Source organism: Ictidomys tridecemlineatus, chromosome 10 (genome assembly GCF_052094955.1).
Source record: "Ictidomys tridecemlineatus isolate mIctTri1 chromosome 10, mIctTri1.hap1, whole genome shotgun sequence".
Lineage (NCBI taxonomy): Eukaryota > Metazoa > Chordata > Mammalia > Rodentia > Sciuridae > Ictidomys > Ictidomys tridecemlineatus.
In genome coordinates, this window is record NC_135486.1 from 91,039,605 (window position 1) to 91,111,693 (window position 72,089).

Sequence of the window (72,089 nt, forward strand, 5' to 3'; positions counted from 1 at the left end):
GGGAGCTAGCACAGTTTGTTCTTTGCTTTGAAAGCAAAGCCAAAAAAGATATGTGGATATCATTAATAGAGGGCAGAAAGCTGAATATCTGCAGTCTTCTATCTAATATTGTAATTGCACAAAATGTGTGAACAGAAATATGATGGTGTTGTCAAAGTGATGAGTTCATGTGTGTGAAGTTGGAGAAATAATGTGCATTCACCCATCTAAACGAAGAGAGCCCCCCAATCCACTTCTAGTTCATGTTCTTGCTTCCAAGAGTTGGAAAACAGCCTCAGTTTTCACTCCCATGCTGGCAGCGGCCCAGAGAGAGATGCTGATATTCAAAGCTGTGATTGCTGAGTCTTTTAGCATCCCTTGGTACAACTGATTAAAGCGATTGATCAATACCGAGCTTTGAGAAAAACTAGTGTGGGTATGTTACAGACGACATCCCATGAATAAATAACTCGGATAATGGCATTTGTCTTACTATCAAGCTCATCTATAATTTAGCAAGTATAATGCCCATTAAAAGAATACCTAGAATGATCCCTGCCAAAATAAAGAGTTAATTGGTTTCTATCTTCTGGGAAGTCTCTCAATAAAGATGGGGAGGGAAAAGTGGCTACCTGCTGTAAGAATGAGTATAAGGAAACTCCTAAGCCCTATCACTCTCCACAGTGAGCCTCTTCTTCAGTGGCACTGAGGTCAGGAGGAAGAGATAAGGTAGGCAGATAGGGAAATGGCTCCCTGACTACTTCCTGGGCAGAACATAAACAGTAGCTGCAGGTTTTTGCTGAGAAACTTACAAAGAGATTATTTTTAAATCAGGACCTACGTGACCTGGAGTCCATAGGAACTGGGGACATACGTGACCTGGAGTCCACAGCCTCTCCAAAGAATGAAAATGCCTGATCAATACTTTGATTGGAAGAAAGCCTACACGAATACCTCATGAACACAGAGTACTTTACCCAGGATTAGGCAGGGGGCTGACATCCTGCAGATCCATCTGAACCCCTGACCCAAAACCATTCACTGGAAACCCTCTCAGTTCCCTCCCAGATGTGGGAACTTTGCTTCACTTTGCTTTAATAAACTCTTATACTTGGCTTTCACCTGATGCCACCGTGAATCTCCTTCTTTGAATTTGCAAGCCAAAGAACCCACCAAACTCCACATTCTGTGTTACAGCACATCAAGGAGCATTTTTGGGTGCAACACCTATCACTCAATGGAAGCTTTAGGAGAATTTTTTTTTTTTTTTTTTGCATGTAGGGATCAAATCTGTCTCATGAAAAAACATAATTTACTGCCTTAAATTAATTAACTGAGCACGAAGCATAGGGAGTAAAAATAAATTTCTCCTTGGATTGAAATGTTTTGTAATATAAGTGAAGCATTCTACTCACAAGGGACTCCTTTCCATTCTGGCTGGCAAACGCTTCAGTTAGAAAGGGATAATGTCTCAGTCCCATAGCTATAAGACTTCTGGGTGGTCAAATGAGCAAGAGAAATGATGACATAGTCTAGTGAGAGAATAGGGACAAGTCTGTACCAGGAAAGGCAGGCGAATAGAAATGATGTGGGCTGGGGGTATAGCTCAATGCAGGGCACATGCTTAGCATGAGGCCCTGCATTGAATCCCTAGTACTTCCCACCGCCACCACTGCCCCCAAGAAAAAATGGAAAGGAGAGAAGTGATGTGATTAATGCTCAAACTACCCTTGATGAAGGTATTTCGGCTTTGTAGCCTAAGAAGATAGGCACAAGGAAATAAAAAAGATTTAAGCAAAGTTCACATTAGGATACCATTTAGTAAGTTTACAATGAGATGACTTAATAGTTTCTAAATTTTGAAGGGATAATACTAGTCATAGAACATGCATTTGAGGTTGAGAAGCTTATTACAGGATTTAAAAATGACAACCTCATCAGAGTATCAACCCACATCAGCTTCTGCCTGGCTACTTGATCTGTCATCGGATTTCTTTGAGCACTTTGGAGTCACATGGCTAAGGTCAGGGTGTGTGAAAATCAATGTTGAACATCATCATCTACAAAGACTTATTTGGGGAGAAATAATGTCTTTCAAATAAAGTCCTTGCTTATACCGAATGTGTAATTGCTGTATAAAATAAACTTGAGTATGCTCCTAATGTCCTCTAGAGATGCTATAAGAACCGTTTGCTAGTATTTATGGTCTGCAATCAAACAGGAGTCAAGGCCATAAATCATTACCCTGAATATAATATTTTTGTTTCATGAAAGTCTGAGCTTTCAACCCCAAAGCAACAAATCAGTCCACTCCTTATTGAGCCTGTCACAGCCCCATCCTTGAGTATGACCACATTTATTACCATTGTCAGCTGCCTCGTGTGAAAGTACAGGAAGGAGGGAAGGAGGGTATAAATATAAATTGAAAAGCAGTGCTTTGGGGGGCTGGCCTGGCTGAAGGGAGGTAACACAACATGGAGACTTTCACCCCAGGGTCACATATTTGATGGCCCATGTACTGATGTGGTGATCAAGTTTCCACATCACCAAGAATCCGGCTGTTAACTGTCACCATAGCTGAGAGGCTGGACACAAGGGCAAAGTGCTCAGAGGGGCTGGAGGCTGAACTTTCAGCCTTTCTCCTGACCCCTGAAGCACTTTGGGCTTCTCTGAGGACAAGTCTGTTTCTCTAGGAACTGCATTATATTATCTTCTAAGGGAAGTTTGAGATAGCAGAGAAGGGGAGATATTAGCTTGCTCGTTGCGGAGGAAGGATTTCACCTCCAGGGCTTTGTCTTTGACAGATTTGATGAAACCCTAAAAATGCCTCTTCTAAAATAAGAAACTGCTGCTTTCACCCTCACAGAGAGCACCACCAGGGCACATCCTTCAGGGAGCAATGCCATCAAAAGAAGAGGAGCAGCTGGATTTCCAAAGGCAAAAGTGAAGTCTGTAACCAAGACAACGATGAGATGATGGTAAACAATATTTAAAAAGAAACATTGCAGAGACCTAGAAGAAAGCCAGTCCAAGCGAAGATCTTTTCTTTGAAGTCTTAATGAAACATTGTCTTTTGGGGTGTCTTCACATTTAGAATGCTGACAAGACTAGGAAAAAGGCCCAAGCCTCTGCTGATACCTTAGATGTGGCCAAAATGGAATACCTTTTATTTTCATCTTGTTCCTTCAAAAGTAAACTCTAATGTGAACATAGGGTTTTACTAGGCAAACTACCCAAAAGTGGATGTTATATACCAACAGGGACAGCACTGGAGTGCAGAAGACAGACAAAAATGTGTCATTAGGAATTGCAATGCAGAGAGAAATTTCCAGAATCTTTTACTCAACTCACTTTTGGTCCTTCTTTACTCAGCCTAAATGGTCCTTGGTATAACATGGATAAGCAGTTAATTTCCTTTATTTTAAGTTGTTTTGATGGTACTAGTTTAAAAGTCCCAAATGAACCAGAAAACAGTCCTCACCAAAAACTTGAACTGAGAAGTTTTCCTTGCAAAATACCATTTGTACTTTACTCTTGCCCTAATGTGGTTCTAATCATTACACTGTAGCACTCTGCCTGAGGCTGATTTAGCCTTAGCGATATAAAAATTCAAACACCATTTATGTACTTATACAACAAAAAGCCAGCATCTTACTCATTCTAATCTTCCAAAGAGCATGTTTCCTCAAGAAAATTAGTAGAGACAGAGCTTTGGTGTTTAATAAGAATTGAATTGGAGAAGGGAATGCTAAATTGCTGCTGAGTTTGTGTGATGTCAGTGCAAAGCGTTTATCTTCTCTCCATGCCTCAGCTTCTTCATCCAAAATAGAAGGCAAGCTATTTTATAAGAATATGTTAGTGATTAAAACATAGGTATATGACATGCAAGAAGCACATGCTAATCCCTCTCTTTAACTCAGCTTCAGACAGGCCCTTATTAGGGAGCCGTGTTTTGCTTAGAGCTAAACTAAAATGAGTTATGGAGAATTTGGACATGATTCAGAAAGAACAGTGAAGATGATTCAGTGCCTTAGAAATGAGCTCCATGAGAAAAGACTAAAGAGAGTGGGAGGCTTTGGGTGATAGAAAGATGATTGTGAAGGCTAAGGCATGACCTGGTCGGGAAGCAGCATTCACACACAGAATAATGTCACACAGAGAAATTCAACATGCATAATTGCTCACTGGTAAAGGAACCTTCAGAAATTGTCAGATGATTCTCAGAATCTGATTACAATTGAACAAACAGGGATTTGAGAGATTTCAATAAGTGTTTCCATGTTCACAAAGCTAGTTAAATGGCAGAGCTAAGACATGAATGCAAGCTCTGCCTAACCTCAAAAAAAGCCATGCTCTATGGTGAGGATGAATTGAGACACAATTTGTAATGCACTTTCTGCAGCATCTGAGGCACAGCACTCAATAGGTGACAATTATAATGATTATGCTTCAGAAGGCCACCATTGATTAACTCCTTCAGTTTGACATTGTTTCTGATGTATGTCTGTCCATTTGAGCTTAAAGAAAATAGTAGTTACAAAAGCCAACAAATTAGAAACAGATAGTTACCATATAGTATTGTGGACACAGCTTGCTGCAAAACTTTACAGGTCAGACTGTTCTGTTTGGCTAAGCTGATATTGGTGCTGCTGCTGCTTCAGTTTTTGGTGGTGGTGATGGTAGTGTGTTTTACGATTCTTTTTACTTCTTCAAGTTACTGCCCTAAATGCAACAGTCTTTTTGAATACTCTACTACGAATATTATCAGATAATGTACACTTTTTATTCAAGGTAATTTTTGTAAGATTGTGTGTATACATCTATTCATATACACACATATATACATAATTATAATGCGTATATTTGATATTTTCAGGAATATTTCTCAGGACATAGAGACAAGAGTGCTCTAATTATAAATTACAAAATAAACCAAACACCATCTATGTGAATAAAATGTAAGATCTTTAAAGGGCTGAGTCCCTGTGTCTTCTCTTTATTCTGTCATTATGTTTTGAGCACAGGATTAGATTTCCGTGAATCCGAAGAGGAATTCAAATAGCAAGAGTAATTGTTCTCAACTTTAAGACTGTTTAGGAAGCAAAGAGAAGACAGCTTCCTAGTTAACCAAGATCCAGGCAACTAAGAGTCTTCCAGATTCAAATTGCAATACCCAGTAAGCCTGAGAGAGCCAAAGAGAAGATGCTGAAAGATCAGGAGAGTCTACGATTCCAAGACTGCCAGCAATAAAGAAGCAGAGCCAAAGCCATCTAGAGGAGCTTGTCAGTGGAGGGTTGACTGTGTTCCTCCTAAATTCAACACTCCTACAACTCCATTTTAAGTCCATTTTAGTAGATCAGTCTTTCCTTAGAGGACTGCCAATATATCCAAAAATATATCAGCAACAAATGTGGAGAATTGCAAAGAGAATAACACGACCCTCGGCTACTCTAGATTTCTGCTGCTTCTCCTCATGTCTGCTCCCCAGCTAAGTGTCCACTTCTGTATCTATGTGGTGACTAAGTCTGCAAGGTGACAACACAATAGATCAATTTGTTCAATCAATTTAGTCAATCAACTTGGGAGTTCAATGGGAACTGACACATTAATTGAATTCACCTGTAAATCAAGTCAAAATGTTCAAACGTGTATGTATTCTGTTGAGGCTCTGAGTCTAACAGACCAATGTCAAGGCTGGATTCTAATTTTAGTTTGCTTCTAAATGAAGGTTTGTGCTCTTTGAACACTAAGTGATAATAATTTTTGAGATTGCTGTAATTATGATTTGCACAGCTTATGAGAATATCATTTTATTTGCTAAATAGTGTTGTTTTATTCTGCATGTTTACATTTACCAGAGCCAATACATAGAGCTTTAAAGGTACCTGATATCTCTTGGGATGCCCATGGAAAACGAGGTGCTGTGTCTCAAAAGACATTCTTGGCAAATGCAAGATGTAAACCAAAAAAAAAAAAAAAGAATCCATATGGTGCACAACATCTCTCAAATGAAAAATAAAGCTTCTCAGGGAAGGAGCCTTGGGGAATTCTGAAGTCAAATTGCAAGGAACAAATGTGCTATTTTAATTTTGGCCTTAAAACTTCCTCTTCTGGAATGGTCTCAATATCACAATCTCTGCTCAACAGCATACTCTAAGCTAGAAACTCCTGTTGTTTTCTGGTTTGCTTTTTAAAAATCATCAAAGCTCTACATGAGATTTGCAGGCTCTCCTATACCAACCTCACAAAGCCCAAGAAGATTCTGCAACTTAATTCCCAAACAGACCACAAGCAGACAGAATTCTCCATGAGATGATTATGTTTTCTTTCCTTCCCCCTTCTCCTCCTGCATTCTAATTTCAGAAGTGTTTCCCTGGGCTCCCACTGCTTAGATATGTTTTGCTGCCTCCTGGCCCCCTTTACTACAGAGACACCTGTTTCCACCATGCAGGGGGCCCTGTTCAGCAGCTCAGAGTGGCTTCTGCAGTCTTCCCACACCTGGAAATGTGTGTCTGCTTCCTAATGCCTGGTGTGGCCATCGAAAGGCTCCATCCTGCTAAGACAATTTGTCAGTCTTCATTATCACAAGCTGTGTGGCAGCAACACCGGAGTTAAGGGTCAGTGTGGCTTCCAATTAAAAATCCCTATTGAAGATGGATTTATGTTTGGTCCATTTCAAAATACATTGGGCTGCAACTTATCATTTAAGTTGTCAAGTGAGAAGCACTTCCTTTTCCAAGTGTAAAGGGTTTAAAAGCCATTAATTCATTTTGTTTAAGATGCAAAGACATAAATGAATGAGTGGGTTTCTTTCCTCTCTCTCTCTCTCTCTCTCTCTCTCTCTCTCTCTCTCTCTCTCTCTCTCTCTCTCCCCTCCCTCCCTCCCTCCCTCCCTCCCCCCCCCTCCCCCCCCCCGCCCCCAAAGTGGGAGACCTTAGTCCAGATGCTTTTTGGACCCACTGAAACATTTAGGTTGTGAGAAAAGTTTGCAGGTTTTTTGTTCTATTAGGCATTTATATTCTTAGTGCATTTACCGTGGGAATGTTTTGGTGAAAGGGAAAAAGAGAAACTTTTAGATGATCTTCAAAATCATATGTTGGGAATTTCAAGCAGAGTCCAAGTCTTTTATGGGTGAGTTCCTTTTCTAGAAGAAAAACATGATCTTCTGTTTATAAGGATAAGAAATGTGTATTTTTAATCATCTTGGACATGGAATCAAATTCATGTTGAGACATTTTGATGATGTCAGCACAAATAAATCAATTACTTGCAGGAATAAAATTTCTATTACATACCTGTGGTTTAAGAAATTAAAGAGAAGGGAAAAAATGGAAAGGGGCAACATGTTTTAGGGGAATATCCTGGCAAAACAGATTCAGGTCTGGGGATAATCTTCATTTATAATCAATGAGAGCTGAAAGGGAGGAGACCAGAGCAGGATGAGAGTAGGTCTCTTGCCAAGAAAGACCCAAATGTTTCAAATAGAACATGTCTTAGCTCATTCATATTTAGTGAGATTCCTCCTTTGGCCTCTTCCAATTTCATTTTGTTCTTTTTTAGAGTGGGTCCTAACTGAGGTCTTGTTTAGTGAACAATGAAAATCTTTTAGATTTCTTATCCAATGTTGATAGCCAGAAAGGGGAAATACTGGGGAATAATATAAGCCAAATTATATCAAAATATATTGTCTGAATGTACAAAACATGTAATAACAAATTCCATCATTATGTGCAACTGTAATGCACCATTAAAAATATGAAAAGAAAAACAAAGTTTCTCTTTTCTATCTACCAACCCATTCTTCCCTCTTTGCCCTACCCATAACTTGGGCAAAATCAATAAGCTCACTTACTTTATCTGTTCAGCTGTATCAACTGTGAAACACGGAATCCCAGCATTCAAAATCGCCATTGAATAACCTTGAGATGGAAGCAGGAGAACATGATTAATATAGCCAATGAAGATCAGGCACTATGCAGCCAGCGAAGCCCTAAGCAGGTTTAAAGAGCCCTGAAACAAAAATATAGCTGGAGAGTGTAGAGAACCTCTATCTGCTCCTTCCTTCCAACTCAGGATTCTTGACATCACCCAGGTCTTACCATCTAACTGCTCTGGTGGTAGAGCAAAAAAACAAGCTTCATTGTGTTAGGAAAACTGGGAGATCTTCTCAAAACCTCATAGAAGGAATCCTAAATGTCATACTAAGAATAAAGAAGTTTTCTTTGAAAAATCTGATTTAATCCTGGAAATGTCACTGAGTTTTGCAGCATCATCTCCAGATTAAGCACATATAGTAATAATGATAATAATAGCTAACAGTTATTGGACCAAATTTAACACATGTACCTCACAGAATGCTAGCCACTTGACAGAGCCTATCTCACTTAATCCTCATAGCAGGTATTATTTCATAATTATTTTAGAAGTTGGGTAACTAAGGTTTTGAGGACTAATCTGCAAAAGAAGCATGAGTCTCATTCCTGAGTCTGCCGCTTAATCTCTCTGCCCTAAGTGTTGCAGAGAGAACGTCTAAAAATTCCACCTGTATCCAGCAAGTGCCATTTTAGTGCCCCAGCTGCCATATTGGGTCAGGTTTTCCTGCTCCTGGGGGATAGTCTCTACGGTCTTCAAATGAAAATGTCTTGTTTTGAGTTCTTTAAGAGAAAGGACATTACCTGTGAGTGGTTGGCATGCAAGTGTTCAGGGTAGAGTATCCATCGGGAAGGAGGAAAAAAATCATTGAATATAACACTGAGGGTCAAGTTTGTGAAACCATGAAACCAAATATATGAATTCAAGTCAGAGGAGCACTGCTGATCAAGGTGTAAGTGGGTGTCATCAGCAACTGCTGAGACATTCTGATGATTGGGCAATGAAGTAACTTGGTTAGGGACTGTATATCTCTAAGATGAGGTACAGGATTGATTGGATCTAGTTTCTTTGTGTAGACTTCTGTTCAGCCTTTCCATCTGCTTTGCCAAATGTACACATAATACCAGGCAAAGGCTGTTAATAAATACTAAATAAAATGAAGTTTGCCTACAGAGGATCACTGATGGCTCATATAGGATTATGGAGTTTCACCTGGGCTCCAGTGATAAACAATGCTTGTAGAGCTCAGAACAGAGAAAGACATGAGAAATATAGCTCTGTGTGTGTATGTGCATGTGCACATGTATACATGCTTGTTATTTTGATTGTCTTTACATGTAAAGCATTGAAATCAGCCAAATCTCAGACATGAAACTCTACCCATAAAGTCAAGGGTAAAAGGACTTCACTTCAGAACAGGTTTTGGGGATTGTCACTGGAAACGCTTCTCAGCGTCTGGAGAATTGCTTGACTCATTGACTATGAAAGGTAAATGCTTTGTCCAAGGAGGTCTGTTTCTCCTTCAGGTAGAGGAAATGAGTCAGGCTATCAGAGGTTCGGAAATGCAGTGTGTTGTCCAAGTTCCCCTGTAAAATACAAGGGCCCAGGAGGGTGATTATGTTTCTACCTTATCAGCACCAAAATTTCTCATCAGTCCAGGCTTTCTAATGAATCCAGTGGAGAAACTGCAGGATCAGTGCTGTAACAAGGCAGGAACTCCTAGCTAACCAGGCTTTCTGGTCCACCTCCAGCTCCTTCTCCAATCTGGCTCTGGGAGTCAGGAAGCCAGATTGGAGAAGGAGGCCTGGAGGTGGACCAGAAGCCTGGTTAGCTAGGAGTTCCTGCCTTGTTACAGCACTGATCCTGCATTCTCCACTGATTCATTAGAAAGCCTGGACTGATGAGCAATTGGTTCTCATAAGGGCAACATAATCACCCTGCCAACTGCAGTGTGATTCTTAACATCTTCAAGCAGTTCATGAGAACTGCAAGGGATCCTACCTAAGATAATAAAAGACAAGTTCCATCTGTGGTCTGTTTCTCTACCACCAAAAAAAAAAAAAAAACAAAAGTTTAGGCAGATGGAGTCCCCCCTCTGCATGCTGGAGTGGAGGTTCAATCCAAATGGAAGAGGTTTCCCCAATGTCCGCACCCCATGGCCAAGTTTCTCTTGTCTCTTCCAGAAAGCTGGAAGCTTTGCAGAATTCTGAGGGAAGAACTGTTTGAAATAGTTTTAAATCATTCCTTATTTTAATCAGGCTAAAGATACTCAAACACAGCCTTTCTGTATTCTGCCATTGGTCTCTGTCTCTTCTTGTCAGCACAAACACATCAACAATAAGGAAAAATTAATATTCCTCTAAATATCTGGCCTCTTACATATATATCATGGCTTGGATTTGGGCTCATTCCAGTTTTGGAAAAAGACCCAGATTAATGATTTCGTTACTTTGATCCAAACCAGATTTCTTTAGTTGAGATTTGATTCTTTTTTTTTTTTTTTTTTAAGATTTATATTTTGCCAGGGAGAACCTAGAGGCATTTTGTTTTTTTATTCAAAGTTGAGAATTGAGGAACACAGTTCAGGAGATCATATAGCAGTAAAAAAAAAAAAATGAAAGACTGTTATCAAATGTAATGGTGTGATCTCAACCTAGTGTTGACTACCTGACTACTGTCAGATTCCTAAAGTACTCGGAAGCCCTTTGCTCACCAACTTTGGCATCTAAGTTAATCTGTACATTAGTAAAATAAGCAAGGTGTTAATGAAACCTAATTTATATTTTAAATCAGTGGGTGATTACCCTGAGGGTTTGTTTTGTTTAAGCAAGGCAGTTATTCTCAAGCCTAGGTACACATTAGAACTAGCTAGGTTTCTTTTTAAACGATTCTAATACATGAGCTCCTCCCAATATATTTCCATATAATTAATCTAGTGCAGTTGCTGATGTAGTGGACTGAGAAAGGGCTTAGGAGTTTGAGCTGGGTTCAAATGCCAAATCTGCCTCTTACCAGATACTTCCTTAGGCAAGGTTTCCGACTCTTTTAGCATCATTTTCTTATGCAAACTGTCTGTACAATGACAACGTAATAATCCTTACTTTATAAGATTGCCATGGAAATATGTATGCCAAGATCTGAGAACAGTGTCAGGAACATCCAGGTCTCAATAACTATTTGTGAATGAATAAACAGAAAATCTCAAAGCGCCTGACTATTCTTTGTGTTTATTTACTAAATCAGATACCTCTCAAGTCCCACTTCAGATCTCACCCTCGCCTGTTTCTTCTTCCAGCCATCAACAGAGCATCATCCTTTTGGACACAGTTTTGAATCCACTTTGCACAACCTGATCTCACCCTCCTTTGTTTCCTGCTGTGTGCCTGTCACCTTTCAGCCCAGGGCATCCCTGTCAAGGAACAGGAACACCTGCTCAGAGGCCACACACATGTTCTCTAAAGAGTAGAAGGGATAATATACTCCAAGGCAAAGCTCTGACTTTGGGGGGAGTTGGAGATGGTGGATAAATATTCTCCCCAGTGGACTGTCCTGAGGCAGCTGCTTGAATGATGACCCCCAGCATTGGTCATATTTGATACAGACCAACTTTATGATGCATCACATGGTCCCCTTTCTCTCTCTCTCTGCCTCTCTTCCTCTATTCCTCCCACTCATGCAGCTGGGGATTGCACCTTTTAATGAAGTAAAAGCAAGTAACTTTGTTTCTAGTTCTGAGTTCTGATGAATTCAAACTAAACAGTTGTCTTCTTGATAGAATTGCACGCCTCTGTCACATGAGGCTGAGCACTGATACATTTGTTATCTGGCTGCCCCAGTGCTCATTTTTAAAACACTGCTTGAAGTTATAGTTAGTTATAGATATTGAAGCTGACAGTCACCTCCAAGGTGATCTGGTCCTACTCAGTCTGCTCATCTGCCTGTGAGATTGGTTGTTCAGAGGAAACTCCCAGGTGCTTTTCTCTTCTAACTCTGCTCATTAATCCACAGCACTCTCCTCTGCTCCTGAATTTACCCGGGTGTTGATGATTTTGTCTTCAGATTGGCTACGAGAGTCTTTATTTTATACAGATGACTCCAAGCCCCCAAAACAGTCAACACATCTTTTGACTTCTCACTGTTAAACTTACCTTCATGTCGGTTTGTCTGAACTCTCTTAAATTAATTATGACAATTTTCTTCCCAGTCTTGCTAGCCTTTGAATTGTCCACACTGTTGTCAGGGTGTTCTGAAACTGAAAACTGATAAGATTAGTTCCCTAATTAGAGTCCCTGGGGGTTCTCGTTGCCTGTCTATAGGATAGAATCCAACTTTGTGGGTCACGTGAGTCTCTGCATGATCTAGCCCTTGACAAACTCTTCTACCTGGACTTGTGTGTCTACTAAACCATAGAAGTCATCCTTTTTTCCCTCTCCTTTCTTCATTCCCAACACTCAAGTTAATTTGGTCGACTCCATGGAAAACAATATTTCATAAACTCCTTCAATTTCTCACCATCTCTACTAGTTTAAGTCACCATCATTTTTACCTGGAGTATTATGCTGATATTGTCTTAATTTGTTCTGTTCTTGCCCTCTTCTCACCCAAGTCTTCTGATTTCTAGTTTTTCATTTGCACATGTGATCTTTTAGTCATCAAATCATCACAACTTCTTAATTCTCCATTACTCTCTATACACTTGAGAATAAAACAAAAACTCCTGATCTTGTTTAGAAGACCCTATGTGATATGGCTCCTGAATAACTTTATGACTTCAATTCTGTCTAAACATACCCTAGCTCAGTGTGTTCCTGCTACAATGTATCTACACGTGCTGATTTTACTCTGCCTGAAACTCTTCCTGGATCATTCTTGCCTTCTAGATCTTTCTTCAAATGTTGCACTCTCATAGAGAGCCTCTAAGAGTACTCAATCTAAAAGAGTTGTCACTTTTATCTGCATTACATATTATCTCACTTGGATTTTCTAATAGCATTATTATTTGGAATCTTATATAGCATAAAATGATGCTTTTTAAACTTACTTTATTATCTCTCACTCTCACTAGTTTGTAGACTTTGAGGGCAGGGACATTGTCTGTTGTGCTTATTGTTGTATTGCAATGTCTAGAACATTATCAATTAATATTAAGAATATGTCTAAACTAATAATTAACTCACTAATAACAAATTCTCACTAAGTTTGTTGAATAAATGGCTAAAGACTGAATTTTTAAGACCTTGATAAGTGCTATTTCCTCTGCCCTATGCCAGTAATATAGCACTTACCTTTCTTGTTTGCCTGAACAATGGCACTCATTGTTCAAAGCCCAGCTCAAGAGCTGATGAATCTGCTCCAACCTCTCAGCCAGGAAGAGTTGATATCCCAGTTTCCTATGTCACCATTCTTCTTGTTCATACCTCTAGACCAGCAGCCTACAGGACACTGTCCTTCCTACTGAACAGTAATAATAAAGCATCCTATTCTATACAAGTGAATGTAAAGAGTCAGTAAAATTGGGGAATTTGTTCAAAATTTTAAGAACAAAATTTTAGTGCTCTGTGCATTTTAGTATGTACATCCTGAAGGCAGTGGTATAAAATGACACTCATCTAAACCTACCTGAGTACTTCTAGAGATTTCTTGGTTTCTGCCCAAATTTTCCTGCTCTGTTAAAGTAGGGATGCTTAGAGACCACCAAAAGTTTTCTCACTGTATCCTTCTGGTAGTATATATAGTGCTTGGTACATTGTGAACACTCCATATGAATAGGTACATTCCTGCATTATTGCCTGATCTAATTTTTCTGTTTTCATATTGCTGAAACTTGAGCTCTCCATCAGCACCTACTTTTTGTCTTTGAGTTCCATCTACACTTTTTCCTCTTGCATCCCCTTCAAAGAGGAGGGGCTGCTCTGACAGTAATCATTGCCAGGAAAAGCTCTAGACAGGGAGTAGCCATTTTTCAGAATTTGATATGCTAATATGGATGATGTGCTTTAAGATGAGAGATGTCTTATATCCAAAGCTTCCAGATGGCCTGAAAAGTTGAAAAGTTGGAAACCATGCAATAATCTATTCTGGGCATTTAAAAAAAATGAACAAATAACAGGAAAGGGGGGTCTATATTAGGTAATGGAGTTCGTGAGAAATATACTTATCCAATAGAGCCATTTTAACATCCCATTATGTTCTCCTCATTATCTGCCCTTGTTCTGAGGCACATGGCTGGATGTGCAAGGAAATTGACTCCTTTCCCTGCAGAAATCATGGAAAGGGTGTTTTTGCAAAGACAAGAGCAAGCTTTGCCCCATGTGATTCTTGACTGGAATGTTCCATGCCTGATAGCCTTCTGACCCTCTTTCTCTTTGACCTTAGAAGCTGAGGCACCCTGAGACTTATTTCCTGGGTGTTGAGCTTCTGTCTTATCTCACTCTGATGCCCTCACATTCTGACTGCCGACTTCTGTTAGGGATCCACAGCTATCTAAAGGATCTGCTTCTGCAGATTTCAGGCTCTCACTTCCTGCCTGGTCTGTGGCTCCCTATTATACAAAGTTCACAATTGTATCAACAACAACAATGAAAAGAGAGCCGCATCAAACTACCTGGGAGTAGTCAGAGAGCTCAGAAGTCAGAGACTTCACTGGGAAAGCCTAAGTGGGTGCTTTCTTTTGGAGAGAAGAGAAAACCGCCTTTGCTGTTATTTTTATTTGTATGGTACTTTCTCTGAAATGATCATCCTCAGGTGGTTCTCTGCTGAGTTCTCCGTAAATGTTTTCTTTTACCATTTCCAAGTTATCCAGACTCTGAGAAAATGATGACCATAAAACAAGACATCAGAAAATTCAAGGGATTTTTTTCCAATCCATTCATTTGAAATGCCACTGATTTGAGAGGATGTTTGAGGCCCTCACAGCATTATTGTATACCTAGTGTAAGAATCCCAAAGAGATTAATAAGAATGGATAACACAGTCTCAAAGCAGAGTTAAGGCTATTGAAACTGGAGAACAAGAGACTGTTGGCAGGTAGAGCCCTGTTCCTGAAGAAAACAGGAGGGCTTCCCATTTATGGTGCAATCTGCTCCCAGAAATTGCACCACTCCAGACCGAAAAATTACAAACTAAACCTGTCAACCATAACCCTTGAAAATGCTTAACATCTTTAGTAAAAAAAAAAAATAATAATTGAATGAGTAGATTACCACCTTTAGAAACTAAATATAGATGTTTTTCAGGCTATGTTGATTAAGTCAAGAGGCAGACATTGAAGTGGTAATAAATTAATAAACAAATAAGGATGGCCATGGTGACCTGGCATCACAGCACATATTTTTTTTCTTCTTCTAATAACAGTACAGCTTGCATTCATATCTTGATTATATCACAGTCATAATTTTTGTGCTTGCCCTGATCTCTGTCAAGCTCATCTGGTCTCAGACAAATGATCTGCCTTCTTCAGAGAAAAAAAGTTGACATGGGATATTTCCTGAACAGAAATCCAGAGCAGCATCACAAATATATGTGTGTGTTAAATGTATTCATATATAAACAAGTTTGTCCTTTTTGAAGAGGAGTAGTTGCTTGGAAGCAGGCAGGTTGGTTCTGAATTTTGCCTTTGTGCTTCCAGGACCTGATGAGTCATTTCTAAAGCACTCAAATACTCTGTGGACTGAACTTGAATTCCCCAGATCACATTATAAAAACACATGTTCTAAGGTGCAGGGCTAGAATGTTCTATGCTGTACAGTATCCAGGATGCAGTTAGCACCAATCCCAAAGAGTCTGTGTGTGTAAATGCATCCAGGAGGCTTCTTTGGGGAACAGTGTCTTGCAAATCCCAGGTTTTTTTTTTTTTTTTTTCACAATTTGTGTTCTTTTGACCCTGTGAACTAAAAGCTCAGCAGCTATGCATGCCCCTTGCTGGCACTGGTCCATTCCTCACTTGGGAAGAACTCTGTCAATCACATCAATTGCTTGTAGAGGAATTGCATGCTCTTTTTAAAAACGAAAATGGGGTCACTGTTTTCCTTGAGCTTGTGTCCTTCCAGGGAGTCTGAGGAACACAGATGCCCTGACACCAGCCTAAGGATGATACAGATGTTACCACCTCCCCCTCTCTCTCGTGTCATGTCTGCTTGATTCTAAGGTAGAGTGCTGTGATCTAAACGGAAAGTGCATCCATTGGAGATCATTCACTATGGTCCCTCTCCAAATCCTGCAGCCACCAGGCTTCAATAAACATGTCTAGAGAATCATTTTCTAATAGAGAATCTTCAGCTTGCATGCAGCAGCAGCTAATTCTCATTCAAATTGAACAATGAGAATGAGTCTGTTGGCAGCTTTGTTAGAAGTAGAATCACTCAGGCATAGTATTCAGCTCAGACCCAAAATGAGCTGTCTCAAACCGAGTGGCTCACTTTAGCACGATAAACAATGACTACCTGCTATTCTCTCAAATGCATCCAGAGGATAAGGAGTACTTTATTATTTTAACTAGAATGCAACCTCTGGAGGCTACCTCCTAGACATCAATCACCAAATTTACAGCTCGTAATGATATCTGAGAGGATATGAGAATGCAATATCTTTAAGAGTCCCTTTCACAAAATATGAAGTCAAATTGAACTTTAATCTTTAGAGCAAAGAAAATACATCCTTTTCCCTGGGGAATTAAAAAATGTGAGCAAATCGTAAGTGACTTTTAAAGTATACAATAAGACTGCCAGCCCTATTCATGGGGAAAAATAATTGGCACTTTATGTCAGTATTTTCCATGAATTATTTGAAAAACAGATAAAATGTGTCATTTATATGGAACCACATCCCACTGTTCTTCAAAGCTCCTTTCTACTGAATAAGTAATCACCTTTTACTGGTGATTGGCACATGTATATAACTCCAGCTTGGGCAAAATATGTCAGAAAAGCCATGGATTGGTTTTATGTGTAATATATCCAGAGTCCTTTGGGGGGAATAAAGGAATTGGAAAAAGAAAAGAAGATGCTAAATGCTGTCACCCTAGGGTGACACATGGAGGTGTCTATTCTTCCTCTGGGCACTAAATCCCAGGGCCTGGAAGAGAATTCTATGCAAATAAAGACCCCATGCCCGCAGGAGTTACAAACTGCATTTCTTGTCTATGTTTGGAACTTCAGCTTCTTAATTCGAATATAGTGAAATACTTCTATGACTTTCACGCTTAAATTCAATGAAAAAAAATAGTCTCAGGACAAGCTAATTTGTTGGAAAATGGTTTGTGTTCCTGGTGTTTCTCATCTCTGTGGGAAAAGCTGAAAACCTAAGCAAAAAGATTACCATTCTCCATGGAGAAGAAGGGGGTACTGCCTAACGCTTGCCAAGGCAATGTGTTGTGGATTGTGTATGGAAGAGAGGTTAACTATCTCAGAGACAAATATTTTGTTATTTCTTGGCAGAAGTATCAGAAGTGGGCGTTTGAAGTTAATGCCCTGAGTCCTGCTTCTAAATGTTTCCATGTCCTTCTTCTGGCAGCCACGTGACATTATAATCTTGAGCAAATTAAGCAAATGAGTAAAACATGTACCACAATGGGATGTAGACAGGCTTAATGTATTATTCCTTCTATGCATGAAAATATCACGAGGTGATGTATATGAGCAAGTCTTGAATTTTTTTCCTGGGATCTTTCTTTAGAAATCTTTATAAACCCTGAGACTACATACATCAAAAGTCCTAGCTTAGAAGATATTTTCCCATTGTGTTAATTCATTTTCAGGGAACATGCATTTTTCACACATCACTACCTGGATTAGACATTATGTATTACTGGAGCTTAAGAGTTTCCTCTTTTTGTGGGCCAACTCCCCCTATTCGAAAGAGTCAAGAGGGATACCTTTGCTAAGTAGGAGACATTGAAACGTCCCTTCCCAACAAATATCATTCAATGCAAGTGAGATGTTCTAAAGAATCCTTTGATTTTCCTTTGGCAGAGAACACATCCTCAGGACCTGTTACTGCAGGCTGCACTAGTGCCCACTCTTAGAAAGCAGTCCTGCCTGAACTGATTGAAAGGTTAGAAATGCCTGCCAGTAACTCGTGGGACCTACTGTCCCTACAGTCCTGCTGCTCCTTTTTGCTGACTCTGGAGCTCCATCAGGTCAAAATCAAGGCTTCTGTTTTGTTCAACCCCTATTTATTTCAAGGCCTATTTCCTGATTTTCAGTTCTTATAAGATTGGGCCCTGTTATCCTCCCACCTACAGGATCTGGAGCCCAGATTCTACCTTAACTGGAAGGTGGGACCCAGGAACCTGCTGCCAAAGTTCTCTATTCTGATGGCCTTTCCTTCTGCCTGTGTCAGTTCTTGTGGATTTCCAGGTGGTAGAATCAGTGCCTTTACTACACTGACTATAGGGAGTCATGGTTCTCAGAACCATGCTCAGATGCTCAGCTTGGTTATTTATATTTTCTACAGCTAAGTTGACCTCCAAGTTTCTGCCTCATCCTCATGTGGCATGTGAATGTCCATTTATAGCACGTTATGTTAGTAGTTTTCAGACAGCCAAGTGACCTGATCAGTTCTTTGTCTCTGGGAATTGATAACCAATTACAGACAGCTGTGTGTCTACTCTACATCCCCAGACCTTTCCCTTCTCCCTACACTACCATCCCTTCCCATTGCAATTGACGGGCTCCACCTGAACTGGACCAAATCTTTCCCCATGGAATTCAAAAGTTTTGTGTTTGTGTGTGTGTGTGTGTGTGTGTGTGTGTGTGTGTGTGTTTGTTTAGAAAGTGAGTGTGAAACAGAGATTTGCTGATCACCATATCAGTACTACTTTCATTCTTAGACCCAGCCACAGTGCTTCTCCTCTGGGTCTGAGGCAATGTTGCTAACATCATAATCATTATTTTGCTGAATCTCATTCTCGCTCAGATGGAATTTTGCAACCAAAAGAGTTCTAACTCATGTAGTTCTCCAGAGACCTAAGTACCAGATAACTCCTTACAGAGGAACAGTGGATGAGCTGGAAACTAGGGACAGAGGGGAATCTTCTGTGCCCCCTCTGCTTTCAACCAAATATCTCCATTTTCTCTATGTTTTATAGATTGGTATTTCATACATTATTTTACTCACCATGCATTCTGTTGATTTTTTTTATTGCTAGCAAATTAAAACTCTTCCTATGGGCCTGTAGGGCCCCTCATGTAAGTTCCTTATGCATTTCCATGGCTGGGGTAATTGGATTCCTTGGTTTTAAGCTCTACCTCATCTCTGACTAGAAGAACTTGTCTGGTCTAGATAACTCCTAAGGTCATGTCAAATATTAAGATGCTGTATTGACTGCACCCAAATCCAAATGTTCTCATAATTAGTGCCCCCTTTTTTTTTCTGTCTCAGACCTGTAGTAAACCTCTGGCATTTCAAGAGTCCAACTGTTAGGTATTGAATAGCAAATACAATGCTTCTTTCTAATTGCTCATTCTTCCTAAAACAAATATTACATGACTACCATTACCATTTGTTTATAATTCTGTGTGGTTAGACAAGCACAGCAATAAAAGGCACACTTGATAAATTCTCTTATAATAACCTATAAAGACTCATTAGAATTATTTTTGTAATATTATTTTAGCACATGAGATTAAAAAACAAAGAAACTACTGCCTGTTTTAGAAAGTAATTTTTTATATAAAAAAATTCCTTCTATATAAAGATTTAATGGAAGTTGTTGCTCAAAAGTTAATGGGCATGTAAGAAATAACCTCAAAATGTTCTGGAAGATGAGAAAGATGTCCTGATTTTGTTTACCTGATATTATCTTTGCAAAGGTCTGGAACTAACTTGACATTCACTGAGTGCTGCCGAAATCTAGCCATCTCATTTATGGTATTTGAAGCTTACCCATTAGCCTTGGAATTTGGAAAAGTTCATTATAATTGGGGTTGGAGGGTTAGTTCATGCACTTCATTAACTCCTGTGCCAAAAATCTCTTCACATTAATGATATCTCCACCCAAGTTATTACATTTTTCTCTGAAAATTATTGGGCAATAAATGTTTGAACATAACTCACGTGATACAATAATGGAATTAATGTAAGTAGAGACACGTAATGGCTGCTTTGATTAATGGATTCTTGGACAACATAGTCGACTGAGAATATAATACCTTTTAATTAGAAGCAAGTATAATTTTTTCTTTCAAATATTGGTACTGCTTACATGGTTTATACCCAATCACAGGTGAGAATTATTTATAGTATAAATCAAAGTCATAATCTACTAAGCTGAAAGCTGCATTTTGATCCATTCCTCTTATCTATGGCTTAATTTATTAGTTTGTTCTTATCTCATTAAAAAAAAAAAACCTTCTTCACCCACCTACCCCCACCTCATCCCCAAGTCCTTGGCTCTTGGTACTAAACAGAACAATCTCTATATCTTACCTCTTAGTTGCCCACCCTCCTCCTTTTAATTTCGTCTTAACATTTTAACCCTCACTAGAATCATAGATTTTATCCTGACAGATTGTATTTATAGAAACTCCTCATGGAATTTGGCTAATTCTAGACTCGCCAATTTCCTTTCCTATATTTAAAAATAGATATTTGTAAATACTTTCAGATTCTTATCTCTTATTTTCCAGACCATTTCATTGCAGGAAATTGGCATTTTGATCTCAGTTTTGTAGGTGAGGAATCAGAGGAACTTGGAAGTAATCATTTTATCCAAGGAACACAGAACTCATTTGCAAAGAATTAATTAAAAGTGTCATGTCCTCTCTTGAGTTAGTCAACTGTGAACGTGTTTACTGACCTGGTATCTGCCATTGACCACAGTCCTGGAAGTGTTAAGAGAACAGGAATATTCTCACTATGTCAAAGTGTTTAGGGAGACAAGAGCACTGTGCTATGTTGCAATGGATATAATGTGACCAGAATTAGGAACTGTTCAAGTTCCCCTGCATGAGATTTGTTAGTAGGCAAGAAGTGCTTGTGAAGTTCAAAGTCTGACTATGCAGCGCAATTCATTGAACTCTGCAGTGGAAGAGGACAACACTCCAGTTGTATTCGTGGGTCTTTTCCTTAACCACCAGGATGCACCGAGGTAGGGACGCAGTGTCAAGACATTGACACTGGGAACTGGTGAGAGCAGGCAGGTGGCAGATCTCCGACCTCCAGCAAGCTTTTTTACTCCAGAAGATGTTACAACTGATATAGGGCGTATCCTCCAATCATACATAAGCAAGCAGGTTACCTAACATTTAGAAATATTATCTTATGATCAATGTAACCACACTATGAGGAAGCTCTAGATACTGCTACTTAGTGGAAGGCCTGCAGAAGGATCATTGTCCCTATGAAAAGGGGGCCTTATGAGTTGGGGGAATCATGCCCTGTGGCCCTTGTCTCTCGGTTCCCTGGCAACACTGACATCAATCACTGAGGAGGTGGTTTTGCTGAAACAGCTCACTAAAGCAGAGTGTCCCATCCTGCAGGTGTGCCTGTCAGGCCTGTATGAGCGTAGGCTGTCCTTGCACTCTGAGCTACTAGCTGCTAGCTGAAAGCCGAAAGTTACTCCCACACCGGGTCACGAACTCAGTAGCCAAGGCGCACACACTGATGATTGTGGACACTCTGGGCTCATGCTATCCTTCCAGGTACAGTATTGATGTGGTCTGTTCACCCCTACGTACTCCCTAGTCCCTTTCCTCTGCTCTAGGACAGAAGACCTGTCATGCTGTACCCAAAAGTATCCAGAATCTCCCACAGGATAGTCCAAATTCTAATGACTTTGTGGGGTGATCCTATGTTTCCACTAGTTACCCTGGAGTTAAAATTTCATAGCTCTTAGTGATAATCATGGTACTAATCATTGCAGATTCTCCTCTTGCTATAGCCTTTGATAATTTAATTGCCATTGTTGGTGGAGCCTCTTGAGAAAGGTACCACACTTCAAGGAAGATGACTTCTTGACATTGAGTCATTTCTAAGGACAGTGGCCTTTGACTATTCCATCTTTTAGGTAAGTTGGGAAAATTTGGTATTCAAATCAAAGCCAACTGAAAATATAAAAGCCATTAAGTTGAGGTGCCTTAATGGACATATGAAAAAATTACAAAAGCAGGAATAGGAAGATAATGAGTATCAAACTTAAATACACTGGAATATGAGAGCTCAGTTTCATTCTGCTTTTCATTTTTCTCTGAACCAGGTCACCTCTTCCTAATTATGACTGAAAACTACTCAAGCATGGAATTATCGGAGCATTTAAAGACTGCTGTGTTCAGGGGCTGCCATTGTCCTATAAAATCTGCATGTAGAATTGATCTCTAAGCCAAGGATATTTGACCTTTGCTGTACCAAGGGCTCCATTTGCAACTTCCCAGAAGCCCAGTGGCTGTGCCTGATTTGCATGAATATTTACATAAATCTACATATGCACAGTTTGCAAGTTTGGACCATGAGTTGATTGTGTTTTCTTGTTTGCTCTGAAAGTTTAGAATTAAAAGTAAGGGTGAAGGTTAGAGACATCCAAAGCAGAAAACATCTATTTGTCTCAGAAATTTCCTTTAATGACTTTTTTCAAATGAGGATATAATTAAAACAAATTCTTTTGGAACTGAAAAGCCTTTTAACAGTAACTGTGGTCAGTCCTCTGCCTTCTATTTTCATGGGGCCATCATGAAATTTCTCATATGTTTAGATAAGTAGTATTATTATAGACTGAGTTCTTATTCTCAAGGTGAGAATGCACAAGTAGACTACATACCACACACTAAAAAATTAGAGAAAAATATAAAAGAAAGCTATTGTTTCTGGGACATCTCAATTACTCAAAATTCAAGGCTAGGTTCCCTTCCAATGGAAATCATGCCTCTGAATTATGTATTAACCCCACCTATTGCATCCAAGCTCTGCCATCAGTTTGAAGTCTCCTACCTAAGGGAGACCTAGATGAGATTTGTTTTTTGTTTTTTGTTTTTAAATACAAGAGCATTTCTCAACCTTTGTGTCATTTTGGAGAGAAGAAAGAGTGTACATGATTAAAAATATAAGTTTTGAAATCATAGAAGTGTGTGCTTGAATTCGGACTCTGCCACTCTGGCCTGGGTGATTCTTGCTTGATACATTTTAAATTCTTTATGCCTTGGATTCCTGCTCTGTAAAATGGATGAATGATATTTCCCTCAAATAGTAGTTATAAGGATGAAATGAGATAAATTATACATTGCTAATCCATAAACAGAACTCAATTAGTGATGAATATTATATTATTACCTTTATTATTATGACTGTCTTTTAGGCAGTTCAGAAACTTTTGCAAAATTAGGCAGTTCTATCCCAATTCTGAGAAGAGCAGTTCCTACTACTCTGTATCTCTTAGAAATTTCTATCTTGTCAAAAATTGCAACAATTTTCTTGACTAATGAAAAATAATTTTTACTCATTTTTATGTTAAAGGACTAGACTAAATTTTCACAGACAAGACTATGGTAATTTCTGACATGATCCTATTTTTCCTGTGCTAACATTCATTGCCATTTTTTCCATGATACAAAGTGGAACCTTTTGCCATTGGCTTTCTTGGGATTAGAACTGGGATCCTTCATTCTGTCATTTTGATTGAGTTTTTGGACTCACTGTTGTATACTGACCTAAGTTTCCCAGAAGCTCTTGTTTTAATTTAATTCATTTCTCATTGGCTCAAGTGATACTACATTTAAAAGAAAGAACCAACATCCTGCTATGATAATCCAGAATTCTTAAGGTGTAGCACTCAAATTGGACTCTCTGTGATACAGACTTTCCAGAGATATACACTGAGACACTTCAGATTTGAAATTCATGTTTAGAAGTTTCTGTTTTCAAAAAAATTATGTAGACAACAACAAATCTTCATTAATCTAAAGGTGCTTAATAGTGAGTTCATTTCCCTCACTGGTAAATGATTTTCTTCTGTACATCAGGTTTCTAAATCATACCCAAAGAAAGCAAAAAGAATTGGAATCACTTGCAAACACTGGAAAGTAGAGATGGTGTGTCTATGAATTCTGAAGTTCCACTTTATAGCAGAGGAGTTCATAACAGATAAAAATTTTTGAGTTTCAATAAGATGTGAACTCTGATTTGAAATGGGGCAGGAACTGACAACAGAAGGAAAAGGAAAAGTTGAACGGAGCAGTAGAGCCAAGGAGACTGAGAAGAAAATGACTGGGATAGGCAATAGTGCTGAAATAGGTCCCAGGGGGAGTGAGAATTAACTTTTTAAAGCCCTGATTTTGTGTAAGACATTCTACTATTCAACAATTGTTTTACTCCCTACAAGTTTCAGCCATAACAAAACTCATTCTCATAACAAAGTTTAAATTCCCTTCTCTTTTGTGTTCATGCAAGAGCTAATCAGAAAATTCCCCCAGTTAGTGAGAAGACATTCAGCCACGCAACCTGGTTGCAATTGGTCATCAACATCTACGTGAAGTGTATATTTGTTGATGGCCACCGGATGCTCTTTCAACCCCTGTCCTCCAGAATCACCATCTCATTCTCTCTTCATCTTTTTCCTACGTTTTATTTTCTACTTCTTAACTTACTAGGTTCCTTACTGAACTGCATGAACAGTACAATTTCAGATGGCTAGAAATAATATGTTAAAAATATACTCCTTCTCAGGGATGAAAGATTTATTTGTGTGTGTGTGTGTGTGTGTGTGACATATATGCTGCTTTAAAACATTTTTTTTGGCAAATAAACATTTGTTCCACTTTCCTTGCCAGGAAAATTCATTCCTCTGCTAAGTGGAACAACATGAAAGAAGGAAAGAAGGAAAGGCTACAACAACTTACTGACACTTGTTAGATGACCAGACATTGGAAGCTCAAAGGGTGGATGATGAGCTGGATCTGGAGGTTCCAGGCTGAACCTGGCAGTTCTAGGATCAAGATCCATTCTCCTCACCACTCTATTTCCCAGTTCATTAAATTGAGATGAAAATTCCCGCTCTCTTTTCACAAAGATCATGTCTGTGTCTGGTAAAATGAAATAGTACAAACCTTGTCCACTTATGAGTTCCAGAGAGTTCAGACATTTGCTGCCCATCCCTAATTTTCTTGAATCATCCCAAATTAAACAATATCGTTCCTTTGTCGATGTAAATCCAGGAACATTTCCTGGAAATCCTAACATCTTGATGTTCATGTTATATTCCTATACTGCCAAACATGCACAAAAATCCTTTCTCTGGCTGTACTTTCTAGATTTTTGGTGTCAAAAATATGTTAAACTTGAGTTGGGAATGTGGCTCAGTGGTAGAGTGCTTTTCTAGCATTCCTGGAGCCCTGGATTCAATCCTCAGCATGTCAAAACACACACACACACACACACACACACACACACACACACACACATATGTTAAATCTATATACAGTACAATATTGGGAGAGAGCAAGGTAGGTAGCGGTGAAATATTTTATTTCTTGTACATTTTTTCCTCAAACCTCTATATTCTTTCTTTGCTTGAACAAGTCCCCCCCTTCCTACTCTGTCCCTCACCCCTCAAGTGTCTTCATTTCTCTCACATGATTTTCTTCATTTTTCTTTTCAATTCAGGAGCTTATATAACAATCTTATAGTCTAACTAGGCCTGATTTGAGAATAAAGGAACTTTGGTACCTAACTACATGAGATATGATTACACAATGCTTTTGTCCAGAATTCTTACCTCTGAGACTGAAGAACTGTGTCAGGACAGAGCTGATAAGAGAATATACATGCCAATCAAATGCAGAAGTAGAGATTTCTAATAATATTACTTCTTGGCATTTTGGTATTTTAATTTTTTTTTTTGCTTGCTTGAACTGCTGAAAAAGCCTCCTGATCATCTCCTATCTTCCTTTCTTTCCCCATAAAATAAGCACAGTGATCTTTTAAAGTATAAATCAGATTACATCACTCCCTGTCAAAGTCTTCAATGCCTTTACACTTATATAACATTAAAACTTCACCTGGCTTAGAAGGGACCCAGTCCCCTCTCTGCACCCATCTCTGCCACCGCCACCTCCCTTGCTCTCTCCCATCCTGGGACTGTTGAGCATCTTCAGGTCTCATGCCACAATAGGGCTTCCATCTCTGATGCTTCTTTTTGGGTCATTCAGGTCTTCATTCAGGTTGACCTCGCCAATAAAGGCACTTTCTTACCCTCTGTTTTACCCTGTTTTTCTTTTGATCAAAACATCACCTGAATTATTGTTAATTTATATTTTTTTGAATGCCTTTATTTTGTGAACAAGGACTCTTTTTGGTCTTGTTCACCACTATATCCTCCACAACTAAAACTGCCTGGCGCATAATTACTTCTTAATAAACAGATAAATTAATTCTTTCACTCTCAATAGGTTCCTTTGCCATTCATTATCATTCTTCAGAGAGCAAATAATTCCTCAAGAGTAAACATCTTTCTCATTTTTATCAATGAATTCTTTCTGGAAGATAATATAATTATGAGTCACCAATTTATATGACAGTTAATTCACTTTGCAGGAAGACTGTCTATGTGGGGGATTTTTGTAATCCCAAGTGAGGCTGAGGATTTTTGAGGCCCGTTTGTAATGTTCATCCACTCATCCAGCAACTCTTTCCTACCATTTGGCACAAGACAGAAAAATTGAGACTTAGATAAGGAAGACTGAGGTCTTGAGGATGAAGGAACAAGGGGGAAAGAACAAAGACAGTAGTAGCAAATAGTTAGATCACCTTTGCCCCTCCTCCATCTGACTCTAGAGGAAAGGTCTAGTTGCTGGCATCAGGACTAAACATTTAACCAGAGTTGCCATAGCTATGACTGTATATTATAGAGGGGAAAAAGTGGTAGCCTTCCCAGATGTCATGTTTATTTCTTGCATGGTGGATTTGATCATAATAGCAACTTTCATTCTTGAAGAGTTTATTGGGAGAAAAACCCAAACCTGAATGTCATAAAAAATGATTAGGAGACCAGGGGAGGAGGGAGTGTTCTTCAGCTACAATAAATTATTTTAATAAGAACCAAAGGGGGGGGGGAATGCCATCTTCATTTTCGGTGAATCTAACAGAACAATTGTCTCTAGACATTGTCTCATAGGCATTTGATGATAATTTCCTATACCAGAAATTCACAAAATTCCAGGCCCAGCTAGACTCATCTGAGGTGGTAAAGAAAGTGTGCAAAGGATGTTCTTGGATTCTTTATGGATTTAAAATTCTTTAGTAGGGTTTTTCTAGGGAGCCAACCTCTGAATGGAACTAACTCAAGTTCAACTCAACATTTTACAAGGAATCAAGATAAATTACTGACATTTCAAGCTTTGTGCATTTACATGTGGCAAGTTGTATGTGTTCCTAAGTCCCTTCGTGGTTGATGGCCACTTGGCTACCTGTGGCAGGGGGTAGAGATGTGGAATCAGACACAGACTCCGGGAGCTGGTGAGAGAACTGGCTGGAGACCCACCTCAGGTCGTCATCCAGTAACTCAGTTTATTTTTGGAATGCACACAACTGTTATAGGGTTCGAGTGGGGCATGCCTGTCAATCATACATAAGCAAGGCAATATCCATAAGCCAATCATCTTCTGCCTAATGTAACTGCACTGTGAGGAATTCTAAATATTGCTGTCATGGCGGAAAGCAATCTGGAAGGGTCTTTGGCCCTTACTGAGTCTGGGGTTTCATGTCCTGAAGCCCCTGACTCTTGGTTTCCTGGACTGGTGGTTTGGCAATGCTAACCACAAGTGCTGAGGATGTGGTTTCACCCCATCCTGCAGGCCCTCCTGTCAGGCCTGAAGGAAGGTGGATATTTCAAGCATTTCCAAGCTGCGAGTAGCTGCTAGCTGCAACTGAAAGTTATTCCAACAACAAGTAACCCAAATTCTTTATTCTCTCATTAATTCATTAACTCAGTAACCTTATTCAATAAACATTTAGTGAGCATTTACCAGTATCAGGAACCATACCAGGTGCAGGAGATCCAAAGACATTTGCTTTTTCTCATGTGGCTTAGAATCTAGTTTATTTTGACATTTCTTATCCTGTGGCAGAAAATCTATCTTGGGAAAAAATAGGAATTTTCCTCAAGGAGAGAAAACAATACATTTAGAGCTCTTTGTGAAAATCAAGTTGAAAATGGCAAATAGAAAATGGCAGGAAAGGTACAGACATAATTTTGATCTCAAAGTGCAGTATGGATTTAACAAGGCTAAAACATGAACCCAACCATTAAGTTAATCATTTACTTTTTCTTCCAAAGTTTTGTACTACATCTCTAAATTTGGGACAGCATTTTTCCAAATGTTTGCACACTTAGGATGTAGGAGATATACAACTAGGAAGAGATCTCAAATATTTCTTTGCTGTTAGAAAATAAGATACACGCACACAACACACACACACACAAAAAAAAAACCACAAGAAACCTAATCTTTAATTAGGCAAATTGTTAATGTCACAAAACCATAAGTGCTTAGCTACACATATGTACACTTCTTGAGTTTCAGCCCTTACTTGGGGTAGAAAATTGCATTCGCTTCTTTCTATTGCAAGATAAGAAGGTTCCTAGAGTCAGTAGCAGACAGAGTTCGAAGTTGCTACAAGAAATAGCCCAGGCATCCAAAGGTCCAGAATTTATGACTTGTAAACTCCTGAGCATTATTTCTAACTCTCAGAGGTGAATGTTGTGTTTATGTATAGATTTTTGTCACTTTTTAGAGCGAAGTTGAAGAATCATTGCAATGCACACTGCTTGGATGTTTTTACATAATTACATAATTTATTAGTGTAATTTCCACTAGTGAGTCTATTTCCTATGTAGGCACATTCTTTAATGACTGAGCCTCCAGAGAAGACTGTCTATGTCATCAGAAGATGTGTATATTGCTTTCTGAAATATACCCATCCACAGTCAGTTTTTCCTTACTAATGGGATTCTATTTTCTCATCCTAGAATCTTTGAACTAGAAGAATCTTTACAAGAAACTATTTCACTGAATGCTCTAAATGTGCAAAGCCACACAATGAATTGGCATCAAATCTGAGACAAGTACACAGAGCTCTTGGGTTCCAAACCATTGCCTCCCTTGGGATGAGGCCTAGAAAAGATACTCCCTGAGTCTCCCAAACTATCCATTGAACAGCCAAACACCATAGGACCTAAAGAATTCACATACGGTCTTTATTTTCTGAAGCTCATCTGAGGCCCTGGAGAAAGGTTTTCATTACCTTGAGTTGTGGTGGAATCTAATACTTTAATTTGCTTAAGCCCCATGAAGTTCAAAGGTTATAAGTAGAAGAAGAGAGGAAGGGTTAAGAGGGCTCTTTCCCCAATCCTCTTAAGTAGATAAAGTTTATATAAAGTTTACATAAGAGCAGATACACAGTGATCTGCAATGGCACCAAGCTGCCACTTGCCAGCTCTGACACTTTATTAGGAGTCTTTGTGCTCAGGAAAAAACAAAAAGAAATGTTAGGAACCCAGAGTGAATAGACTATTGGGAATTGCTCCTAGGCAAATGAATGAGGAAGAAGCAAGTCTGGAAGCCCCTTTTCTCCCACACTCCTAATCTACCTACTCTTTCTCCCATGTTTTTTCACTCCTGCCTCAGGAATTGCTATCTGTTCTTTTTTTCCAAGGCCAAATCACTATCCTGGAAATCTTGACTTGACCCTTTCTATGAAATCCAGTTCTGTTAATCAATCATCTTTTCCTATCACTATTTCTCCACAGATCCCTTTCTTCTTCCTACATTCACATTGAAGTTTGATTCGAAAGACACCAGGGGTTTATAGATCTGGAACTGAGTCCATTCTGTCATTTGACCTCCATGTCCTTGAACAAGTATACTTGTTACTAACCTCTCTGAGTCGTGGTTTCCTTTTGTAAAATGAGAACAATAGTAAGTTCTATGTTTTAATGCTTATATTTTGTTTTTTTTATTGTTTGCTTGGATGTGTATGTGTGCATGTGTAGGTGCATGTGTGTGTGCGTGTGTGGAAATAGAACCTGGAACCCCATACATTCTTTACCACTGAACTCTTTCCCTAATTCCATGGATATTTCTTTAAAAATATGAATAATAGTGGATATATAGTACCTGAAATATTGTAGGTACTTAATAAATAGCAATCATTGTTGTTGTTACTTTTTGTTCTTATTATATAATATATATTATTATTATTATTACTGTAGTAGCAATTATATATCATCTCCTGCTAGATACAGGCTTCTATTATGGTTTGAAATGTCCCCCAAGGTATCATATTTTGAAGGCTTTGTCTACAATGCTGGAGTGCTCAGAGGTGGGGGAGTAGGGAAGTCCTTGGATTATAAGCGCTCTGATTTGTGGTTTAATTCATTGATGAATTCATAACCTGAATGGATTATTGGGAAGCACTGGAAACTATAGGAGGTGTAGCCTAGTTGGAAGGAGTGGATTCTTGAAGGCATGCCCTGAGGAATGATATTTTGTCCTGGCCCCTTCTTCTCTCTCAGCTTTCTTCTGCACTTTGGCCACAAAAGGGCATGCAAAATTAAGGCCAAGGAAATTGGGGTTGCTGAAGAGAGTAGTACCATTAAAGCAAAAACAAGTGCATTACACAAAGACAATAGGAAAGATATTTTGAAGGCATCTCAGGAGTCAGCAAGACGGTACCATCATAGGCTCAAGAGTGTAAAAGTGAAAATTTGTTTAAAAGACTTTGATTTTGGAAGAGAACATAATATGGAACTGCCTAGGAAGCTGTTTCCCAGTATTTGTTTCACTGTGCTCAGTCACCCAGGTACTCAGGAGCCACTACAGCCACAGTTTAAACAGGCCCAGCTAATGCTTCTGTTCATGGCAGACTTTAGCATCATTCATGTGGGGCTGGTTTTGCAGAATTACAGAATGCAAGTGTTTCAGGATCATGCAGGTTTCCACCAAGATTTCAAAGGATGGCCTAAGATTCCAGACAGTCTGTATAAGAATCAGAATCACTGAAGGAAGCTCCTGGGTGGGAATGTGTGAAATTATAAGAGTGAAGCCAGAGCTGTAGTGGAGACCCCAGGTATGTGGACCATCTTCCAAGGAAACAGCAAGCAACAAGCAGAAGCAGCTCAAGAGAAAGGTAATGCTAGCTGCAAATAGGAAAGCCGTAGAAGTGAGGCTGCCCCAACCCTTTGGAGCTCATCCATTGCTATCACATGCTCTGAATACCAGATGTGGAACTATAGGACTTCATGTTTGCCCTGCTTGGTTTCAGTCTGGCTTTGTTCCCATCTCTCCTTTCTTTCTTTCTTTTTTAAAAATTTAGTTATTTTTTTAAATTGTTATATATGACAACAGAACTCAATACAATTCATATTACACATATAGAGCACAATTTTTCATATCTCTGGTTGTACACAATATAGAGTCAGTCACATTCTTCATGTCTTCATACATGTACTTAGGGTAATGATGACCATCACATTCCACCGCCCTTCCCAACCCTATGCCTCCTCCCCTCCTCTTCCTCCCCTCTTCCCCTCTGCCCTATCTAGAGTTCATTTCATCCTCCCATTTCCCCCACCCCACAGCATATTATGAATCAGCATCCTTAAATCATAGAAATCATTTGACATTTGGGTTTTGGGGATTGGCTAATTTCACTTAGCATTATATTCTCCAGCTCCATCCATTTACCTGCAAATGCCATGATTTTATTCTCTTTTAATGCTGAGTAATATTCCATTGTGTATATACACCATATTTTCTTTATTCATTCATCTACTGAAGGGCATTTAGGTTGGTTCCACAGTTTAGCTACTGTGAGTTATGTTGCCTCTTCCCACCAGCAGACCACAGCAGGAGCTCAAGCCCATCTCTCCTTTCTATGTTCCCATTCCTCTTTTTTAGAATGAGAGGAATGAATGTTTACCCTGTGCCTTTGAATGGGAAGTTTTACCCTATGCCTGTCCTACTATTGTATATTGGAAGTATGTAACTTACTTTAAAAAAATTTTTATAGGAACTGTCAACTAAGCTCTTCCTTGAGTCTCAAAGGAGACTTTGGTTTTGTACTTTTGAGAAAAGCCAGAACTGTCCATTGGATATACACTAAATGAATTTTGCATTGTGAAATGGGGATGAAGCTTTGGGAGCCAAGAGCATCATATTATCATTTAGATCTGGAATGTCCCCCAAAGGATCATATGTTGAAGACTTTTGTCCCCAATGCAGCAAGTTCATAGTTCATCATTGGTGCTTTGGGGAAGTCCTTGGATCATGAGTTCACTAGCCTTATTCCTGGATTAATTAAATTGATAAATTCATAATCTCAATGGACTATTGGGAAGGATGGAAACTGTAGGGATTGGAGTCTAGTTGGAGGGAATGGATTCTTGGAGTATACCTGGGAACCTATATCTTGTTCTTGGACCCTTCTTCTTTCTGAAGTGAACATCTTTCTTCTGACACTGCCATTATGTTCTCCCTCACCTCAGACCAACTGACTATGGACTGAAACCTCTGAAAATATGAACCAAAATAAATCTTTCCTTGACGGGAACATGTTCCCCAAAGGAATGTGTGTTGAAGGTTTAGTCCACAATGAAGCAAAGTTCAGAAGTAGGGTTGGACTTTTAGGAAGTGATTGGATCATGAGGACCCTAGTCTCATTTCTAACTCATTCATTAATTCATATTCTGAATGGACTGTTGGGAGATGGTGGAAACCATAGAAGTGTCAGGTATTTTGGTCCCAGTGATGAATAGCTGACAAATACAGATTCTTTAATATTTCTTCTTTATTACTTCAGAGTGTATGTCATACTGTTGTGATACAACACATCTACCCATTGTTAAGTAAATATGCCCAATGATTTGTAACCATTATTTAAGACTTATGAAAGTTTGGTTTGAATATCCAAGACTTCAGTCATTTGTCTTTTTTTGTGCTTTTTTGTGATGCTCATAGTAGTAGTTTTATAGTGTCACAGAAGTTTTAGTAACTTAACTTGTGATCCTTACTATGTGTATGAAATTATGACTTTTGTTGGTCATGGAAACTAAAAAGGTAGAAATAATAAGTATTATTAAGAAGAATAACCAGAGTTTAATGCATATAAAGGATTCTAATTTTTGTTTTCAAAAGAATGAGACGCAATTTTTCATTGTCTTGCCTTAAACTATATAAAACAACAAAATGTAGGCTCCATAGTACCCCATAGACCATTTAGCTTCATTTCTCAAAATGTGTGCTGAATATGTTAATTATTGTCACATAAATAAAACAGAGGAAGAGTTCTATGGCCAAATCACTTTGGGAAATTTTGGCATAACCAAAGATAAGTAAGTTCCTTTACTGCAGGATTCTCATTATCAATCTACCAGTGAGCATCTTAAATATCCCCTAGGGGATACAATATATAATGACTTCCAAATTCATTTGACCAAGGCACATGTTTTTATGGAGCACGTCTCAGGATGGTTGTCAAGAGTGATCTAATTCTAACCTTTTTTACAGATACAGAAATCAAGTCCCTGGAAACTAAAGTCATTTGCCAAAGGCTGCATAGTGGTAGATATGCCCTTATCCTTATCTAAAATTAGTCTTTCTGTTTCTTTTTGCTTTCTTGGAGAGACAATAAAATTCACATAATAATGATATCACTTTTTCTATATTTTCCAAGCAAGCTTACATGAAAAATATCACAACTAACTTCTGAGAATTAAAAACATTAATAATAATGAAATGATTTGCCCATAAAATTGGGATTACAATTATTTCCCAAGTTCTATTAGGAAAAACTGTTATCTCTTTTTTTCTAACTAAAATTCCCCAAACAAATTTCTTTGATATTTTACTTATTATTTCTATAATTAGACATAAAATGATTCATATTTTATCCATAATTTAATAGATCCTTGTGGTTATTTCCAAATAAGATTAGTATTTCTGCACATTATAGATAAGCAGTCAGTCATATGTGACATAAAGCACTTCTTAAAGATAATTAGGTTTGTAACATGATATACAGAATTTCTTAAACTGTTTGATAGAAAAGAATAATAAAAAATTCATAAGGAATTTAAAAATCTGTTTTCAATAGGATGAAACTAAAGAAGTGTGAAAGTGAAATTGTAGTGTCTCAGTCACTGAAAGACTCTGTCTAGCTGGGAGATTTTCAAACTGTCAGACAAGAGTGGTCAATGTCTGTCTATTCCTTTCTCATGACGTTAAAAATATTAAAAACAAAACAAAAACAAACATATGGAAAACCAAAAAAACTGTGCTCTGAGTCCAAGATTACCATTTTTCTAAATAACTGTAAGTTATTATTGTAAAGGTTCTAAATGCATTGACCACAGGCTACTAGAGCAGATGATAAGTACTTTAGATTGTATAGACTTCTCCATGCATAACAAATAGTGACTCAAAAACTGCATATAAGCTGAATAGTCAAGTGATAAAGGATACTAGGCCATTTGTTATTGCAACAGGAAGTGCACTGTTTTCTGTTTTTATTATAGGAGACAATTTCTATACATATAGCATAAAAGCATAATCTGCCTTTCCAAGCAGTTTGATGCCATGACTGTGACAGAGAGGGACAAGGAAATACCCTCTGACAGTGACTAAGAATAGGGAAACTCAGATACTCTTGGAAGTCCTTGAAAATTGTACTATTAATGGATAAATGAAGAATAACTAGCAAAGTAAGCTAAAGATCTCTTAAGATTTAAAACAATCATTTGATAGTAAGGTGCCATTGGCTAGGAAAATAATTTAGACATTGTTGGGTTACCAAGGGTGTTTGGAACAGATATTTGTTCAGAGACTTTTTAAAGCAAATGTGTCAGCAAATGTCTCTAAAAGCAGAACTTTGAAACGTGAGAAGATTATGAGTTTTGTAATTCAACGTACTAGTCACTGACTTCAGCAATTTACTTCATCCATATTTAAGGTCATTTTCCAAAAGTGCAATCCAGTGGATCATTGGAATATTTTCACATAATTCCCTTGTTTGGATTAGTAAATTTCCAAATGAACTGAAGGCAGATGCCCAACCTAGGTCTTACAGCCCTCATCATACTCTGGTGTCAGGTGTGGCAATAAATGCTTATGAAATGAGTGAACAATAAGCTTCTGACCTCACACTGTGTCCTCAATAGCTAAGCTCTCTTAATATTCTGAACTCTTTCTAAACTCTTTCATTCTTCATATTTAACAGCCATCTGATGTCCCTACAAGCTACTCTGTTATTTCAGATACTGTCTTAACAAAAATTCTAAGTGCCAAAGAGTCTTTTTTTTTTCTTAATAACTTAGAAGGGAGATTGAAAATCATAAGTATGCTGCCAGCCCTGGAACGTCTGACTAGTGACCTAATTTCATGGGAATTTGCCAAGCCTGCATTGTGGAAGAAATCCAGGCCTATTCCTTCAGTCCCCATGGGTTATTTAGCTGATACTACACACAATCAGGTTCCTCACATTGTTGTGACCTTCAGGAAACTCTCTCCTTAATGCTACTCTATTCTAACTTTACTATTCAAAATAAATGGTAAGAAATGAAGGTGCAATCATTTACATGGCTATACAAATTCATACAATGCAAAGATCTTATCTCAAATGATATTTCTTACTCTGAATTATGACATGCACACGTTTCTCAGTATTCTAGACTTCTGTCACAAGCATTTGGAATGATGTTTAAAAGCTTACGAGAGTGATTTATCTGATATGCTATCAAGACCTGTTTCATGAGAGACGAGTTACTTAGGGTTCAACATGGATCTTCATAGAACTTATTTTCTCTCTTTATTAACTAGCTCTTTCTAATGTCAAATCTACAGTTATTTTAAACGTCATAGTCAATTTGACATGGTGGTGTATTGATCTGACATTCTCTTCAGAAAACCAACACCACAATATCGTGTGTTGGTAGAGTCAGAATCGCACTTTAATTTTGTTCTGTCTTTAAGCTTATAACCTTTTCTGAAGAACATTCTGTACCATTTTACCCCATCTGGAAGTACTACAATGGCTCTTGGCCAAAAGCAATGAAATTGTGACTTTCTAACTCTTACATAGCCTGCTCAGGGACATTGATGAAAGAAAAGGAAACCTATCCTATTATCTCAGATGGCTTTTTAAATAATTAGAGCATTTTAATCATAGTGCCTGGTTGATGCTCTCAGGTTCCTCACAGACATCCCAGAAGTTTCAAGGCGAGGAAAATAGCACTGATAGAGTAGACCCTGTTCTTACCACAGATGACCTTTAATTCATGCAAATGCTGAAAATATTACTGGACATGCCATGACTGAAATGGATTGTTTGGCATTGATGCCTAGAGTTTTGGAATTAGAGACCATTGTGTGGAGGCACCATTAAGAACAAAAGTGAACCCAATTTTTAAAGCAGTAGTTTTTGTTTTTGTTTTTTACAAAATTAGATTTTTGAATTTGAAGCTGACTCCAAATTCATGGAGTAACCTCTAGTTTCTCTTCTATATTGAAAGTGTTAAAAAAATTTATACCAAGACCCTAGAGTCCTTCAGAGGATTAAAAAGATGATATTCATGTGAAATGAATTTGTATCAAAAACCTTAAAGTGCAGAAACATATCTCATAAGTCTACTACTACAAATTTATTCTCATTAAATATATTCAATAATGCATACCCATATGTTAGTATAAGGACAATCGTCACAATGTTCTTCATAAGACTGAAATTTGGCAACACATCCAGAAATAGGGAAATGATAAACAATAGAAAAAAATACAATGTAAATATAAAAATTTTGTTGAGTATTTTATTAAAATTTTACAATATTTTGCTTGAAATGAAAACAGTTCTACAATACAATTCTATTTTTATCATTTTGTATTAACACATACTAATTATACATATCATTAATGACATTCAACATGAGATGTGCATATGGCATGCACTGATCTAATCTAACCTTCCTTTAACCTCTTTCCACCACACACATTCTTCTAATCCTCTATTAATCACTATTCTACACACAGGTAGACTTTTATCTCATATATATATATGAGATATATATATGAAAATATATATATATATTTTCCACATATGAGAGAGAACATGTAGTACTTGCCTGTGTTTGGCTTATTTCACTTAACACAATGTCCTCCCATTCTATTTATCCGTTGCAAATGAGAGGATTTCGTTTTCCTTTATACATTCCATTGTGTATATGCCACATTTTCTTTAACCATTTGTTGATGAACACCTAGGCTGATTCTATATCTCGACTATTGTGAATAGTGACACAAAAAACAGGTATCTTGTTGGTAGGCTGACCTCATTTCCTTAGCATATGTGTACCCATATGTGCATTAGTTGGATTATATGGTAGCTCTAGTTTTAGTTCTCTGAGGAACCTCCATGCTGTTCTCCACAATAACAATACTAATTTATATCCCACCAACATTTATAGGAGTTCTTTTTCTCTCCACATCCTCACAAGCATATGTTTTGGCTTTGAAAATAGAGTATCTGATGGAGTGAAATGATATCTCATTTAGTTTTGATTTCCATTTTCCTTATGCTAATGATATTCGGAAAAGTGGCATAATTACCATGGTTAATGTAGTGGTATTTTAAAATTTTAATCCATATTTTCTAATGCTTTCATAGGAAGTCTGTAGTATTTTTACAATGAAAATATAAAGGAAAAAAGAAGCCTTAAATTTTGTGTTCAAATATTTTTTTCTCTTTCGAGAATAGAGTAAATTTATTACAAGGATGAATAAGAATATCCTGATGGGACCCTTTTGTCCCAACATGAGAAGATAGGGAAAGAAGGGCTTCTTTGGGAAGAAGAAAGAGGCAAGTGAACAGTCACCTGAAGTTCACAGGCAGAGGTGCAGTACCTCTGCATGTTTGTTCAATCGGAGCCCTACGGAGGCAGAATGACATCTACGTGGGAAGAAATGGCAAAGAACCAAGAAGTTCTGAACACCATCATTAGAGCCAATTTTCAAGACACTGGATTCCAGAAGGTTTCCAGAAGGAATATCACTGGCTCACATTCTCAAGAAAACACGTCCATTCAAACACACACACAGGTGCCCACCTCTGAACTCCTACTCATAGGACAATGAGACAGGAGTTCCATCAGCTTGATTCTTCACCTATTCTTTTGCTCTTCTGTCCTGTACAGAGAGACTTATCTCCCCTTTTGAAGTCTAGTCCCTTCCCCTCTACTCTCTCCCTAATTCTCTCCTACCACTTCAGGAACCTTTTTCTTTAGACTATTTCAGCCATTAAGCAAAAAACAGTGAACTGCCTGGAACTTGTGAACTCTTCAAGGAACTACCAACAGTTTCTCAATCCAGGAAAAAAAAAAAAGGAAAGAAAATTTTTGAATTCCAAATATAAATAATGAAAGTCAAATGTAGTAAATAATAAAACATATATAATGTAATATTATTTCAGCATTGTAAATTTAGCATTCATAAACAATTCAGTACATTTGAAAACAATTTGTGAGTTGGATGTTCTTAATTTCCTCAAATTCCTGAGTATGGACATTGATTGCTGATAAATCATACTAAATTATAAATTAAGTGAGTAACCCATAGCCAACTAATTTTGAAAGCAAACTTGTAGAAATTCTCTTTTTTTTCCCATTGTAAACAATGCAGTTAATGTGAGCTGGGGGTACATTTGAATATATTTAATCAGAGGTCAGGAGGGACTCTAAATTTAAGCATGCAATCAAGTATTATGAGTCCTGCTTGCTCCATAAACTATGTGCTGCCCATCTGATATTTTCCTCTCACTCTCTCTTGGTTCCTTCTCTAAGTATTTGAACATGCTCAATTCTTTAAGATTATAAATTTGCCATCTATCCATCCCCCTCACTGTTTAGCTATTACTCTATTTCTCTCTTCAGTTTCTCAAAAGTGTTCCATATATGTTTTCTTCATTTTTTCCCCTCTGTATCTCAGAGATATATGGTTTCTATTATAACTTCTATTATAACCACTCCAATAAAATGGAATGGGCTCATCAAAGACATCAACAACCATATTCCTGAATTTAATGTAAATGTTGATTTACTTACTCATTTTCTCTTCTAGAAGTATACTTGTCTTGGCTTCTGTGATTTTTTTTTTTTTTTTGTAGCTTTCTTTGTACATCTTTTGGTATTCTTCAGTCTGCCTTTAAAAAAAAATCCTCTTTATCCTTTGGATGATGATGATGTTCTTCAAGGTTTTCCTTGAGGCTTACTCTACACACTCTCCTTGGGCAATTCCCCCTGTTCATCTACCATTTATCTGTTAATGATTTTCAAACCTATATCCCCAATCTATATTCCTCTCCTAGAGTTCAGACAAATATATCCAGCCGTCTACTGGTCACCTCCAAAAAAGACAGTTTAAAATTAAGCTACTAATTGCAAGTTCCATTTCTCATTTTCATTCCTCATTTCTATCTACTCTTCCTTGCATTCCTACTATTTAAAAAAAATGGCACCAACCTCAACCCAGCTGGCAACTGATAGCCAGCTTTGTTTCCTCAACCTCCTTTACATATATTCAACAATTTGGATGTCTTAACTCTTGTTTCCTATATAAATCCATCCCTTTTTCTCCATCCTCACTGCTGCTTACCCATTGTTGGCCCCTATCATTATATACCTGGATTACTACAGAAGCCTCCAAAGCAGCCTCTGTTTGGCCCCCATCCATCATTTCTCCACTCTACTTTTCAAGGGATATATTTCTTAAAAATTATAACAAATAATGATACGCCATCTTAAATCCTCTAGTATTTCCCCCATTACTCTCAGGAGTCCTTAACATGGCCTACCCAACCAGCAAAACCTGATTTCTGTATATCCACATTCTTACCTCCTGCTTCCTCTTCCTACATTGGTCCTGTTAGAGTGAAATTCTTTCATATATCGCATCACTCCACACTCTCCCTTGCTCCTGGGCTCTCATGCTTGCTGTTCCTTTGGCCTGTATCACTCTTCTCCCTGCTTCTACATCTGGCTCCCTTGCCCCTATCCACCTTTCCAATGTCAGCTTAGAAGTCAGTTATTATTCCATGCCTCTCCTGGTGTCTCAAATTGGAATTCAGCAACTTTCCTAAGTATTGTAACGTTCTTGATTCTCCTCAGGTTTTTTATATCATTTGGAATTGCTTGGTTAGTTAGTTATCTCCCATTCTCACTAGGCTGTAAACTCTAGGAAGGCAGGGGTTATGTCTGTTCTGACCTGCATAATAAATATTTGTTGCATATGCAAATGTACAAGTATAAGGCACATACCTGATCAGCTGCTAATTAGTCTGTCCTCAGTAGATTTGCTGAGTCAGTTCTCCCATCTAACAACTTCATTCTTTACCCTCGTGCTGATGACTTCTAAATCCATTCAGAAAGTTCTCTAATGTTTACAAAGCACTTTGAATAGTGGGATAAATGCTAGCAAGGAAGGTGGCCTATTTTAAGTAAGAACTGGGTCTGGCTGCACAGCACAAAATGGACTGCCTTACTGCATCAGTGCTATTAAAGGTCATTTGTTACCAGCATTGAAATTTACAGCTAGTGGGAAAGGAAGCCACCAAGTACATTCAAGGCCAAATTCAGATAAATGCTCACTGCTGATTGCATGAATCAGGGGTTGCCTCTGTTCCACAGCCTTTATTCTTAATAACCTTGGGTACAATTGTTGCCATATTTGTAAAAGTAAGCAAATTAATACAAGAGGTTACTGGATTTCCTTCCTAGTTATAATATAAGCTTATGATTGACCTGGTTAGCAAATACTCTTTGTTGATAATGAAGAGGTTTTATTTATGAACTTTTACACAGGGGCAGTAGCAATATTAGCTTTTCACTTGTGATTGCCAGGTTAATTCATAAAGGAGGCAGCCAAAGTGAAGAATATTCCAAGTTATTAGAGTGAGTTAATTTGGAGACAGGAAAATATTAAATTCTGGCTTAACAAATAAAGGGACCTTTGGAAGAGTTTAATCAAGTACTCACATAGCCCCCATTTCTCACTGTACAAATGATCTGCGTCTAAAGGGATGAGGAAGGCCTACAGCGAGACATCTGGAAGCACAATTATTTTTATACATCTTTTCCCTGACATACTTATGGCCTGTGCATATGATTCTTGTTTTAGCACAAATATTAGAAGCCTCTTTAAAATATGAGGTTAACACTATCGAAGTATGATTCAAAATCTGGAAGTTAATTTTTTAAACAGAAAGGGATATTCAGGGCAAAGCGCAGTAACTTATAAAAAGAAATTCTAGCACTTTAAAGAACCTCATTACTATTGTTCATTTCTTTACAAAAGAAAATAAGTTCATGATTCTGGGAAAATCCTCCAATAGAAGAATGTCACCCAAGCCCATGTGAACATCACAGATTCTAGGTTTGATTCCCACCGTTTCTTGCTTTAATGTAATGAGCTATAAACTTCTCTTTTGTTCTTTGCCCCTCATTTCTAAGATGGAACAGGAATATTTGCTTGAGATGCCCCAGAGGAGGTTCTGGGGGCTAATTTGTTACTGCAATATTTACCAAGTACTTTGAAGATGAAAGCATCTGTATTAAGTACAAGAGTATGACTGTTATTATCACAAAGCTCGGATGAGCTCAGATATTTAGGGGTGATGTTTCAAAAGCATTATGGTGAAATTACTAATGAAAACAGACAAATCAATACTTGCAATGATTCAGACTCTAAGGATTTGTGGGATTCAGCATGACTGTATCCCAAGTCATACATGGCAATAGAAATTAGGCTGCATTCATACTAATCATTTAGAAAACAATTGATAAAGAAATCCCATGGGGATTTACGCCTATGTTGCCTGTAAGGCCAAATCCCAAGACAGTTGGTCTCTTGAGAGACAGCAATCAGTCAACCTAGTTAAGAAAGGTGCCATGAAAACAAAATGGATGCAGACTGTCAGCAGGAAGGAACTGTCAACTACACCAGATAAAGCATTTCACAAATCACTAAGTGAGGAACTAAACAATGTAGTAGAGACAAAACCCAATCAAAAAAACAACCTCAGCTCTCCTTTCTCAAAGATCCTGGGCACCATTGCTCACATTGATCTTGTTAATATTCTAAACACTTATTGAAAAAAGATATTCCCTACAGGTTTCTAATAAATGCCCTCGATTATGTTGAGGAAATTCCGTCTATTCCTAGAAAGTTTGCTTTTCTTTTAAACAGGGATGTCTGCTGATTTTTTTTCAAGTGTTTTTTTCTGTGCCTACTGAGATGATTATATGCCTCATCTTTTATAGTTTATTAACATGATAAGTCATATTGATAGATTTTTTAAATGTCGAATCAACTAAGACTTCCTGAAAGAAACTACACTTGTCATAACATATTATACTTTTATATATAGTTATGTTCAATTTGCTAAAAATTCCATTTCAGATTTTGCATGTATGTTCTTTAGAGATATTACATTGTGCTTACCTTTTCTTGTAATGTTTCCTGTTGGTATTAGAGTAATGCTATCTTCATAAGGTTAGCTGAGAGGTGTTTTCTCCTTTTTCTAAAAGACTCTGTGCAGAATCAGTATTATTTTCTCTTTTAATATTTGATAGAATTAAAAAATGAAATGATCTGAGTCTGGAGCTTCCTTTCTAGTAAAATTTTTAACAACAGTTAATTTACTTAATAGATATCTTTAGTTACTAATATGATTTTTTACAAACATCTGTTGTTATTGGTTTCTAATTTTAGTACATTCAGAAAACATTTATTTAATATTACTTGAATTATTTTTGTGTATAGAGATTTTTTATGCCATAGGATATAATTTACTTTGGTAAATGTTTTGTATACGATTGAAAAGATTGTTTAATCTACATAGGTGGCTGGAGTGTTCTACAGACATCAATTAGACCAGCATGATTATGATGCTGCTCAAATTTTCTAAATTGTAATTTATATTCTGTCTTTTTCTACCAATAATTCAGAGAGAAGTAGCAAATTTCTGACTATAATTGTACACTTATCTTTTTTTCTTTGCAGCTCTATCAGTTTTTCCTTTGTTTATTGTAAGCTCTTTTATTGCATGCAGAAATGTTTAGGATTGTTATATCCTCTATTAATTTGCCTCTTTTTAAAATCCCTGTGAATATCCATTACTAGTTTAATCACTTCAGCTTTTAAAAAATATCAGTTTTAGCAAGACATATTTTTACCAGTTTTCTTTCAGCTATTTGTGCCTTTGAATTTAAAGTATTTGTTGTATTTGGCATGTGGTTGGATTTTGCTATTTTTTTGTTTTTGGTTCAATCTGATGATCTTTGTCTTTTAATTGGGATATTTAAACTATTTACATTTAATATAATTATCAACATGGATGAGTACAATCTATTATCTTCCTATATATTTTCTATTGTCCTATGTTCTATAATCCCTTTCCCTTTCTTGTTGTTTTTTGGGAGGGATACTGGGAATTGAACTCAGAGGTACTCGACCACTGAGCCACATCCCCAGCTCTATTTTGTATTTTATTTAGAGACAGAGACTCACTGAGTTGCTTAGTGCCTCATTTTTTGCTGAAGCTGGCTTTGAACTCATGATCCTCCTGCCTCAGCCTCCCTAGCCTCAGGGATTATATAGGCATGTGCCCCGGCGACCCGTTTATTTCTTATTTTTGATCAACTGAAAAATGTTATAATCTGATTCATAGCTTGTAATCTTTTCTGATGTTTTCTCCTGGTTCCAGGTAGTTTCCTCACATGCATGAAGTGTATAACTTCAAAGTTTGTTCTCTCCCTCTCTCACACAGCTCCCTTTTCTCTATTATGTTCTCTCGTAGACTCTAGCTATTTTGGTCTCTGGACACTAAACTCCATCTCTCAACTCAGTGAGATTTCCAGCCTATGCCTTTGTTCCTCTTCCCTGAACACAGATTATAAATAAACTAGGTTTGTAGCTGGGAGAATCAGAAGCCCTCTCTCGTTTGTTTACCACCTTTCAGGATCGCTGTTTTTCATCATCTGGTGTCCAGTTGTTACTTCACGTTTCATCCATTGGTTTTGAGATTTGATTGTGCTGTTATGAATATGTCCCCTTCCCATTCATATACTGAATCGTAACCCCTAAGATGACACTTTTAGGAGTAGAGACTTTTAGGAGGTGATTTGGTCATTAGAGAAAAGCCCTCATGGATAAGATTAATGGCCCTTTTAAGAAAGGTCTAGCTGGGTGTGGTGACACATACTTATCATCCCAGAGGCTCAGGGGGCTGAGACAGGAAGATCACAAGTCAGACTCAGCAACTTGGCAAGGCCCTAAGCAACTTCACAAGACAAATAAAAAATAAAACAAACAATCAAAAAAAAAAAAGAGCTGGGGGTGTTGCTGAGTGGTTAAGCACCCCTATCTTAAATACCCAATACCAGCTAATAATAATAATAATTATAGTCATTATAATAATCATTATAATAATAAACTTTTAAAAGCCTGAAGGTACTTGTTTACCCTTTCTGCCTTATAAGGATACATACAAAATACTAATCTATGAAGTTTTGAGGAATGGACCCTCATCAGACACCAAATCTGCAGGCACCTTGACCTTGGACTAAGCAGCCTCCAAAAATGTGAGAAATAATGTTTAAAAAAATACTGAGTTGGCTACTTTCTTATAGCAGCCTGAGTGGACTAAAGCAGATTGTTTCAGGAAGGAGGGCAAATCCAACTTCTTTTACTATTTTAGCCAGGAGTGATTCCAAGTGGAATTATGAGTTATTCTGATGAAAGCTTGACATGTTTTAAAGCATGAATCTGAACATTATCTGAAACTATTCATAGAATGTCCTAAAATATTTAAGGAAACTGGGTTGGAATCTTTTTGTATGTTAATTAACTTCAAAATGTATAATGTCATTAAAATATTAAAACAAAGTAAACTAGTTGATTCCTGCTCTAGTTTAACAATCTCTACTTTAAATAGTGTCACCTCTTTTTCAAGGGTTTACTTAAAAGGAATGCGTGTTAGAATTAATTTATTTTCAAAAAAGAAAGGTCGTTGGGTTAACAATTAGTCAACTCTCTCTTTGATTTAATCTTAACCTGTAAACACAGATCTACATTTTGAAGACTATTATGTTGAATAAAGCAAACTTATTATTGATATTAGTAGCTAAATGTTTACCCCAGTGCCTGGAAGATGTAGGTACAAAGCTAACTTGCCTCCAAGCGCTATTATGTGAAAATGTATGTCTTCTATGTAGTGTGGTCTAAAAAATAGTCCCTTATACTCTGAAACTAATGATTTTTGAAGAAAGCCATGTCAATACTCATACATTTTCTATATGTCATTTTTAAAGGGCAATTTTTCCTTCTTTATATGTTTCTCTCATTCTGTGAGATATTTATCATGTATCAGCTATTTTACCTTCCTCTATTTCCCAAACCCTTCACTTTTCAAGAGCATCTGGACATAATGCCCGTGCCCCTATTTTTGTGTTAATGGCTTTCTCTGAGAAAATTGTTTAATGACCATCCAGCTCGTTTTATTTTCCTGGATAGTTCTTGCTTTTGAATTGTTTCATTTTCCTTTCGAAATGTCTTACAGACATACAAACATATGTACATATGTGTATATTTCTTGATTTTGAGAAGAGAAGAAATAATTTCCTTAAGTTTGGAGGAACAAAGAACCTTCCTTACTTCCTAGGAACAAGGGAAACACATAGATTTGTTAGATGTTGGACTTTTTTGTGTGTGTTTCCTCCCTTGGAAGCCGAAAGAAGCACCTTGGAAGTGATGAAGAAGAGGTCTTTCATAAATCACTGTCTCCAGCCTGTTCTTTCTGCAAACCTTAATAGAATATACTCCCTCAAATTAGTCTTTTCTGCTTCAATTTACAATCCCTTCCTGACCTCAGGAATCCCACAGTGCCTCTCTGGTTCTGCTGCATTCTCAGGTCTGGCTATCCTCAGTCTCTGAACTTAGCTCCCCTAGAGATTTGTAGCCCTGTACCCACACTTGGCTTGGCAGGCTCTGTGCTTCAGAGGGCAGACATCAGCTGCTGCCTTGATTTTCACTTTGACCTTTCTCTATGTGTTGACATTGGGAGGGGTAAATCACCATCATGACAATTTGTTCCTCCATTTCCTGAATTCCTCTGCCTAATTTATTTTCAATTTCCCATTTCCTATTCATACTGAGGGGCACTGCTACACAAAGTTATGCCCATTTTTCTTCTAGCTATCACCACCACACTTTGGGAATAGCTGAATAAGAAGATGTAATGAAATGGCTGAAGAAGAAAGGAAAAAAAATTGAAACACATTCATAACATTCAAATAGAAGCTGCCTTCTCACTAGTCTATGTTGTCTTTACTGCAACCTATTGCAAATAAATAGGATGAAAGAGGCATGTGAGAACAGGGAAAACTATGCAAATAAATTAGGGTAGGAATTATGAGAAGTCAAAGAATAGATTATAAACATTTTGCAGAGACATGATAAAAAAATTGAAAAGTTGAGTCAATTGAAAGAGAGGAGATTGGGGAATTAGTGCGGAATGAAAAAAAAGAGTATAAAGAAAGCTGCCACAGGATTTTTCACATATAAAAATTATATTTTACTGAAACCAGATTTTGTCCATGTTGGGAATATTGTGGCACTGAGTGAAATGTCTGGCAGTACTTTTTTTACATTCTTTTTCCGTACAAGTGTTTCTGTAGACATGTAGGTTTGCAGTCAACAGATTTTACCATGCAAACATTTCCTACATAACTTTCCAAGGTACCCACCACATTTCAAAATTCTGTGTATGGAAAAACAGTAAACATGGGGACATTGTTAGAAGATATTTTAACTGGGCAGAGAAGAGAAAGCAAAGACAGGGGCTGGAAGTCAAGCACAGGCATTGCACCCGTTTTATATAAAGCAGAGTCTAAAAGTAATGCCTTTCACAGAGTGTTACGTGCCAACTAAAGGAAGATTCATATGCTGATTATTATAAGAAAACACACCTTCAAGACTGATCTTGCACTTCATATGTATGCAAAACACCCATCAAAATGATGGGAGTTTTGCTACTGTAGACATGGCAATATTGTGCAAAATTGATATTTATTTGCTTCCATAGCTGCCTCATAAATAGAAGGCATTCTAGAATCAACGGTGGCTTCCTATAGCATTTTTCTGATTCCTATATTAAATCTTCTCTGATTGTCTCCCCTCATCCCTGCTTTGCCAATCCACTTACAAGAAAATGGGTAGGTTATGCTCATGCCACTAACTATACCCTTGTTATTTCTTTATATTCTTTATTTTAGGAATCAGCTAAATCACAGTGATATTTATGGCTCACATAATTTGTCAATTTTAATTTCAACTTGTTTCACGAGGAAAATATACATCCATTATTTAATTATTCCATGACAATAATGGAGCTACTTAGATTTTTTTCCCTCAAAAAATAACAAACTAGGAGCTGGGAGTAATGGCACACTCCTGTAAGTCCAGCTGTTAGGAAGGTGAGGCAAGAGGACTGAGCATTCAAGAACAGCCTGAGTAACTTAGTAACACTCTATCTCAAAATAAAATTTAAAAGGGCTGGGGATGCAGCTCAGAGGTAGAGCACTTGTCTAGCGTGTGCAAGACTCTGGGTTCAATTCCTAGTATTACAAAAATAAATGAACTGGAGCTCTTCTACCAGGATGAAGATGACATATCAGCAAGAGTAGAACTCAGTGGCCCTTAGCAAGGGCACATGTCAGTTAACACATTAAACAAAGTTCCATACCTGTAATTTGCCCATCTCTATGTTTCAAGTACAACAGGAAACAAAGTTAAACATAGTTAAAGCCAACTGCATGACTCAGCATCTAAAATATTTCTTTTACTGTCATCCACCATCATTGACAGAGCTGACATCAGGTGCAAAGGAGATTAAGGCTCAGAAGCCAAAAGACAGAATGGGATGGGAATCAGGAAAGTCAACTAAGCCTTTCCGGTTTAGAAAGTCAGGCTGAGGATGAGGAGTGTGACTCTCTTAGCTACACTAGTTGATTGCAGTTTTTAAACATCCTTTAAGATTTCCAAATCATTCCCTTTACACACACACACACACACACACACACACACACACACACACACACACACACACACATTTCTCAAGTATTTCAAAGAAAAGATAAATATTTTCTATATCTTTCACAGAATGTCTAAAACTACTTTTTGGGGGGGCAGGGAGGGGTATCAGGGATTGAATATCACCCACTGAGCCACATCCCCAGCCTATTTTGTGTTTTTTATTTAGAGACAGGGTCTTACTTAGTTGCTTAGTACTTTGCTTTTGTTGAGGCTGGCTTTGAACCCACCATCCTCCTGTCTCAGCTTCCCAAGCCACTGGGATTACAGGCAAGCTGAAACTATTTTTTAAAAAAGTTTGGAATTTTTTTCTTTTTCTAAATCTGGTCCAACTAATTAGAATAGGGTATTAGGAACTTAACTCTTAATCTCATAGTGTGGTTAAAATTTCTTGGTCACTCTTGATGGAGTGTGTGCTCAGATGCACAGATATACACCTTCCCCACTGGCAGGATGATGAAATAAAATAACATTTGAACGTTTGCCCAGAAACATGAACCCAAAGCTTGACTTTGATCAATCAGCAGGTGGTCTTGGCCCACTTCTTCAGACCTTTGTTTCCTGAGCTATTAAATATTGGTAGAGAAGGACTGAGGCTGGAAAGGGGCAATTAGTAACTCTGAATCATCTAAGACCCTTCCCTTCAGGGTCCTTTATGGAAAACTTGCTTATAAATCCTGCCTATGTATCCCCCACACACTTGAAGCATTTCATGGGAGAAAGTAACCATCTCAGAAGGAATATTATTTGGTTTTTATTTGTATTGATCATGCCAGGAAATCCCTTGTTCAGGTCCCAAATATATAACTTTTTCTAATTGGACTTGAAATAAGGAATATCCATATATATTTTGCCCTAAAATTTACAATACTATATTTGCTTTCTGGAAAATGAGAACTGGGAACAAAATAGTTAACTTTCAAAATATTCTTTTCTGAGATATTTTTCTCCCAAATGAGAAATACACATTTTCAGAATATGAAAATCTACAGGAAGAGCTCAAGTATATTTAGTTTTATTCTGTCTTGATCTTGTTACTTTTGTTTTGAATCTCAATGAAAATTAATTTGCAAAGAAATTTGGAGCATAAAATTGATATATTACTGTCATCACTATTATTATATTGTGGTTCTGGGCATCGAACCCAGGCCCTTGCATATGCTAAGCACATGTTCTACCAATGAGCTAAATCCCCAGCCCCCACACATTTTTTAAAAACTCCACTCAGGGAATATGGTTTCTTACCTGAAATGTTGTTGCTGATGTATTATCTCTCATTTTTCTCCTTCCATAGGAGCAGTATCTTCAGTAGAGTCTGTATTTATCTCTCCATGAAGCTAGATTTCACTTTACTTTCTCTTTATGGTCTTATCACATCGTTTACAAACACTTTATCTCTGTTACGGAAAATAAATGAAATTCCAGGCTTTCGATGAAATGTCATGCTGAAATGGATGGTCCAAAAATCTATATTTAGATGACTGACTCCTGTTTGAGGAAGACATGATAAATGTTTTGTGCATATAAACTGAAGGATGATGGATTTAATGATCATACCCTAACTGGGGAGTGCTATTTTGGAATAATTAAATGTTCCATCATTTGCAAGTCTAAATAGTCCATTGTTAGCTCCTGTTTTTGACTGTCAATAGATCCTTCCATTTTCTAAAGGAAATTTATCATTGAAACAATTGAGCTGATAGCAACATACCACTGGAGTTTGTTAGCAATGGCACATTTCATGGAACTCTAATTCGTAGCTACAGTTCAGGAAAACTTAATTTATGTATGAATCTACTTCATAAATGACAAACATGACAAGCATTGTTTAAAAGCTACTGGTAGATATTTATCTTCAGGTATTAAAGAAGTCTGCTTCAAGAAGTGGTTAAGCCTCTTGTCAGAGGAAAAATTTTGTGAGTTGAAAGCATTAAAAAAAGTATTTATAATTAAGTAATAATTTCATAATTTATTTTCTTGTTGATCCTTATATTTTACAGGTTTTTACATACTGAGTTCCTTTTAAAGGCTTTATCACGTTTAAGGTATTATAGTATACAAATACTTTATATATTTTAATATATCCTCCTTCTAGGTCTTGGTCTTTAAGATTGTAATACAGTCGTGGTGAGAATGAGTGGAACTGCTTGTGGCTCAGTAGTAGAATGCTTGCCTAGCATGTGTGAGGAGGCACTGGGTTCGATTCTCTGCACCACATTAAGTAAATAAATAAACAAAGATATTGTAAATGATGGTGGAATGTGATAGACTCATTATCCAAAGCACGTGTATGAAGACATGAGTTGGTGTGAATCTACTTTGTATACAACCAGAGATATAAAAATTTTGTGCTCTATATGTATAATATGAATTGTAATACATTCTGCTGTCATATATAAATAAAAAATTAATAAAAATATTGTGTCCAACTACAACTAAAAAATTCTTTAAAAAAAGAGAAAGACACTGTCTCAAAATAAAAATATATATATAATAAAAAGAGGACTGGGGATTTAATTCAGTGGTAGAGCACCCCTGATTTCAATTCCCAGTAATGCAAAAGAGAATGAATGGAACTGAGGAGTATTCCCTAAATCATATATATATATATATATATATATATATATATATATATATATATATATATATATATATATACACACACACACACACACATATATATTGGTTTTGAATAGCCTAAAGCAGTTTCCCACATTGAACAAGGCCATTTGAAAATGGTAAATTTCTGCATATAAAATGTAATAAAACATGACAATACAAACCCATAAAATCTGACATATATATATATATATATATATATATATATATCCCCACATATATATATACACACACACATACACACACATATATGCATATATAGATAAGTTTAACCTTTTTCTTATGAAGAAATATGTTCTATATTTTTTCTAATTTATAGAACAAAGATATAGAAAATTTTCCCTAGATATTTGTCCTCATATTAAAGATGTTTATATACCACTCTGTATATTTACATAGATAATGAAAATTCATTGTAAGAATGGCATTATGACCACATATGAGCAAATCATTCATTTGTTGAATTAATGGCTTCTCACTCTTATTATTGTCACAGAGTATGTGTTTTTTTTTAATTTGTTTTTTAGTTGTAGATGGACACGATACTCTGTTTTATTTACTTATTTTTATGGGATGCTGAGGATTGAACCCAGTGTCTCACATATGCTAGGCAAGCACTCTAACACTGAACTACAACCCCAACCCACAAATTATGTTTTGATGAACCATTCCACATAGTTGTGTTGTGTGACTATTTTTGAAAACTTAAAATTTCACTCTTTCTGTGCCTGGATCCCAGAAATCAAAATATTAGGCCAATTATCAGGAAAACCTGGTCACATTATGGATCCAAAGGAATCATTGAATTACTGACTCAGATGCTACCCAATTAATTAATTATTAAGGCAGCTGAAAATTATCAGCCAGATCATCCCACGACTAACAGATTTTGATTGCCTTGCGTGTGCTATGTGGTGCATATGTGGAACATTTGCTGATAGGGAGGACTGGCTGAGCATGATGAAAATCATGGGAGGCCATTCACAACTTACTGTGTGTCAGCAAAGTGACAGTGACATGTTGGTGAAGCTGTGACTAAATTGCTTCTGACTTGATTCAAGTAGCAGTAACAATGGAACAAGTAATTCATTAGAAGTGAGAGTCTGCTTTTGAGAACTCTGTATTAAAGATTTTCAAACCATTTGGATAGGGCTTTCTTGGACTCCTTGTTGAATGTTTCAATTAACTCAAGTATAACCAATCATCTTATTGGTTTTCAATGGCCTAAAGCAGTTTCCCACTTTAAACAAGGCCATTTGAAAATGGTAAATTTCTGCATATAAAATGTAATAAAACATGGCAATCCAAACCCATAAAATCTGACCTGGTCAATTTGATATTTTCAGACTCTCTAAGGACCAAATGTACTGAAATTCTCAAATTTATTCTTTGGAATCTTAAACTCAATTCACATGTGATTTCTATCATTAAAGATATATTGAAGCTAAATCATCTGCAATTTAGGAGATTTTATGAAGAGGAGTATCAATAATTTAACCATCTGCCCTCAAAAAGAAAAGGTCGTATGCTAAAAATAAGCTTGTATTAGTGGATAAGATGGATTTTTATGAGTTTTGTTGAAAGAGAAAATATATTAAGGACTATTTTAGTAAAAATCTTTAGTAATAATTTCAATTAAGAGAAAAGAAAGTGTTTAGGCATTAGAAATTAGGATAAGGCATCAAACAACCTATCAATTGTTGATTTGCCATGAGCTTATATGTTAAGTATTTTTCAAAATATTTTATCATCCAAAGTGGTAGCATAAACACTAAAAATTGGAGGAGGCATAAATATCTAAAGTATGTCATGACTAAAAATTTTATAAAGAAAAAAAGTCAATCCCATAGTATCATCAGTGACTCACATGGATTTACTGCAGTGCATGACTGATTAGCCAGAAGTTAGTTATTAAAGAAATAATGAAAGCAAAATGTACTCTAAAAAGTTTTGATTTAGTGAATCAACATAGACATGACTTTATCAGAGATGAATTGCACTTTAATCATAATCCTAACCATAAATGAGCAATAAACTGTAATTCAAAATTATGGGATGTTCACAGAGAAAGTTGATTTAAGGAGGACTAGAGAGACATGGCTGTCTTCATAGAGCAATGCTTTGTTTGGATTGCAGGAAATACTGTGAACACCAATGTAAACTCCTTAGAGGAGAGAGGACATGTCTCATTTGTTTATTTATTCTTTCACAGTAACTTCTTCTATGCCTTCTAATATAATTAATGATTCTTAGACATTTATTTAACTGTTGAAATGTTACACAGAAAAGAAAGGAAAGGAAAAACCACAAGATGATTATTTTTAAAACTGAGTTTTATTGCTGACTCTCTCTTCCTTGTCTGTTGTTAAATCACTTAACTTCTTAATCCCATATAAAATTAAAACTAGATCTTTCTATCTGATTCATAAGGTTGTTGAAATGATAAAACAAACAAAATACATATACAAATACTTTGACTATGACAAGATCCTAAAAAATGAACTAATGGTTTTGCTATCTCTATCTGTAATTAGACAAGTTTGATTGGATATCAGAAAGTTTTGTTAATAGATCACATACTAGTGTTATATAAACTAAATATTTTTCTTATCTACCCTGACCCATGCTTTTACTCTATTGTTCAGAATTTATAACATCATTTGTTTTTGTAGTCATGGAATATTTTTGCTATTAAAAATTGAGAAATTAAAGATAAGAAATGAGGGGAGAAAAAAGAAAAACAATTCCAATCTACCACTCAGAACCAATCTTTTCTTTTTCTTTCTTTCTTTCTTCCTTTCTTTCTTTTTTTAGTTGTACATGGACACATTACCTTTATTTTATGTGGTGCTAAGGATCAAATATGGTGCTTTACACATGGTAGGCAAGTGCTCTACTGCTAAGCTGCAACCTCAGGCCCAGAAACAAGCTTTTTATTGCCATTCTAGATATGCATGAATACAAATAGATGGATGATCAATAGATAAGCTTATATACACATATATACTAAACTAAAAGGGGTAGTTATAAAAACAACTACTAAAGTTGACCAACATTTCGTAGAGGAACAGTGAACTGAAATAAAATAGAAGGAATTGGTGGACTTATAGTCATATTTCTTCATCAAGAGAGTTACTAGTTCTTAAATATTCCACATAGAGTTACATTAAAATAAAAAGATTTTTAAAAGATTAAAAGTCAGGTGTAACACTTACTGTTTGATTTCTTCCTTATTACATTCAGAAACTAACTTATATTCCTCCTTAGTGACATGCTATCACAACACTTATGTTGTGATCCATCTATATCTACAGCTCTCATAGTAGACCAGATGTAGTTCTATACACATAAATTTTTCTCCATAAATGTCTGTATTTTTGTGAGGACAACTCTACTCATCCTTGCCAGTAAATTAATCTCACTTAATGCTATAGTTTTACATTTACCAAATATGCAATTTTCCTTATAATAATTGTTTACTTAATTGATAATAAACACCTAAGGTTATTTGGGGATTTTTTTGTTTTTATTTAATTTTTCTACTGTAGTTTCTTTATTCTCCAATTGCCTATTGGCACATCTCTTTCTTGACTACTGTCCATCTTTCCAGATTTTTCTAGAAGAGCTCCTGCAAGGTGTATTCCTTAAATCCTTACATTCTCAAAGATGTATCTTTCTTGCCTTTATGCTAGAAGGACAACTGTTCTGGGTATAAAATTATTTACTCAGATTACTTTTTTTTTCAAATATTTCTCTGATATTTTCTCCTTTGTTACCATGGTTAAGTGTAATCCAAATTATTTCCTGCCTTATGTATATAACCTGTTTTTTACTCTGATTCTATGCCTTCCCCCTAAAATGTACTCTACTCAAAGGCTCAAATGATCTTTTGAAGACAGATCAGATCATGTCATTCCCTGCTTAAAGTTTTGATACTATTTCCTATCTTATTTAAAATTTCAAATCCCTCCCAGTGGTTTTCAATGCCACTTATGCTTCCATGTGGCCTCCTTGTTTCATCTTACTCACTAATCCCTCAAGACCCATTTTCCAACCACAAGCCACTCAAACTTGCTTTTCTGTCCCTCATGTTTCAACATACCTAACTGTTCCTGTCCTGGGGCCTCAGCCATCTATACAGAATTCATTTCCCCGATATCATTGCCTGGCTGATGTGAATCCTCTCATCATTCACATTTCATGCATGCCATGTCCTCAGAGAGGTCTTCCCTGATCACCTCATCTCTCCTAACCTTCTTGCCCTACCCTCATATTGTCTCATCACCCAGTTTCCTTTGCTTTACTCTGCATCCTGCATCCTGTCAATGCCTAACTCGGGACTGAAGATACATACAATTTATCATGAATTAGTGCTAATTTACCATCAGTAATTTACACATAGGTTTTATTTTATTGTATATTTGTCTCCCTCCTCATCCTTAATTTCTTCATAGAAGATATTGAGATTTTTCTAACTACGCTTTTGAAATTTATCCATGGAGATACATGTAGATGTGGTTTATTCCTGTTGACCCTATGTAGGAGTCTATCATTCATAGGTCTCACAGATTTCTCCATTCTCTTATTCATAATAATCAAAATTTTCTTCTAAATCTATTATGTTAAACAATACTGCAATGAACACCTATGTGAATGCTTCTTTGTGAATTTCTCTGAGGTCTTTATGGAGATAGACACATAAGAGTAGAATTTCTTGGTTAGTAACAATTCCCTGATGCTCTTAAATTTATAAAACATTTTGAAATTGCTCTCCAAAGTGAAGCACTAGTTTGTATCTTACCCAGCAACTGAGCAAATGCTCATCTCTATCTTATTTGTCTTCTCTGTAACACTTTATATTGTCCATCTTATACAATTTTATCAATTTAAGATTTACTGTGTGGATCTTTACTTCATAATAAGGCTGAGTATCTGATTAGCCATTAAGTTTTCTCCTTCTATTTGGTTAAATTATTTTTGTTTTTGACTTAAGAAATTTCATGAATACATTAAATTTTTAGCAATAATCAGCTGGAAACATCTTCTTTCAGTCTGTCTCCTGTTCATTACATTGCTTGAATAGAGGCCTTTTATATTTATTTATGATTTGTGCATGTTATTAAAGAAATTATGCCCAGAAGAATGTCCCAAGAATAGTCCCTACATTGTTTTATAACAGATATACTTGTTTTGCTTTTCATGATTAAAACTGAACCCATCTGGAATTTATTTTAGTATATGGTGTGAGATAGGGAACAAATTTGACTTAAATACATATGGTGAAATAATTTACCTAGGAAAATTTAATTAAAAAATTGATGTTTTTACCACTGTTTATAATCTTTTTACTGTTGTATATCAGTTTTCCACATATATGGATTTGATTCTGACCCATTGTTCACATTGTATGATCATTTCCCAGCACTAAATTAATATTATGTATTTTTAATGTGCCAATATATGACAGAATGTGATCCCCAAGAATACCTCATTTTAAGAATATTCTTAGTTATTTATGGGCCTTCCTTTGCTTACATAAATTTTAAATATTTGCTTTAATTCTATCAAAACTCTAACTATGGTACTAATGGGAATTATATTGAATACATCCATTAATTTCAAGGAAATTAACATCTTTAAAATGTTAAGTCTTCAAACTTGTTAGATTTATTTATTTATTTAGGTATTATTCAATATCCTTCAAGATCAATAAATTTTTCTCCATAAATGTCTGTATTTTTGTGAGGACAACTCTACTCATCCTTGCCAGTAAATTGATCTCACTTAACGCAAGAGTTTTAAATTTACCAAATATGCAATTTTCTTTATAATAATTGTTTACTTAATCAATAATAAACTTGAAAATCTTGTGCATGCCTAGTTGTCAGCATCTCACTCTCTTCTCCTTGATTCATTTCTCTACTTTCTGGTTTAAGCATTTTTCCTAAGTTCTACCAGAGTGGATCTTTATATGAAAAACATTTTGAGTTATAGAATATCTAAATATTTCCTTATGTCATACTTACATTTAAATAAAAGTTCAGCAACCTTATAATATTTTTCAGTTTGAATTATTTTCCTTTACACTCTGAAACATGGCTCTATTTTCCTCTAATGTGGCTGTTGAGATTCTGATGTTAATATGATTCTTGCTGATTTCTAGATAATCCTCTATTTATTTTGAAAACTTAGTTGCTTTCTTTGGATTGAGTTTTCTTAAATTATCGTTCATATTTTTTAAGCATATAACTTTTCTCTCATTTGTCTTTTTCCTCTCATTTTTTTTATTTAATTGATTTTATTTTTTTAAATACATGACATCGGGAATACATTACAATTCTTATTACACATATAGTACAATTTTTCATATCTTTGTATATAAAATGTGTTCACACCAATTCATGTCTTTATACATGTACTTTGGGTTTTTTGCATTACAATTCTTATTACACATATATACCACAATTTTTCATATCTCTGTATATAAAATTGGTTGACACCCAATTTGTGTCTTCATACATGTACTTTGGATAATGATGTCCATCACATTCCACCATCCTTGCTAATTCTCTGCCTCCTCTCTTCCCTCCCACCCCTCTTCCCTATCTATAATTCATCTATTCCTCCCAAGCTCCCCTTACCTACCCCACTATGAGTCAGCCTCCTTATATCAGAGAAAACATTTGGCATTTATGTTTTGGGGATTGGCTAACTTCACTTACCATTATCTTCTCCAATGCCATCCATTTACCTACAAACGACATGATTTTATTCTCTTTTATTGCTGAGTAAAATTCCATTGTGTATATATGCCACATTTTCTTTATGACCTTTTAAAGAGTTTTTATATTTTTCTTTAAATCTGAGAATTCTTAGTAGTTATTTATTTAAAAATCACTAAATTTTTAGGAAAACCTCACTTGCAGTCCCATGTGGGCATAACCTGAGTCCCCTTGGCTCCAGGTGGATGGTTACCATGCAGTTCAGCCCCTTTTTTACCTTAGTTCACAGCAAACACTTAAGTGTCACTTCAAAACCCCCCTCACACATGCATAGGAAAACCCAGTGGTCCAATTCTCCAGGGAGCTGTGGCAGCAGCACAATGTCTGCTCCATGCCCATCAGCAAGGACCATAAGGACCAGTAGGTTGGAGGACACTATAAAGGTCACCAAATAGGCAAATTCATCCATGTGTACAGAAAGCAATATGTCATCCACATGGTGCAGGTACAGTGCGAGTCCAGTGGCATGAATAGCCACATGTACATTCACCCAAGCAAGGTGGTTATCACCAGAGTAAAATGGTACAAAGATTAGGAAAAAATTCTTGAAGGCAAAGCCAAGGCTCAACAGTTGGAAAAAAGAAAGGCCCATATAAGAAAGAATTTACAAAGAAATTGTAGGAATGAATGTAATCCATTGCACAAACACATTTAACTGTAGATTTCTAGCCTGGTGTGAGCTTCTCTGGAAGTTCTGCAGATGTCTGTAGTACAACCCATTACCCCCCTCCCTCCTGTTTTGTTATTGATGTATGGCTCTGTAAATCTACTTTTGCAATTTTGATTAATGATTTTCTGAATAAAACTGGAATTGTTTCCCAGATCTGAGTGTTATTTGTAACATTTAATAAATAAAATCCATCTTATCAAATAAATTACCAGACTGTTGATTAATTTCATTTATCATTTTTCAAAAAACTGAACTCCATACTTATCTTGAAAGTGTTGTGTAACCCATTTTCTTAACTTGGCACTGAAATCTGCCGCTGTTGGTGATATCTGTCTATGGTATCCTGGGTTTATAATACTCAATTTGAGTTTGAAGAACAACTAGGAGATGCCCTCCTCTTCTGCATAATATAAAATGTATCCTATTCATTTATTTGTTTGCTTATTTATTTTATGCTCTCCGTATTAGAATGCAAGCCCCATCAGAAAGAGGACTCTGTCCCCAATTATACGTAATCTTCCAAAAATAAGTTCTGATACCTATTACAAGCCCAAGGAAACATGCATTTTATGAATGAATATATAAACGACTACCTATACAAGTTTAAGCAATTTAGGTTACAGTGTAGAAATTTTTTAAAAAATCCAAAATCTTAGTAGATTATCTATGCACAGGTGAAACATGCCTGTAATTCCAGCGACTTGGGAGGCTGAGGCAGGAGAATTGGGAGTTCAAAGTAAGCCCCAGCAAAAGCAAGGCACTAAGCAACTCAGTGAGACCCTGTCTCTAAATAAAATACAAAATAGGGCAAGAGATAGAGTGGTAGAGTGTCCCTAAGTCCAATCCCCAGTACCCACCTATCCCCCTCCTCCCCCAAAAACTTAGTAGGTTAAATTGTGTCCTTCATGGGGCACTTAGGAGATTTGCCCCATTCCATTCTTACTCATAAACATGGACTAATGCAGCCCTTGTCACAGGAGTTGTTTACACAGAGTTAAGTAACGGGGTCCAAGATGAGTTTAGAAAGGTATACCATGAAGAATCAAAAGATCTTCAAAAATCAAGGCAGACTTTGAAACCTATTTTCAATGTGAGAGAATCCAATGGAGAATTTTAGAGAGTCAGACAAATTTTGCTTATGCTGCTTTCTGTGTACAGCATGGATCCCAGGTCGACAAGAAGAGCATCAGGGCAGCCACTAAAATGACTCCGGCAGCATTTCAGGTGAGAGACAATGATGGCTGGAAGACAAATACAATGACAGACAGAAAGAAGGAGACATGATTGGGATATATGCCCAAAGTAGAGTTGACAGAACTTGTGATGGATAGAAAACAGGGGGTGAGGGAATAGAATGAGTCAAGGGTGATTCTTGGGTTTTGGCTTGAGCAACAGGATAGATTCTAGAACATTTTGCTGACAAGGGACCAAGTGGAATCAAGTTTATGGGAAGATATCAAGAATTCTGTTTTGAACACCAAGTTCCAAGCCTAGGAGTCATTTAAATGTAGAAATCAAACCACCAGTGGAGGTCAGGACAGAAATAATAGATTTGGGATTCATTATGATATAAATGGTACTTATAGCAAGGGGACTTGATAAGATGACCTGAGGAAGAAGCTAAGGTATAGCTGGGAAGAAACCTAGGGTTATGATTTGGATATTGCACAGAGGAAAAGGAGTGAGGAAAAGAGAAAAGGAAGAAGTACCTCTCAAAGTAGCAGCATGAGTAAGGAAACTCAGAGCAGACAGTGTTTTACAAAGTAGTGAGTGTTCAAGTGTTTTGAAAATTACCAAGTCAGGAAAGAAAAGGAAAACTAAATGACCACTGGTACTTTGAAAAGAGCAATTTCAGAGGATGATGGGGATAGGAGGTTGATTGGAGAGGGTTGAGTGCTGAAATGAGGTGAGGACAAGAGATCCACTATAGAAAATTCTTTTAAGAAGTGTTACTGTGAAGAGGAGTGGAGAAATTAGACTGAAATGCTGAATACACTCGGCTTTCTCCTTTTGTGGTGGAGGAAATCAAGAGTTTGGTTCAAGGGAAAGAATGAGAAAGAGAAAAAAGAAATCAATACAAAGTACAATTTTCACAAAATCAGATAAAAGTGACAAAAATAGTTGGTCTTCTTGGAGAGAAATTTTTAGGTATTACTTAATAGTTTATTTGGGGAGCAAATGTTGATCTCTGTTTTCCCTAGGAATTGCATAACCCATAAGGTCTGAACATTCATTTATCATTTTATATCACTACAAGAATGTTATAGGTAATCTCCAATTACGTATGTAACAAAGTAGTGAGATGACTATATCCTTGTAACTTAAAAATTATCACATGCCAATAAAACTATTAAATTATAATTTGAGGTCATGAAAATGAATAATTTAAAGCTATGAGGAAAGCTCTCAGTTTAATAAGTTCATAAGGTATCAGACTTTGCAATTTATTACAGATTCTCTACCTAATTTGCTTTAATTAATTTGAATGAAAAATATTTCATTGCCTAAATATCCTGTTTATGTATTCCTTCCTAATGATGAAACAAAAGGATTAATTTGTTAAAGATGTTCTTTAATTGATTCCAAAGGGAATACTTAGGATATAATTTGCTGACTGGCTTTGTGCAATTTTTTGATTCCTACCACTCAATGACACCCATAATTTTATAACAACAAAACATTATAATCATAAAATAATGTGATTCCCAAGCACCCAAGTTTCTAGTTTATTTTCCCTATTAATTGTGTGGCTTAAAAGAAAGAACCCTGAAATTAAGGGATGCATAGTCTAGGCCTTCCTCAGCTTTTACCAAGTTGTGCAAGCCTGATTGTTTTGTATGGCTAAAAACAATTTTAAAATATATATATATATATTGGGATGAAAACAGGTTTTTCTGGCAAAGTAGAAGCTCCTACCAGGAACAGACCTGGGAGGAAGGAATATATAACAAAGGCTGCCTTTGTTCACCCTTTCTGCATATTTACTGCAAGAGGCGTTGTCATTTACTGCCAAACATTTCGCCAGTTGAAAAGAAGGTCACTTGATTAAAGGACTAGTAAGGCTCCCAGCTCTCTTCATGCAGTAGCAAAAATGATTTGTACTACTAAACATTTAGAGGACAGGATTCATCACCTACGGGGCCTCAGAGAATGGTTGGATTTGTCTGCTCAGGGGAAGACAGCAATTCTGTCAGAAGCCTTCCCTTATGGTAGCCAAGCAGCATTTTGTGTGTAGACCATTGCTGGCTGGGATGCACGCATGCACACACACACACACACACACACACACACACACTAACAAATATTTCACAGATTCTCAGTCATACCCTTATATTCAAATATAGCAGCCATAGCTGTATTTAAGCTAATATAGTACAGTAAAATTACATTTTTCTGATTAGTTCTTTCAATAACTTAGGGAAGAATTTGGAGTTAGAGCATTTGTTTGAAGAGACAGATCCCATGGGGTTTGTTTAGTTTAGATTAGATTTATAGGAGTTTTTTTTTTTCATTTACAATTTACTTTTGTAAATAAATTACCATATCTAAGTCTTAGTTTGTTCAGTGTAAAAGGATAATAGAAGAAGGAACTGCCTGACATTCCCTGGCAGGATGTTTGCAAGACCATCAAAGATAATGTCTATGAAAGTTCTTGGTAAGTTCTTTCTACTTTACCAACAGAAGGCAGCTTTAAGTCTGCTTTGTTTTTTAGCATTTAGATTTTAAATTCTAATCACACTGAATATTTGTTCCAATACAAGCCCTTTGGAGGGTAATAACTCCTAAATTCTGTGATGCAAAGAGAAGTTTAGTGAACTGTTCATAGAACCACGACTTCTTTGTAACTCTGGAAGTCAGGACGGGCAGTATAAATGTGGGCCCAGAACATGATACTTAGCAAACATCATGGGATGTCATGTGCGTGGAATACAAAATGTGAAAGCCAAGTCATTTTTTAACCCTACCTGTCATATGTGAGGCCCTTTATTAATGTGCTCTGCTGAGATGTGGTCTTTACTAGTAAAAATACATAGAAATTTTGGACTAGGTCCAGAGGAGTACATGACAATTATTAATGATTCAGAGAAAGGACTGAGGAAGAAAGTTCAAAGAAATTCAGAATTTTTCAGAGAAGACTTCAGTATTATCATAATTTTAAAGTGGATAATTAATCTAAAATCATGAACACACAATCAAGATGAGAGTACAATGGCTGTTAAAGTTGTCAAATATTAGAAGATTCCAAGGGACAATGTCTTATCTAGACGTGACTAAGAGTCTGATGGTCTTTTGCTTAGATGGTTTCAATCTTATGTTATCTCAAGTTGTGGGATTAAACTTGGAGACTTCTGAAGGTCATTTATAAACAAGGTGGACAGGCTTATCCGAAGGGAGATGTTTATTCTCCATATCAGATTAGCAAAAAAACAAAGACTGTGAGATTGTACTTTTTTGTTCTAGGAACCCCTTAATATACTTGATATGAGTTGTTTAAATAAAAATCCACTCAGTACAAATAAAAATAACTTGTATATTCAATCTTGGTCTCAAAAAGAGACCCCATTTGATGCTTAGCACACACTAATGGAACACACCCTGAGTTCACCTCATCTCCTCCCATCAGAACCATTTTTTTAAGTCTCCTTTCCTCCTAGAGTGCCTTCCTCGTCCTTTCCACTTGTTAAAACACTACTATTTACTATTCCTCAAGGCCAATTCAGTTGGCATTTTCCCCAAGTAAACTTTCTTAATTCTCCCTTTCCGCTGTGTTGGAAGTAATATCTTCCCTATGCACACCTTGAAGTACAACTTCTATAGCAGTTTGTACCTTTATTTGGCTTCTACTTTTGAAAATAGATGTTTAATTATTTATTCGCCTTCTTACCTAGGGGATGAAGTTCCTTGAGGACCAGAGAAATTATTCATTTTTCTACTCCCCATAGTGCAATGCACTTAATAAAATCTCAGGAAATATTCTCTGCAATGATTGACATTTATTATAAGCCCTTGCACATCCTTTTCTTTAGAACTGAAATATGGTCTCTCATCCTGAGAAAAGTGATGTTTGTCTTTTGCAAAACTCTTCACAGGACTTCAAGCCTCAATTATAATTTTCTGGGCTAATCCCATAGAGACATTAGTTCACATTGTTGAGGAGTATAGACTGAAACCTGTATTAGTTATATATGGCTGTATAACCAACTGACCTCAAAATTTAGTGGTTTAAAATTCTTATTCTCATACAGTTTTGTGGGCAGAAATCAGGCTTGGCCTAGTTGGTCTCTTAAATATTGCAATCAAGTTGTCAACCCAGGGTCCATTGCTTTACCTGAGGACAGATCACCAATGTGATTATTGCCAGAATGCAGTCTTTTTGAGGGCTGTTGGCTTAGATCACAGTGCTTTGCTACAAGGGCTTCTCTAATATGGTAGCTTGCTTCATCAAAGCTGATAAATGGGAATTTCTAGAAACTGGAGGTTTTGCCATTCCATTCTGATCCTATTTAATGGTCCTTAAGCCATCTTGGATTACATAAACTTTCTGAGGCTAAGTAAAACCAATTACTTTTCCTCCAGAATTTCTTTTTCTGTAATTTCAGTGCACAATTCATGTTTGACCAAAGATATTGATAAAAAGCAAGTAAGTTTGGGAAATGCATCTAACTATACAATGCTTGAGAAGATTCTCAAAATAAATAAATGTGTTAAATGCTCTTTAATGGTGTTTCCATGACAAGAAAAACTATTTTTCAGGGATTCTCCAATTTATTTGGTAAGAGACTCCTCTGATGGCCTGTGAAATAATGCTGTCCAGAATGCAGAATTCATTTACATAAATGTGTCATTATTAATTAATGTAAAGGTAGTAATGACTTCTAAGAATGTTTCTAAAATGGAGAGAAACTGAAAGTGCCTGAATGCCATCTTCATGGAAGATACTCAGGTGAATGTGACAGAAGGATGGTACACTCTGAAGCAGGCATCACTATGCAAATTCCATGAAGGAGTTGGATATGTAGTGGTTTGTGTGAGATCAGTCCATAGTATGTATAGGCAAGTGAAATCCAGTCAAAAAGAAAAATTATGGGTCTGATTAGTGTTACCTGCTTCAAATAGGTAAATTTATTAACATTCTCTTTCAAACCTGGGACATAATCCCATCTCACTCTTTTCTTTCCTGCCCTTTCTCTCCCATATTTTCCTCCTTAAGAAGGTGGATGAGTATTTTTACAGGGATAGAAAAGAAGAAGAAGGGGTCAGGCTGTAGTTACAACACTGTTTCTTGATATGCCTCTGTCATATGTAGAGAGTCGAAAATCAGGACTGTGTTTCCTTGGTCTAAACAATATCTAGGTAGAAGGGAATGGGAATGAGGTGGGGGGAAATAGTGCCGTAGAGCATTTCTAACACAGGATGGAAATGTGTTTCAGAGAGCTATGAAATCTGCTGAGCCATGACCAACTGCCCAACAACTGCTGATTTTATTCTCTAGTGAGACTTCATCCCTTATTCCTCCAAAGTACAGTATTAATAAATTGTTCTGGAAAACATCAAAGTTATTTGAAAAGGTCCATTATGGCATATTATTTCTTTATGCAAAATGGCTGTTTAACAAGATTGCCTCCTTGAACTTTTCACATGAATAAGAAAGCCAATCTCATTTGCTAATGGAGGCTTTACGGCATTTCCTTTCCCTGCCCTTGTCTCCCTTTACCATTATTTTATGGATAATAATTTACAATTTGTGTTAGCTGTGGGAAAAAAAATACCCTAGAGCATAGGGTGACATTCTCAGAGCTGCCATATGGTGTGAACATCCCAGAGGTACATTTTAAGGAAGTCAGTTCTGGTCATGTTGGCAACATGAAGGGAAAAGGGGAAGGTACCAGGGACACTCGCCACTGAGATACGACCAGGGCTGACTTCACAAGCTCCCAGCCCTTGCTCAAGCAATTCCCCTTAAGAGACAGTTTGCATCAGTTATCATTAAGAACTCAAGGAGTTCATAAGGAAGGAATTGCATCCCTCTTACCCATGATTTGAGCACAGCGAGGACGATGTGGGTAATTAAGTGGCTGCTGCTGCTATTGATTATTCAAGTGAGCAAGGGATCAGCAAGACAAGAGAATGAATGGCAGGAATATCTTAGCAAGAAAAAAAAAACCTCCTTGATAAGAGTTTACACAGCACTTAGACTTCACACACCCAAGTTTGGGTGCTGGGCAAGTTTGCTACCCTTAGAAAACACTCTGTTGACATCATAGGAAATGTTTTATGTTTTGTGGGTTTCTTTATATATGACAGCAGAATGCATTACAATTCTTATTACACATATAGAGCACAATTTTTCATATCTCTAGTTGTATATACAGTATATTCACACCAATTCGCAGCTTCATACATGTACTTTGGATAACAATGATCATCACATTCTACTATCATTAATAACCCCATGCCCCCTCCCTTACCCTCCAATCCCTCTGCCTTATCTAGAATTTGTTTATTCCTCCCATGCTCCCCCTCCCTCTCCCATTATGAATCAGCCTCCTTATATCAGAGAAAACATTTGGCATTTGGTTTTTGGGGATTGGCTAACATTAGCCAATCCCAGAAATGTTTTATGTTTTCTATTTGGAGAATTCCTGTGTACTTTTTCGTGAAATGGATGAATCCCTCTAGGCTGCAGGCAAAGATGCTTTCAATTGTTTTTCAGAGGGAGAAAGAGAGGAGACTGTTAGGAAGCAGTTCAGGTTCCCTGGATAAGAGAAAGAAAAACAAAAACACGGGCATAATAAAACAAAAAGACAACGAAGAAGAAGAGAGTTAAAATATGGAATTAAATTTTTCCAAAAATGATAATTGTTTAAATTATCTTGGACTCAATCTGGAAGAAGGCATATAACACAAAAACTAATTCACTGAGGTTTTATTTGGTTTGGTTTCTTCTAGGCATATGTACCAAGTAAGAGTATCTGCAAACAACATTTGAGAGGAAGAAAGAGTTGCAAATTTACTAATTTGTCAAGTTTTTAATTAGAGTGAAAAAGAGCAATTACTTCTGCAAAACTCACTTTCATTCATGGATGAGCACAAAGCCATTCAAAAGACAAAGTATGTTGACTCCAACTTTGCCTACACTAAAGCAATTGTTATTTAACCTCGCCAAAACCTCACCGGATGCCAGTTTCCTCAACTTTGTTGAATAGACAGTACTTTCCAACAGAGGCCACCCCGCAAGGAATTGTGGGATTTCTGAGACTATGAGTCTTTGGAAGGAGCCAAAAAGACAGATGTTTCTTTGCTACAATTTATTTTGGAGAATTTGATACTTCTTCCAGATTAGCATTATGTACAATGCCGAAATACAAAATCCAAAAGTAAAAAGTAAAAAGAGAACTTTCACTCTCAATCAGCCTTTATCCTGGATACAATTCCTTGATTTAGGAACTGAAATTGAAAATGGACAGTCTTGCAAAATCTTCAATGGCATATATGAGCATCTGTGTATAAATATGTGCACTTAATCAAAAGGAACTTCTTAACTGATAGAAAAAGATGGAATTGGTAAATATACCCTTAGAGAACTTGTGATAAAGGAGACCTCATCCCCAATGGTGATTAAAACTTATAAGAATGCCTGTGTATAGTAGGTACCATCAGATGGGTGGTCAAGGTAATTTGTCATCTGCATCAAAAAGGTCAAGCACAATGTGGTTAACCCAGTAGACTAACATTTACTGAGACTTGGCCAACTACAAAATTCCCATCATCACATTACTTTTGTTCATTTTTTTTTTTGCATTAAGCACATCTATTATTATAATTTAAAAATTACCAAATCACTCATCCCATTGGTTAGTGCAATAGTTCAAATTAACTCAGATATTTATTGAGGGTTTGTATTAAGCAACCACTGTGTTTTCTTAAAAATATAGGTGACTGAGCTCAGTGGCATATGTCCTGTAATCCCAGTGGCTCAGGAGGTGGAGGCAGAAGGATTGCAAGTTCAAAGCCACCCTCAGCAACTTAGTGAGGCCCTAAGCAACTTAGTGAGACCTTGTCTCAAAATAAAAAATTTTAAAAAGGGCTGGAGATGTGGCTCAGTATTTAAGTTCCTCTGAGTTCAATCCCCAGTTTATATACATATATGTACATGTTGTGGAGCACGTTACTCAGAAAACACACCAAATCCCAGTTTTGTCTAATTGAAGAGTCTTTATTTAGCTGGCCAGCCAGCGACTGGTCCCTGCAGGACCCATAACTGTGTCTGCAAGGAACAGCCCCAAACCTGAGCATTTTAGGTTATTTAAAGGCAAAAACTCCATCTGGGTTGACGTAGCTGTAAGCAAGCAGGTCCAGAAGCTGGATTGGGCAGTTAGAGAGACAACGCAATGGGTACATTGTTATTTCCTATAGGACTTTCCACGTTGGCATAGCAGCAAGCAACCAGAAAGGAAGTGGGTCAAAATGACCCTAGTTGAGTACAAGTTACAGAATGGTTACTAATGTCTAGACAATCAATCTCTGACAAGGTACATTGCTCAGGAAAAATGGAAAGCAAAGACAACAATTTTACATTATTTAAGAATTGCTATTTTGTGTTGCCAAGTATGTTATGCTAGGTAACTATTAATGGGTACAGAGGTGGGGCTTTCTCATGGAAGAAGCATTTCTTACATGATATGGAGTCTCAGGATAAAATGGAGTCTGTTTGGTCATTGCCCATATAGCCTGGTCCATAACACACACACACACACACACACACACACACACACACACACACACACACACTCCCCACACACACATAAGTACTATTTCTACTGGATAAGAACATCAAAGTAATTTTTCATGGTGGGAGTACCTTGACTTACACAAGAAGGATAACCCTAAACAGTGTATATGTAAGTGTTCATAAACAGTTATCTTTTGAATGCTCAAAGAAAATTTTGCCTCTTTAAGAAAAATCAAACTGTCTCGTACAAGGCAAAGAAAGGAAGGGCAGAGAATGAAAAATAAGAAAAACTCTTGTTAGTTCTAGCTGTCTATGTGACTTGTAACTTCAATTTTATACTTCTTTAGAAGGCATCTGCTATCATTGAAATGTCATTTTTTTAAACAAACAGCATAAAATGTCCAACCTTTTAAAAAAAATGTGTAACATAAACATTGTCTTTTCACAAATGGCAAAAATGTTCCCTTACAGTGTTTACCACAAAGATACCTCATGAAGAGTGAGAAAGTTCCTTTCACATGAAAGATAATTTGTAGTGCACGATGTTGGAAAGAAAAATTCCACTATTATACCCATTTAAAGAAAATGTCTTTTGTCCATTATGTTGAATACAACTTTTATCCTGTACTGGTTAAAAAAAAATAGGCATCAGAATATATTTACATTCTTATCTTAAGAGAGGATATTTGTTTAATTTTTTTTCCTTATACAATGAATGCTGAGACATTAAAAATGTAATTTAAATTACCTTTCCTTGCAGTAATATAATGTATTTCCTTGACATGATGTTAATTTATACCACTACAGGCTTTAAAACACATACACACACACACACACACACACACACACATAAAAAACATGAAAACATTTACTGGCTGAGGTTAACATATGTGTGTGAGTGTGTGTGTGCATGTGTGTACGGGAGCTATACAGATGCAAAGGCTCTTGTAAAAGTTGTGATGTGAAAAAATATTAGAATGTTTTTCTTTCACTTATTTTGATGGGCTGTGAAGGTCAAATAGAGATCAATCCACAGAGGCCAGTAAAGTTAGGAGTAATTTAATTAGAGTTGTCTAGGTCTGAAATATCATCTAATCCACTTATTGCTGGTGGGGAAATATGTGTATCTGTATCTGTCAGAAGTGATTATGTACTTTTATAACCTGCAAAGAATTATACCACAAATTTTATAAAGAAGTCATCCCTATAGAAAAAAATTAAACTGCCAATATTTAATGTCATGCTCAACTTTTTTTTTTAAAGAATGCTGGTATCTTTTTATTTTTATATGAAAACTATGCATCATAACACTCATGAAAAGACAGTTAAGAAGAGTTTATGCACAGTTCCTTGCTATCTTAAAGAAAACCAACTTGTCACATTCATCCAGATGTCATGGTATGGTCTTTGGGTCCATATCAGCAGGTTGCACTTCAATAACAGGTTGCTTGATGGTGTCATAGGACTCACTATCTTGGTCACCATGAACCATACAACCGAACACCCTGCTCAAGGCAACTCACAAGATAGGATTTTCAAATCAGATGAAATTGACAGGCAGTTAGACTGTATGGAGAACCTGGAGCTCCCAATAAGCTTGCTGGTGTGCTGGAGCAGTTATATAAAACAAAGCTCTCATTTGCTGTTTCCATAGGACCAAATTTGAGTGGCAGCTCTAAAGGACTGTTTAATCCACCTGAGTGTCCCACGCCTGAGGTGCTATACAAATATGGTGGACAAAATGCTTCTGCTTTGCCATTCCATCTGAGATTCCCAAATGCTACTGCTATCAGGGCACTGTTAACAGGCACACCGTCTGCTTCTCCAGAGTCCTTATAATTTTTTTGTCCCTAAGTCTTTCTTTGTAGACACCAAATCCACAGAGAAGCAGATAAGAGAAATTATAATTAACAATTAATAAATAAGACTCTCAAGCAAGATAAGCCCCTTATTCCCAAAGGCTTCTAGATGCATTTAGTGACTAATTGCTTAAGTAGTTCTGTCACCTGTGACCTTGCGTTGAGACCTCTCATTATAAAGAAAGCTTCACAAAGTTGGTCAATTTGTTCCAGGAAAAAAATGGAGTTTACATAAAATCTCATTTCTGCCTGTAAGAATTTTCAAAATACAGGTACACAGTGTCTGCATTCAGCTATAATGAGGTTGAAGGTCTTTATTAAATTGTTCCTATTTCATCCAGTATTTTCCTATGTTCTGCAAACTACTAAGTGAATATATCATCAAGCCCCTCCCTGACATTTTTATAAGACAGGCTTGTGTATGGCAGAGAGGGAAAGGTGGGTGGGAGGACAAGGTTTGGAATTATGAATCAATTGTTATGTTTTGGATCTGGATGTCCCCCAAAGCCTCATATGTTGAAGGCTCAGCCTCCAATGCCTCATGATTGGATCATGAGGGCTCTGAACCGATCTGTGGATTAATCCATTGAGGGATTCACAGCTAAATGGACTTTTAGAAGGTGGTGGAAACTATAGGATATGGGTCCTAGTTGAAGAGAGAGTCCTTGGGGGTGTGCCCTTGGCTATTATATCTTGTCCCTGGCCCTCTTCCTTGTGCCACACCTCTCTGTACTTCACAGCTGCCATGAGGTAAGCAGCTTTCCTCTGCCACATCCTTCTGCTATGATCTTCTGCCTCACCTCAGCCCCAAAGCAACAAAGTCAGCCTTGAACTAAAATCATGAGCCAAAATAGATCCTTCCTCCTTAAAGTTGACTTTCTCAGGTATTTTGTCACAGTAACAACAACAACAAAAAAAAAAACCAGACTGACACAACAACTTTCTGAATGGCTCTTACCATAGAGACTTTTCATCTGTGACAGGGTGGCAAGTGGTCTAACTTCTTCAGATCTGTATTTTCTTTGCTATCCGAATACCTACATGACCAAGGTTTGTCAATGTTTAGAAATTTTGTAAAAGTTTACAACATTTTTTTTCTTTTAATGAGCCATGAGGCAGCATTTAAATGGTGACAAAGAAGGGAAGCTGAAAAACATTTCCCATGATTGGCTTCAAATGGAGAAACCCAGATCTCAGCAGAACTTGGGGCTTTCGTATTGAGTTCCAGATTGCCATATGGGTTCAGATGAAAGTTAAAGTCAATGCATTGGCTACTTTTCAAATCAGATACATGACAATTTGGTAGGAACACAGGGGTGGGTTTAAAAAATATACTTTAATTAAAGATCACCGCATGGTTTCCACAGCTTTTCTGTGTTTGGGATTGGCAAGCCTCGGATGAGTCCACACTAATGACCATGGACAGAAAGAAAAATACTTGTTTCTCATGTTTTTATAACACTATTTATAGACTTCTCTTATGGTGCTTATAATTTTATGGTACAAAACAATCTTGATATTTGGCATCAAATAGATCTAGTTTTGAATACCAGGCCTCAGTCAGAGAGTGGCCAAGTTGATCGACATCTAAGTTTCCTTAGTGTTTCAGCTATCTATTGCTACATAATAAAACAACCCAAAACTTAGAGATACAACTGTCATTTTGTAAAGCTTATGGATTAAGATTAGGAATTTAGTTAGGCTATGATGGAGATGATTTTATTTTTGCTTCATAATACTGGCAGCCTCAGCTGCAAAGATGGCAACTATAAGCTGTTGCAGTCCTCTCTGACACCTGGGTTGGGATGCATCCAACTGAAGTCAGCTCTGTCACCTGGAGCACCTCAATGTGCCCTGGGCTTCCTCACAGCAGGCCATCCTCAAGTAATCCAACCTCTTCCATGATGGCTCACAGCTCCATCAGCAAAAGTTCCTAGAGCAAATATTCAAGGGAGAGATTGGCCTTCTAAGATGCCTGAGAGAGTCATATAGTGACATTTATGCCCTACTCTACTAGTCACAACTGTCACAATCTTACCCAGATTCAGGGAGAGAGGAAATAGGCCTCACCTTTCAAAAGGAGTACCCAAGAATTTGTGATAAGTTTTTAAAGCCACCAATAGGTCCATACAGGAATGTTGTAAGGATTAAATGAGAATATATTCAAAAAGCTATCATAGTGCCAAGAAGCATGGGAGACACATTTAGCAGAACATTTACTGGTCCATGATCAGTTCCAGGTCTTGGATGAAAAATTGATGTCATTTTTAGAATTTTGTAGGGGGCGATAATCCCTAAGGTAGTTTAATAGGGAGCAATGTTATGCCCCAAAGCACTTAAAGAGGTATTTTGGAATCATTGACACATTATACTTTGGACATTGATATTGATAAACATGCCAGAGGAATGATTTAATTTCATGAGGATATAACTGCATGATTCTCTTTTTAAACCCTGGGCCCC

General features: G+C 36.9%; 2 long non-coding RNA genes across 2 annotated transcripts in view; both read right to left on the minus strand.

The window, feature by feature from the left end:
* Positions 1-6,964: 6,964 nt before the first annotated feature.
* On the minus strand, positions 6,965-40,486 carry LOC106145062 (uncharacterized). Its single transcript, XR_013426247.1, has 5 exons — positions 40,133-40,486; positions 38,921-39,018; positions 12,000-12,103; positions 7,832-7,898; positions 6,965-7,123 (listed from the first exon to the last, which is right to left on the minus strand). It is a non-coding gene; the product is annotated as an uncharacterized LOC106145062 (long non-coding RNA).
* Positions 40,487-69,822: 29,336 nt separating this feature from the next.
* LOC144367041 (uncharacterized) overlaps positions 69,823-72,089 on the minus strand; it is a 7,305-nt gene continuing 5,038 nt past the window's right edge. Inside the window, exon 3 of the long non-coding RNA XR_013426248.1 lies at positions 69,823-71,559. This is a non-coding gene — a long non-coding RNA (uncharacterized LOC144367041). The remainder of the gene's footprint in view (positions 71,560-72,089) is intronic.